The sequence below is a fragment of the Capsicum annuum genome, chromosome 5 (genome assembly GCF_002878395.1).
Source record: "Capsicum annuum cultivar UCD-10X-F1 chromosome 5, UCD10Xv1.1, whole genome shotgun sequence".
Taxonomy (NCBI): Eukaryota; Viridiplantae; Streptophyta; class Magnoliopsida; order Solanales; family Solanaceae; genus Capsicum; species Capsicum annuum.
Window position 1 is genome coordinate 95062199 of NC_061115.1, and position 72089 is coordinate 95134287.

The 72089-nt window shown below is 35.2% G+C and overlaps 1 protein-coding gene across 6 annotated transcripts; it reads left to right on the top strand.

Annotated features, from left to right (window-relative positions):
• The first annotated feature begins 24834 nt into the window (after nt 1-24834).
• LOC107870773 (protein phosphatase 2C and cyclic nucleotide-binding/kinase domain-containing protein) lies at nt 24835-53755 on the top strand. Of its 6 annotated transcripts, XR_007055808.1 has the most exons (18): nt 24841-25158; nt 25654-26853; nt 43860-43991; nt 44089-44319; nt 44456-44581; nt 44822-44884; nt 45064-45146; nt 45607-45838; nt 45963-46276; nt 46439-46526; nt 46613-46679; nt 46912-47189; nt 47273-47338; nt 49095-49225; nt 50804-50957; nt 51175-51640; nt 53240-53324; nt 53397-53755. XR_007055808.1 is itself a non-coding variant. In XM_047413100.1 (16 exons), the coding sequence occupies exons 2-16, from the start codon at nt 25822-25824 to the stop codon at nt 51418-51420; spliced, it is 3186 nt and encodes a 1061-aa protein (XP_047269056.1). In that variant the 5' UTR covers nt 24840-25158; nt 25654-25821; the 3' UTR covers nt 51421-52002. The 6 variants fall into 6 exon arrangements, 5 of the variants coding, with proteins under 5 accessions (XP_047269057.1, XP_047269056.1, XP_016572907.1 ...); XM_047413100.1 differs by lacking the exons at nt 53240-53324; nt 53397-53755 and having other exon boundaries at nt 24840-25158; nt 44146-44319; nt 51175-52002; XM_016717421.2 differs by lacking the exons at nt 53240-53324; nt 53397-53755 and having other exon boundaries at nt 51175-52002.
• Nucleotides 53756-72089: the final 18334 nt, after the last annotated feature.

Below are 72089 nucleotides of genomic sequence, written 5' to 3' on the forward strand. Positions count from 1 at the left end.
ACCACCATGTCGGATGATTCCTAACATATAACAAGATAAAACAATAATAATCTACGACAAAAAAGCAAGTCTATAACCATGACCAACCAATCACAACTAAATATTCAACCAATATCAATCTCAATGCCAATACCACCACCAATGTTATCACTAATACCGATACCTCCTATGCCTATAGTAGTTCAACAAATCCTCTAACCAAAATTAGAGAACATCCGATCAAGACATGCCCCCGACCATAGACAAAACCAAAACTAAAGAAATAACAGTAATGAAAAAAATCTGTAGCATGAAATGGGGTATTCCGGAGTATGTAAGTTCACCATTTCAATCTGACTCAAAGTTGTCCCCGAATCCAAGTAATTGAGCAGGAGGAATGGTAGTATGTCAAGTTCCTGCATCACGTGGGGATACAACTCTCGAAAATGATTAGTGAAGTGAACGCTAGCATGTAACTCAAGGATAAAGGTAAAATAATGTTAGTATTCAAAACCAAATCAAATAACCATATGCAATCACATAGATATGTATATATATCGTGTCGAGATAAGGAACAAGGTTTAGCATGCATTTAAAACCTTAACCTGGGTTGTGTAGCCTTTCTGTCCTAAAACCACCCATGGGCTATATGGGTTCAACTCCCCCTGCTAAAAGGGCCCAGTGCGTATTACCCGCACAACCGAAGAAAGAAACCTAGGATGCACAATCACCAACACCACCTTATATCAACAAACGTGAGTTTTCAGTACCGATCTTTCCAGGACCCCAACCTTCCACGACTTTGCTACTCAACCCACTTTAAGCCCATATTAAATCATTTATGGATTCCCAATAATTTACCAAGGAGTCTTTTAACTAGGCATTAACCATTGGTATCGTCATACCAAAATTATAGCTTGCAAGTCTATTACCTTATGCCATATAAATCACTAAACTGAATTAGACTCCACCATTTTCAATTAAACCAAAACCATTTATAATTGAACCATGGCCACCAAGGCCTTTCCAAACCCACATGAAACCAACCAAAACCAATTCATGTTCCATTCACCATTTATGCAATGCAAGATTTCCAAGAATAGTTAAAGTATGTGACAAATTCATTCTCATTGACAATTTCACAAACAGGTTGAGGGCATGCCATTAGCTTTTCAAAATCATCCAATTTGGGGCTCAACCATGAACCCTCAATTAAATCACCATTCCCATGCATCCACATGTGCAAAACCATGATTTAAACAAAGATTGCCACTATTAAACCAAGACAAAATAATATCCATCCATGAACAACAAAAATCCCCCACCTTTATTTTAAAAATATAACAATACCATGAAAATTATACATTAAAACATATGCGTTTAGTTAAATAACAATGAGGAAAAGTCACATGCCTTAGACACCAAGAAGTACAGAAAGAAGCCACCCTTGAAAGCCTTAATTGATTATCTTGATGGAACCTTTTCTTTTGATTGAAGAGAGAATTTGAGAGTGTTGTATTGGGATAGTGTATTAATGAAGTCCCAAAAGCGGTTTTAAGTCGTGGCCTCAAAAGAAGTTAAAAGGGAAAATGTCTAGAATGCCCCCAACTTAAAAGTGTAAAAATATCGCAGGTGGTTACGAGTCGACACCCTTGACTCATGACCAAAGCATACGACCCGTACCCTTGAGTCATCACCAAGACAGTGAGTTAGACACCCATATACTATCCACAATACGACCCCATGAACCCACTCATTACCAGACCATACGACTCGTATGGTCTAGTCGTATCCCAAATAAAACCCAAAGAAATACAACACAAGACAACTTACGACCCAACCTTACCATCTGTAACCTATCATTACGAATATTAGTGAGCCACTCATAATCAGAGCCAAGTCTAATCACTAAGTTACTGATTTGATTAAGGTTTGACCAAACGACCCATCACCACCCCTTATGACTTATACCACCAAACTGTAGCCATCACAGAACCCCAATTACCATCCACTGGCACCTCACGACTAGGGTCACCTGACTTGTAACCACACCATACGACTCGTATGGTTAAGTCGCTACTAGGAAGTGGGCTCAAAGCTCAGGAAGTTTTCAAAGGCCAAAACCCAGGTATTTCAATTCTCCCCCACTTGGATCATTCGTCCTCGAATGATAGGACAGGTATTGACTAGCACAATTAAACCTCGAAATATTTCTACTCTTAGCTTTAACTAAGTTAGAAAATAAAAATGTTAAGAATAACACATACCTTAAGCACGATTTTCTAGAATAAGGAATAGGAATAGATACTTGGACTTCATGTCCTCTTCAGTTTCCCAAGTAGCTTCTTCGAACTTGTGGCTCCTCCATAGAACATTCACTGAAGCTACATCCTTGGTCCGCAACTAACGAACCTTCTAATCTAAGATCTCAATCGGGACCTCCTGATAAGATAGAGAATCTGAAATACCAATATCCTTGATGGGTATAATCTGCAACGGACACCCCCACATTTTCTCAACATAGAAACACGAAACATCAGGTAAATGGAGCTCAAACTAGAAGGCAACTCCAATTCATATGCAACATTGCCAACCCTTCCCAAAACCAAGTATGGACCAACATACCAGGGACTGAGCTTCCCCTTCTTCCCAAACAACATCACTCTCTTCATGGGAGACACCTTCAAGAATATCATATCCCCAGCCTCAAATTCTAACTTTCTATACCTCACGTCTGCATAGGACTTCTATAGACTTTGGACAGCTTTAAACCTATCCTGAATCACCTTTACCTTTTCCCTGGGTTGATGAAGCAAATTTAGGGCAAACATCTTTGCCTCACAAACCTCGAACCACCCAATAAGATACCTACACCTTCTATCATCCAAAGCCTCAAATCCCAATGCTATAGTGGTAGATATTATTATATGTAAACTCTATAAGAGGCAAATTCTCAACCTAACTACCACCATATTTAATCACGCAAGCTCGAAGCATATCCTCCAATGTCTGAATAGTCCTTTCAGCTTGCCCATCTGATTGCAGGTGGAAAGCAGTACTAAGACACATTGTGGTCCCTAAACCTCTCTGAAATAACAACCAAAAGTGGGAAGAAAATTGCATACCATGATCTGAGATAATAAAAATATATACCCCATGCAACTTCACAATCTCTTAGAGGTAAAAATTAGTCCTTACTGGCAAAAAGTGAGAAAACTTAGTCATCCTATCCACGATGACTCAAATCCAATCGAACTATTTCGGAGATCGAGGAAGATCGATAAATAAATCCATATTGATCACTTCCCACTTCCACATAGATAGCTCAATATCTTGATATAACTCTCCGGTCCTCATGTGCTCAACTTTCACTTGTTCGCATACCATGCACTTAGCTATAAAACTAGCCACATCCCGCTTCATATTGGTCCACAATACATTTCCTTAAGGTCATGTACATTTTCATCGAACCAGGATAAATAGCGTAGCGTGACTCATGCGCCTTAGGCAAGATCCTCTCTCATAATCCATCTATGTTGGGAATATACAATCTTTCTTGGCATCGCAATATACCATCACCTTATGCCCATCTACATCACCCTTGATCCTCAACAAGATAGGATCTAACTCTTGTTTCTCCTTCACCTAGGCACCCAAGGACGACTTTGCCACCTCCTGAACAAACACACTACCATTCTCAGAGTCTAAGAGATGAACTCTAAGGTTAGCTAACCAATAAATATCTTTCACTAATTCTCACTTTCCCTCATCCACATGAACTAGACTCCCCATGGATAACCTGCTAAGAGCATCAGCAACCACGTTAGCTTTACCTGGATGGTAGTAAAGACTCATCGTAATCCTTGAGCAGCTCAGGCCATCTTCTTTGCCTGAGGTTCAGCTCTTTTTGAGTAAACACATACTGTATGCTCTTATGATCAAAAAAAATATCCACATGCACTCCATATAAATAGTAATGCCAGATTTTCAATTCGAATACCACAGCCAATAATTCCAAGTCATGAGTCAGATAATTCTTCTCATGCACCTTCAACTGTCTAGAGGAATAAGCTATCACCTTGCCATGCTGTATCAACACGCAACCAAGCCCCACACAGGATGCATCACAGTAGACCACAAAACCATCAGTACCTTCCGACAAAGTCAGGGTTGGAGCCGAAGTCAGCTTATCCTTTAGCCTCACAAAAACTACCCTCACAAGCATCAGACTACAAGAACTTCACCTTCTTCAAAGTTAACTTCTTTAATGGGGCAGCTATAGATGAGAAACTTTCCACAAACCTCCTATAATAACTGACTAAACACAAAAATCTTTGAATATTAGTTAGAATTGTGGTCTAGGCCACTTCTTAACCACAATAACTTTTTACGGATATATCATGATCTATTCACTAGAAATGACATGACCCAAAAAAGTAATAACGTTCAACCAAAATTCATATTTTGAAAATTTGGCATACAATTGTTGCTCTTTTAGGGTAGCAACATAATATGGAGGTGATCGGCATGATCCACCTCACTTTTTGAATACTCCAGAATATCATCTATGAATACAATGATAAACAAATCTAGAAACTAACGAAAGACTCTATTCATTAAATCTATGAATGTCGTCGGGACATTAGTCAACCCAAAAGACATAACCAAGAACTCAAAATGCCCATACCGGGTATGGAAAGCAATCTTTGGAATATCCACCTCCCTAATATTTAGCTGATGATACCCAGACCGAATATCAATCTTAGAGAAAAACATAGCACCCTAAAGCTGATAAAAAAATCATCTATCCTTGGAAGAGGGTACTTATTCTTTACCAATACCTTATTCAACTGTCAGTAATTAATCCATATCTGAAGGAAACCATCCTTCTTTCGTATGAACAATATTTGTGCACCCCACGAAAACATGCTAGGACAGATAAAACCCTTGTGTAAAAGATCATTTAGTTGCTTCTTAAGCACCTTTAACTCAGACGGAGCCATTCTATATAGGGTAATAAAAATAGAAGGAGTGTTCAGAATAAGATAAATTCCAAAATCAATTTCTTTATTGGGAGAAACACCAGGAATGTCATCAGAGAAAACCCCAGAAACTCATTCACCATAGGGTGGAATGTAAAGAAGAACTCTCCGAGTTAGAATCTTTAACTTGGACCAAATGATAGAGACACCCCTTGGAGATTAATCTTTAAGCTCTAAGAAATGATATAAACCTTCTCTTAGGAGCTAGGGAACCACACTCTGACTTAATAACTGGCTCATTAGGGAATTAAAAATGACCTTACAAGTTCAACAGTCAAGAAAAGAATAGCACAAGTTCAACCAATTCATCCTCAATATGACATTAAAATTAACCACGTCTAATTCAAATAGATCGACCAAAGTCTCCCGACCACCTACAAACACCACATAACCCCTATAGACTCTTCTAGCCACCATAGAGTTATCCACTAAGGTAGAAATAGAAAAAGGGTTCGAAATATACTTAGGACCAAAACCAAAATGCAGATCCACAAAAAGGGTCACATAAGGAAGAATAGACCCTGAATCAACTAAACAGTACACATCACGAGAAAAAAACTTCAACATACCAATAACGACATTAGACGTTGCCTCAAACTCCTGATGAGTAGTGAGAGCATAGAGTTGGTTCCAACCAGCACCGGAGCCAGATGGTGCACCCTTTGGTGCTGGAGCTGATGAAAATACAACAGGAACTTTGTTTGCCCCAGAGGCAACCTTATCAATAAAATATCTTTTAAGCATATACCCTACCTGACCAAAGTAGAAGCATTTTTCTTTTTCTTCATCACAGTAACCCCGATATAATCAACCATAAAATCTGCAGAGAGGAAAGAATGGAGCTGACTGGGCCCCACTAGCCTATTGGGCACTCTGTGCGCTATAAATATTGCCACCATAAAAATGTCTGTCACCCGATGACTTTGGGTAGGGAGCACTAGCCATCGAGTAAGATCTAGAATTTTCCCCACTTTTTTGGACCACTTTTCACCATCTCGGCCACTCTGTTGTTTCCTACCACCCTGATTAAAAAATCTAAAATTCTTGCTCTGCTTTTCTCCTATCTCTGACTGCTTCTTCTTCTCTTCCTCAACCTGCTGCATGTACACAACCAACCTGGAGATGTCCATGTCCTTGTTCAACAAAGCAGCTTTACTCTTCAAAATTAAGTTTTGAGATAAGTCAAAAGTAAACTTTTTCATCCTAGCCCTCATGCTAGAAACCAACTCCGGAGCATACCGAGACAACTGGTGGAACTTCAAGGCATACTCCTTGACTGGCATTGCACGACCTAAAAATGAGGGTCATGATGGCACTTGTCGCGGCATATCTTGAAAAGTAAGCCTATCACTCAAACTGATATGAAAATAGAAAAAAACATAAATATCCCAAGGTAAGGCTTCTAGAACAAAGACGAATCATATAAATAATCATGACAACATATAAAGAACTTATTCAAAATACCAAACATGCCCAAAACCAGGTGTTAATAGTGTAAGAACTACTAATACAATTCAAGAGTCAAATACATCCAAAAATAACTACAAAGGAATAATACCTGTCTCCAAATACTATAAAGACATAACTACTTTAGAAAGATAGAGGTGAACTTTAGACATATGAATGTCCAACTGCTACCTTGGGAACTATAATACCCCGCATATTTCTAATCTTGTGATTCATACTTGAGTACATGACTTACAATAAATATCCTAGTGATAGGATAGCTTATGATCCATTAAACATGTTCATATGAGTCACTTAAGGTAATACAAGCTAAGAGTTTTTGAATCCGTCAAGTTTTAGTGTTTAATTTTGCAAGGGTCATATTTAAACGAGTATAACTCGATGTTAATATGGTATTTTGTCTGATTTAGACCCACCAAATTATAGAGAATCAAATTAGATTTCCAGTGATACCAATTTCACCTTAATCCAATACCCGAGCGAAAAGTTATGCCTATTTTCATGAGAGACAGTAAGCATAGGCGATTGGTTAGGAGCCGCCCAACCCAAGCATAGGCGATTACTTGGGCGCCGCCTAAGACAATTTCAGGTGTTAAAAACACTTGAGTAATTAAGTCTTTAAATACCCCTTACACGTCCCTAAACTTAACCCTACAAAATATGTATCTTCTAAACATACTACAACCCTATTTTCATCTCAAAGCTCATCATCCAAGAGCACTAAAGGAGAAAAACAACTAGGGTTGCATAATTAAGCTTGAAGATCCGATTTTAAGGAAATTCCTCTGTCAATCATCAAGAATCTTCCTTCTAAGGTATGCGTAGTGTTCATCTATGGATTCAATTTGTTCATAGAGTTCAAGAATCAATCTTTAAAATACAAAAGCTTGGTTGATTGTGGTGATATGATCATACCCATATTGATGCTTGTTTGTTTTTCTCTTTTTCATTATAAAGTATGATTTCTATATTATTGGGTGTTGATGATTATGTTGTTGATATTGGGTGATTCCCAAGATGGAATCTTTATATATTTTTGTGAATTCATGATATCATATAAGTTAGAAACATGTAAATTTAGTTGTTTATGATGTATAATTTGATGAATTCACCTATGCTTAATATGTGTATGTAAGGTGTTTGATAAAATGCCTAAGGAACTAGAAATTATGCAATATAGCTAAATTGTGACTAAGGAAAGGATTCATGATATGCCCTTACGTTCCAATGACTTCTATGTTGTTAATGTGCCTTGTAAATATTGTTGGAATACTCATGAACTATTCTTATGAGATTATGCTATGTTTACTTGCAAATCCAACTCATGAACAAGATGCATGATAACCATGCAATCCACATAAACTTCCATGCTATCAGTATGTGTTGCCAATATGATTATGCAACGAACATGATATTAAGATTGTGCAAGTACTTCCATGTGATATGAAATTCTTTCCATGCAATACATTGTTGATAACCATGCTTAGTATGAGATCCCTACTTATGATATTATATATTATGGACTTTACTCTTATGATCAAGTCAGTCATGTGTGTCAGTTTCCTTCCATCGAGTCATGGGGCTACTTGTACCCAAAAACTATAGTTGTGTGCCTAAATCCATGTCATGTTTCACGATATTCAAACTCAAGCTATGATTTCATAGACTTCAGTCAGTCATGTGACTCAGGAAAATCTCATGATCTTAGTCAGTTGTCAGATATCAGTAATGTTCCGTCAGTTATTGGAATCCAGTAAACTTAGTTTAGCTTTGCTAAACAATACCACTAGTGTCAGTCCAGTTACTCAGTATCAGTTCAGTTATTCAGTTTATCTTAGTTATTCAGTTCAGCTTAGTTATTTAGTTCAGTGTCTCTCCAGATGGGAGTAGAGGTTAGCACCGAGTGAACCCAAGGGTGGGAACTCACCCGCCAGTTCAGGGTGTGATTCTTAGTAGCAATCCTTGTGTTCCAGAACTACGTAGCCAGCATAGGTTGAGACATCTTAATTCGTAAGCTTAGGGTTGATAAGGTGGCTTAACCCGTCAGTTTTTGGTTTCTACCATTCTCATTGAGTACCTGCCAGATAAGGGTCACCCACAGCTATCCTTACCAGTGGCGCGGTATTGACACCCCTCCAGTCGGGGCAGAGATTGGACCCCAGCTTAGCCATAATGGAATACATAGGGCATGTCAGTTAAATACTACCTCTCACAGTTTCAGTAATAGTCTCAGTAAAAGAACTCAAAGTGTTCATCAGATTTAAGTATATACATGACTGTCAGATACAGTCATCTATGTTATCAGTTTCAGTATCAATCTCAGTAAAAAAACTCAGATAGTTCTTCAGATTTTAGTATATACAGGACTGTCAGATACAGTCGTCCATGTTATCAGTTTCAGTATCAGTCATGACAGTTATCAGTAAACCATGTATTAGCTTACAGGTCATGCTATCACGTAGTCACGGTCCCAATTTCTATATATGTGTGTTTGCACTCCCACATTCATATTAGCCAGTCAGTGTTGTTCGTGAATGAAACCCTTTATGTTCAGCCTACCTTTTTCGTATACTCAGTACTCCAGTTGTACTGACGCATTTGCAATATGGTGCTTTCTTTTCATGTTACACTATAGGTTCTGAGACACGAGCTCCAGCCCAGCAGTAGCGGTAGCGTTCCAGTCGCAGAGACACAGTGAGTTCTCATTGATTCGATGACAATATATTTTGATTTATTTATTTATTCTTCAGTTTAGTTTTATGGAGTTAGTTGGATACATGTTCCTTCAACTCCTTATTCAGACAGTTTTAGAGGCTTTCGGATTTACTTTCAGATTATGTCCAACTTTAGTTATTTTGGGTATTTTCGCCCACATGATTGTATTCAGTTGAACCTTATGGACTTACAGCTCCATATATTCCACATTATTATATTATGATTTGCAATATACAGGTACAGATTTCAGTCATGGGTTAGCTTGTGGTCCCTCGGGGTCATGAGCACCGTGTAGCATTTTGGTTTAGCAAATCGGGGTGTTACAAACTTGGTATCAGAGCCTAAGGTTCAATAGAGTCCTAGGAAGTCTGAAAGCCGGATCTAGTAAAGTCTTGTACATGGGTGTGTTGCGCGCCACATTTATGTGCGGGAGGCTATAAGATGTTTTAGGAACAGTTCCTTTTCTTCATTATTCGTGTCATGCTAGTAGCATAATCACAAGTTAAACTCTCAGTCTAATCCATTCTTCTTTTATTCCAGACCATGGCCCCAAAAAGAAGAAACCAGCCAACTCCTCAGCCTGAAGATACTTTGGGCGAACATGTTTCCCATGCAGAGTTTAGAGCCGCATTTACCATACTTACTCAGTCCATGGCTGCACAGAACGAACGGCCACCAGTCATTCCGGCCAATCCAGTGGCCATGCCCAAAGAAGCTAGGGTTCGGGATTTTACCCGGATGAACCCTCCATCTTTCCATGGGTCTAAGTCTGATGAGGACCTTCAGGAGTTCATTGACCAAGTCCAGAAGGTCATTGACATCATGGGTGCTACTTCTATTAAGGGTGCTGAGTTAGCCGCCTACCAGTTACAGGATGTTGCTTATGATTGGTACAAACAGTGAAAGTCTGAGAGGTTAGATGATACAGGCCCTATCGAGTGGGAGTAATTTGTCACGGCTTTCTTAAACAGATTCTTTCCCAAAGAGCTGAGGGAAGCCAAAGTTCTTGAGTTTATCAACTTCAGGCAGGGGAATATGATAGTTAGGGAGTATTCTCTCATATTCACTCAGCTAGCCAGGTATGCTCCTCATGTGGTTACAGACAATAGAGCTAAGATGAGCAAGTTCGTGTCAGGGGTTAATGACAGCGTGGTAAATGAGTGTAGGTCTACAATGCTGATCAGTGATATGACCTTAGCAAGACTCATGACCCATGCTCAGCAAGTAGAAGAGCAAAAGTTTAATACTCGGGAGAGGTAGAACAAGAGAGCAAGGTCAGGTAATTTTAAATTTGCTCAACCCAAGTCAAATGGAGGAAATCGTTCACAGCTTTGCTCCAAGTCAGCCGTTCCAGCTCCTTCCTCTACGAGCGCTCTAGTTTGGAAGTTTAGAGACGGCAATAGAAATAAAGCGCCAGGCTCTAAATCTTAGGGAAGTATTAACAGTACCCGAACGAATCCCCTTTGTCAGAATTGTGGTAAGAACCACAAGGGCATTTGCAGAGGCGGTAGTGATGTCTAATTTGGTTGTGGCAAGCCAGGCCACAGGATTAGGGAGTGTCTACAGTCAAGTCTTCAAGGTCAGAAAAATTATTCTACAGCTCAGTCCAGTCGCTCGAACCAGCAGGGTGCCAATTCCAGTGGGCAACGTCCAAACAGACTCTATGCTCTTTAGTCCCGACAGGATCAGGAAAATTCTCTTGATGTCGTTGCTAGTACATTATAGATTTTCCATGTTCATGTTTATGCTTTGCAAGACCCAGGTGCATCTTTGTCTTTTGTTACTCCATACATAGCAAGCGATTTCAGAATCAGTCTCGAATTCCTAGCAGAGCGCTTCTCAGTCTCTACCCCAGTGGGTAAAACTATCATAGCCCGATGGGTATACAGGAACTGCCCAGTTATGATATCTCAAAAATCCAAGTCAATAGATTTAGTGGAGTTAGAGATGATTGATTTTGATGTCATTCTCGGCATAGATTGGCTTCATTCCTGCTATGCCACAGTCAACTGCAGAAACAGGATAGTTCAGTTTCAGTTCCCGAATGAGCCCGTCCTAGAGTGTAAGGGTAGCATTTTAGTGTTTAGGGGTCAACTTGTTTCCTACCTTCAGGCAAGGAAGATGATTTCTAAGGGGTGTGTGTATCATCTCGTGCATGTTAAAGATTCTAGTTCTGAATCTCCCAACCTCAAAACAGTCCCTGTTGTTAATGAATACTGAGATGTCTTTCCCGAAGATCTTCCAGGCATTCCTCCCAAAATGGAAATAGACTTCAGCATAGACCTTCTTCCGGATACTCAACCTATTTCTATTCTGCCATACAGAATAGCACCAGCAGAACTTAAGGAACTGAAAGATCAGTTGAAGGATCTCTTAGATAAGGGATTCATCAGACCCAGCGTTTCCCCATGGGGTGTGCCAGTATTATTCGTGCGTAAGAAAGACGGTTCTCTTAGAATGTGTATTGATTATCGTCAACTCAACAAGGTCATGGTCAAGAATAGATATCCTCTTCCCAGGATTGATGATCTATTCGACCAACTTCAGGGTGCCAATTACTTCTCCAAAATAGACCTCAGATCAGGCTATCATCAGCTCAGAGTTAGAGAATGTGACATTTCAAAGACAGTTTTCCGTACTCGGTATGGTCACTTTGAATTTTTAGTTATGTCATTTGGTCTTACCAATGCCCCTGCAGCTTTTATGGATTTGATGAACCGTGTGTTCAAGCAGTACTTGGACATGTTTGTCATAGTCTTTATAGATGATATTCTGGTCTATTCTCGCACAGAGCGTGATCATGCAGACCATCTCAGGATTGTTCTTCAGACTCTCAGGGATCACCAGTTATTCACTAAGTTCAGCAAGTACAAATTTTGGCTAAGATCAGTAGCATTCCTTGGCCATATTGTTTCCGGCAAAGGCATATATATGTATATACTTTGCGTTTGGACATGATCGATAAAATCTGAAATAGTCATCTTAAAATAGATATTAAAAAATATTAAAAATTTAACGAAAGCTTTAGTGGGGTATTTTTGGTTTGCCAATTTTGAAAATCTATGTTCTTTAGCTTATTCAGAAAATCCTTCCTTTATCAATGATATTTTCTTAAAAAGCATACTAGATAAGAAATAGGAGTAAAAGTAATTAGCACTCTCGTTCTGGGGTGAAGAATAAGCAACTGCACTTTATTTTGACTAGTTCCTAAGCATTATGTACAAGTATTAACACCACACATATCAAAACACAGTTCAAATTAAATGAAACTCAAAAATAATATAATCAGATAATAATGAGAAATAACATGAATGTAAAGAATAGGAAAAGACTCTTGTTCTTTGGACTATCGATACTCGATTTGTTCCTTTAATGTGACGTAGGGGAAGGCATACCAAGATGAGCGACTTGGTCCAATAGGACTATTTATGGAGTCCAACTAGTGGACTCCTGAGGTTCTCCAAAACAACATGGAAAAAGAAAAAATATGAATTATGAATATGCACTTGAAAAAGTTAAGACAATAAAAAGGCAGCCCGATGCACTAAATTTCCTGCTATATAAAGAATCCAGGAAAACCCCCACCACAAGAGTGTATTGAAAAGGTTAAGACAGGAATGAAACACAAGTTGGGCAAATAAGTCATGTACTTTAATTGTTTTTGAAAGATAAATGTAGCATCAATATTATGTTACTCATGATCGGCTCTAAACAAAGCACCTTTAATTTATGTTTAAAAGACAAGGTAGCACAAGTGAGGGAGATGTCAAGCACAAACCAACCTAATTCCAACTTGATGACTAAAATGGCTAGCATCTTAAGAACTCCCTCAACTCCCTCTTGCTAATTTTTAATGTGATGAGAATAATTAGAGTTGGAAAGAAAAACTCTTAGGAGCTCCTACATACTAGACTTGCAGAAATATATTCATGACGTAAACACTTAATTTAGGTAGAGAAGATGAAAGAAAGTGTATTTTAAAATCAATCAAGATTAGTGTGACGCATTAAAATGAAAACTATCCTCTTAAACCCTTACTTATTGTTGGATTCAAAGATGAACATACAACAATCTTTATTGTACATGAAATAAGGCAATATAGAGATTGGGCCATTAAACTTGATTCAACAACAACGTATTCACTATATAATTAAATTGAGGCATTTTTCTTTTATTTATATTAAACAAAATCCATAATCAACAACAAATTTATGAACTACAACAATAAGATAATTCAACCAATAATTTAATATAGAGTCCTGATAATAGAGGTTAATCACAACGAGTCATACACAAAAAAATAGCATGAACCAACCCCAGACTTCAATATGTTGCTTCAAGACTAACCCTCAATTTTTCAAATAACAACATCATCCTAATATCCTCAGTACAATAGGAAGGTAAGTAACAGTAAAATAAATCCTGCCAAATTCAATTTTTGACAATATTCTGAATGTTAATACTTATAGAAATTTTCAAATATGTAACAATAACATAACAAGATTACTCAATACAGACCAAAATTTCACAAAAATGAATAGGATGCGCACGCGCACACACACACACTCAAAAAAACACTTATTGAAACTAAGAAGATGAAGGGAAGACGAAGGCTCAACTTACTTTATACAGCAAACGGGTGTTTGACGTCAAGTTTTTGGATTGAACTCGACTTTAGAACTCAATTCGAAACCAAGAGAAGACAATAAAATAACTTGGAAATTTTTGAATATATGACTGTCCGTTTGCTTCTCTTTTTCTAAATACAAAAACTTGTGATTTTGAATGTCTCCCCCTTTTTTTTAGCTTCGACTTTTTTTACAGTGTTTTTCTCTATTTTTATTTTGAATTTTTTGCTTGCCCTTTTTATCAAATTTTCAACCTCTTTTTTTCTTGTTTTCATATTGTTTTGCTCTATTTTTTTGAGCTTCAAGTTGTATCTTGAGAAGATGAAGAATTAGCTATTTATAGCTAAAATTCGATCTTCAAAATCTGAATTAATTTTTTTTAAGAAAATGTGAAAGAAATGAGGATTTTAATTTCAAATTCAAATCTTTGAAGAGGATTACTTTTTCTCTCATATCTTCAGCTTTTTCAGGCCATAAAGGGCGGATTTGAATTTGTCTTGCTATTGCAACGCTAATTAGGGTCCGATTTATGTTAATTTATTGAAGTCACAGGCTGAGAAGATGCAAAAATAGGAGAATCTCACAGAGATGGCTAGTGGTGGCACGACTAGCAACTTAGGGTTTCTCGACTGGGGGGGATAAGAATAGGGGTAAAGGAGAGAAGGAGAAAGAGTTGACAGTTGGTCTGTTGATTTTGGGAAAATAAAGACAGGAAGATGTTGATGTTGCACTAGAAAAGCTGAAACGTTTTTCGAATTTGGGGAAAAGAGAAAATATATTTTTTACTTGAATTGTTGATTGTGATATGGACCATCCGATTAAACAATCAGATGGTTTAGAATTAATTTAAGAGGAATAAAAGTAAATAATGTATGTATATATATACAAGCTGAAAATTCAAGGCCATTGGATCAAAATAATTTAAATGATTAAGATGAATTTGTGTTTCTTATGGCAAGAATTATGTTTTCTTAGTTTATTGAGGTGACACAATTTAATTTGTGGAGGTAGTGTCACATGGATTGGTGATTTGGGTAAGAGGTTGGTTGAATTGAGATGTTTTGAACTGGGTTTGGGCCGACAATTATGGGCTTCTTGGACTGAAAAAATGATAATTCATTAGGTTGCCAAATGTGAATTAAAAATTAGCCCAAAATAATATATTAAACCCAAAATTCTCATTTTCTTTTTTCGTTAATTAATTTTGAGATGCTTCTTTTGTCGCAATTAATCTCCTATAATACAGGTATAAAATTGTATAAATAATTTAATATACATATTTAAATTTAATGATTTTATAAAAAAATATAATAATAATAATAATAATAATAGAAAAATGTGAATGCGAATATCAAAATATTTTTTGTGATTTTGAAATTAAATAACTAATTATATTTAAAATATGATTAGAAAAAACCTTTTCCCCCCTTTTCCCAAGAATTCATTGAAATTAAAATATGTATTTATTTTTAGAAGATTATTTAGGACTAAGAAGCATAGAAAAATAATTAGAGGGAAAGAAATGAGCTAAAATTGAGTATCAACAGAGTTGTGATGGAGTTCTTTAGGCATGGTAAGATCCTCAAATCCTCAGTAGTACTGCAATCACCTTGATTCCAAAAATACCTAACTCAGCCATTGTGAAAGATTACAAACCCACTGTCTGTTGCACTATTTTTTTTTATAAAATCATCACCAAGGTCCTTACTAATAGAATTAAGAATGTTATTAGGTCTATAGTAAGTCCTTCATAGCCTGCTTATATAGAAGGAAGAAGTATTGTGGATAATGTTGTATTGAGTCATGATGTGTTGAAGCGGTATCCTAAGAAGGGTATGTCCCCAAGGCGCGTTATGAAAGTTCATCTCCGGAAAGCTTATGATTCAATAGAGTGGTTTTTTTTCAGGGATCTACTAGTAGATTTGGGGCTTTCCTTCAAATTCATTAATCGGGTGATGGAGAGTGTATCATCTATGTCATTTTCATTGGTGCTAAATGGTAGTTTTGTTGAACCTTTCCAAGGTAAAAGGGGCATTAGGCAGGGTGTTACCATATTACCTTATCTATTTGTTATTGTCATGGAATTTCGCAAAGAGAATTGGCAATAGGAATAAGAATTTGTAATTTTCACTTTCATCCTAGATGTAAAAAGCTAAACATGTCTCATATTTGCTTTATGGATGACTTGTTAATGTTTTGCAAGACTGAGGTGAGTTCAATACAATTAATTAAGCAAGTTTTTTTACAAGTTCTCAAGTGCTTCAGGCCTACGAGCAAATTAGGTTAAAACTTACACGCACCCGGTGTATACACCAATCCAATATATGCATGACATGTGTTTGAATTTAGAGTTCATGTTATTTAACCATGATTAATTAACAAGCATTTTACTTAATTTAATCACTTAATCATGATAAAGAATATTAATTTAGTGTATGCATCGAGTACGCGTAAGTTTTTACCAGCAAATTGTGACAATAGCTCAGTATACTTTTGAGCTAAAAATTTGCAACTTAAATTTTAGATATTCTCTTATATTATAAGAGACAGTTGAGCAGCTGATTGAGGAGCTTCCCGTCATCCTCCTTGCCGACTAGTTTAGTTGTTTGCTCCGTGATTTTACTATTCATTCCTAATTAATTATTATATGTCATTTATGTATTAAAAAGTTAATAATATTTAATAAAGTAAAGTAGACATTTATGAAATGCCTGCTTCAACTACTTCAACCGTAATTTTACTATATCACTCCAAATTAATTATTATAAGTCATCTAAATATTCAAAATTCTCTTAAATTATAAGAGACAGTTGAGCAGCTGATTGAGGAGCTTCCCATCATCCTCCTTGCCGACCAATTCAGCTACTTTCTCTGTAATTTTGCTATATTATCCATAATTAATTATTATATGTCATTTATGTATTCAAAAATTAATAATATTTAATAACAAAAGTAAAGTAGATATTTATGACATGTCTGCTTCAACTACTTCAACCGTAATTTTATTATATCACTCCTAATTAATTATTATAAGTCATCTAAATATTAAAAAATATTATAAAGTCATCTAAGTATTAAAAACTTAATAATATTTAATGCTAAATTAACTTGACGTCTTATATGAGGTCCACTTAATTTTTTTTCTGCAGTATTTTTTTATGATAATTTTGCCATATCACTTCTAATTAGGTATTATAAGTCATTAAAATATTTCTGTATTACTGCTTCAATCGTGATTTTATTATATTACCGTAGTTAATTATTATGACCATCTAAGCATTGTGCCACTTAAATTGAATAGAAGAAAAAGTATGAAAAATCATAATAATTAAAAAATTAAATTATTTAAAAAGTATAATTGACTATCAATGTCAAAAAAATAGGACAAGGAGAGTAATATATATTATTTAAAAATGACATAAAAAGTATTATAAATTACAATAATTAACAACTAAAAATATCTAAAAAAAAAATTAATATGTTATATGTTTCAAAAAGTATGTATAAAAATATTATAAATCATAATAATTAACAACTTAAAAAATTTAAAGGTCAATCTGTCTGCTTTTCCACAACTTCATTGGTCCTTCCCATTGCCCTCATTTTTTTTATCCATTTTAATTTGTTTGTCTTTTTTTTTTTAGTTTGTTATATATTTTTAAAAAATACAAGAAAAACTGTAAATCACAACAACTAATAACTTAAAAAATTAAAAGATATAAAATATTTGATTGACTCTCAAAACTATATCAGTATCATTTAAATTGAAATAGGAAAATTATATTATAAATCACAATAATTATAAAATTAAATTATTTTTAAAATATAATTGACTATTAATGCCACAAAATTTGGACAAAAAGAGTAACATATACTATTTGAAAATTATATAAAACGTTTTATAAATTACAATATTTAACAACTTAAAATATAAAAAAAATAAATTAATCTATTATACATTCCAAAAAGGTAATAAATACTATAAATCACAATAATTAACAACTAAAAAAAATAAAAGATATAAAATAGTGGTTGGCTCTCGAAATTATATCAGTACAACTTAAATTAGAATAGCTAAAAATATAATTAACTATCAATTTCACAAAAGTTTGGACAAGGAGAGTAACATATATTATTTGAAAATTACATAAAAAAAGTATTATAAATTAAAATAGTTAACAACTTAAAATATTTAATAAAAGATTTATTCTATTATATACTTTTTAAAAATTCATAAAAAAAATTATAAATCACAATAATTAACAACTTCAAAAATTTTAAAAATATAAAATTTTTAATGAACTCTCCAAATTATATTCGTGCCACTTAAATTGGAATAGAAAAAATGTACTCAATAATTTAAAACTTAAATTATTTTAAATATAAGTGACTATCAATGTCACAAAAGTTTGAACAGGGGGGTAACATATTTTATTTAAAAATTACATAAAAAATATTATAAATTACGACAGTGAACAACTTCAAATATCTAAAATATATTTAAAATATAATTATCTAAATTTTGTTTATGTCACATGAATTGAGATTAAAAATGGAAAAACTACAAGAAGTAGCATACTTAAGTTTTAAATTATGAAAAACAGGAACACTTTAATGAAATTATTTTGTGTAGCAAACATAACATTATTTTAAGTGTGGTCCTCTACTTAATGCCTTTGAAAAGTTACCATGTATAAGATTTTCTTTTTCTTGTCACTTCTTTTTTTCTTTCCTTTAACTGATTTTTACTTTACCTTTTATTGTTCGAGATCACTTAGATTCCTCTTTCAATTTTTTTTCTTTTTCATAAATTACTCTTATTTAAATTAGTAGATTCCTTTTCCAAATCAAATTCAATTATGAAGATTATTATCTTCATGATATTCAAAATTTCAAAATATCACTCTCTTATATCTCTAATTTTTTTTCTTGCTAGTTTTTTTTCATTTTTTTATTACTTTATTTTTTAAATTTTAATTTTTTTCTTTTCCATTTTTTTCTTTTCACTTTATTTTCTCTCTTCTATTTCTCTTTTTTTTTTTTCATTTTTTCTTTTTTCATTTTCTTATTTTCCCTTCTCATATTTTTGTTCGTTTTCTTCTTCGTTTTTTATTTTTTTATTTTTTTTCTCTTTTGATTTTACACTTCTATTTCTAGTTTCTATTTCTATTTTTTTTTCCTTTTCACTTCTTTTTTTTCAGATTTTTATTTTTTATTTTTGTATTTTTTTTTTATTTTTTTACTCTTCTATTTTTATTTTTTATTTTTATTTTTAAAATACAAATATCTATATCACATAAACATATTCAAAAAATATACAAAATAAATAGACATACAGATCTGCATATGTATTCACGGTAAAAAAATATACACATATATCTGCATATATATTTATAAAAATACATATCTGACTCACATGTATATGTAAACATATAAGATATGTATCATGTATTTTTTGATTACCTGTATGTATATGTATATAATTGTCCTTTTTGTTATAGAGATTTTGTGTCTTATATGTTTATACATACATATGAGTGAGATATGCATTTTTGTAAATACATATGCAGATATATATGTATGTTTTGTGCTGTAAATACATATCTAGATCTGTATGACTATATATTTTGTATATTTTTTTAGTATGTATATGTGATATATATATATATATATATATATATATATTTGTCTTTTCAAAATAAAAGTTAGAGATAAAAGAGTAAAAAAAAAAATAGAAAAAGAAAAAAAATTGAAAAAGAAAAAAAAAATTGAGTCTGAGCAGCTTGAAAAATTAATTTTGATCACTATATTGTTCGATCAGTTCAATTTACTGTTGCATTACTTTTTTTTGAAATTCTTTACAAAATATTCAAAAACAATTTAACAAAATAAATTATTAAATTATACAATGTAACGGAAAATTAATTTTGATCACTCTAACGATAAATCGTTAATGGCTCAAAATATTCAAAAATAATTTAACAAAAAAACAATTTTGATCACTATATTTGAACGAAAATCAGTAATGGCTCAAAAAAATTGAACGAAATAACAGTAATAGTTAAAAAAAAATTCAGATCGAAATTTTTTTGATCGATTTCAAGCAATTGATGAAATTCATATAAGAAAATAAATATTACAATTAAACACCTTCAATAAAAGTAATAGTTTAATTTGAATTTTTGAAGATATTGAACAGAAGAAGTTTCAGTTGAATTTGATTTTTGGGGGGATAAAAACGATAATGTGAAACTGAAATTTGAATTATGATTTCAGTTGGTAACAAATAACAGAAATCATGTTAATTAAGAGGTTTTAAGGGAAAATGAATCTTCACGTTCAATTCATGACTAATTATACCATATTCAACTCAACTGATTTGAGTTAAATATGGGCAGTAAAACAATTTGTATATGTATTTTTATAGCAACAGTTTGTTCAAATACAAAATACAAGTTGCTAGTTTAAATAATTACGAAAGTGTTGTTATGAATCTCATAAGTATGGTCTTAAGTATGTTATTTATGAATTTACCCAAAAATTAACATATATTGGGCCCATCGACATCTAGTACTTCTCATAGCACTTGATTAAGATAAGCTTGTGCAAGACTTATTAAAATTTTGTTTAGATTTGATATAATTAGCTAATCAAAGTTAATATAATTACTTATTTTTAAAAATTATATTTAAAATTTACAAGCTATAAAATTGAATCTAATCGTCGACAACTCTAATGACACTTCAAATACTCTATATGTGAGACAAAGCTATCAATTAACTTTAATCATGGATATATATATATATATATATGCTTAAGATACTGAAATAGCTCTTTATAAGTATTAAATCAATAATAATTCATACAAATTAAATCTTCTAATCGATAATTAAGTCAAAAAAATGAAATTTAATTTATTCATTTTTCTCTTTATAAAGCGGTTTTCTTTCATTAAAAAACTGACTATAATTTCTTACATAGATTTCATTTTAAAATACTGAACTTCTATCGACGCCATTGCAATACAGATATTATTATCGAACAAACATAACGTTACACTTAGTGAAATTATTTTTTTTTTTAAATTAATATAATTAGTTGATTACAAGCAATTAGATTTAATTGTCCATTTATTTAGATATAAATTATTGTATAGATACACTTTTATAATTATTATGTTTAGTTATTAATCCTTGTTCAACTAACAATAATTACGTTTGCAGTAATTATTAATTAATTCAATTTAATAATAGTCCATAAAAGTATTATTTCAATAAATAAAGTTCGAGAGTCATAACAATTAACAAAATATCTGATCAAGATAAAACTTAAGTTTAAAAACAGTAAAATTTGATTTAAATCGGCTATAATTAGTTAATTAAAAATAATTATAATCTATTTAAATTATATTTCAAATTTATTTGTAACACTCGGTAAGATTGTATCAAATCAAATCAAGTGATTAAAAATCTAATTTAATTAGATCGATAAATATATTATTGTGATGAAACTTAGTTTTTGATTTATATATATATATATATATATATATATATATATATATATATAACTTTTAAATATTTCAATAGCAACACTCAAAATTCAAAGTACGTTAGTTATGATAGACATTGACATATTATATAAATCACGAAAATTATACAATTCATAAGTGTCGACCCTAATTATGAAAATCGAGCATACTATGCTATATTATGAAAATTTTACACTTATACTTTCCGTAATATTATACCTATTTTTTAAATATTTTAAAAAATTATGTATAAAACAATTTTAAAGTGAAAGAATAAAATAAAATATTACATTTAAATAAAATTACAAATAACTTAAGTATTTAAAGTGAAAATAAATTATTACTAATAGTTGGTTTGTCCTATTAAACAATTTGTATCATTTCATATCACACTCATTAGACACAAAAAAATATTTTATAAAATAAATAAATTATCCATTTGCTAACTTTTATTTTAAATTACTCCCAAATTAAAAATAAAAGAAAAAATAACAATTTAGCCTCTTTCATCAATTTCTCTCTGAATTAAAAGGTGTCGCATGGATATTTAGCCTCTTTCATCATTTGATTTTTTTATTACTATTTTAGTTTTTTATTTTTAATCTTAATTTTTCATTTTACATTATTTATGTTCCATTACCTTTATTTTTATTTGTCAATCATTACTTCTTGTAATTTTATATTATGTCACGTATTTTTATTATTTATTATTTATTTATTTCTTCATCTAGCATAACTGATTAACTACACTACTATTTTAATTATTGAATTAAAATAAAATTTTATTGTTGAACAAGATTATAGATTCATATTTTCTTTTCTTTTGAATTAAATTATGTGGGTCATACAAAATTATCGAAAAATATGAATCAATTATTTTTATAATATTAGTTTTAAATATATATATATATATATTAATATATTTTTAATAAATAATATATGTATCTTGAATATAGTTGCTATCAAATACGAGTCTTACTTTAGGCATGGTGGACATCAACACATTATAAAAATCATAAAACTCATATAGTTCATGTGTGTCAATCTAGTTAACAACAATCCTAAAAAGTCTTCGACTAATGTTGTGGGGGCTTATGCTCTCGTGTTATGCCGATTTGATAACTTGTGAATTATCATTTATATATGTTATCAATACGACCTCTACTTATTAATTATATTTAAATTATCTTTTATAGTCGCGGTGTCCGAGCCAATTTACAATAAATTTAAACTATATGTTTAAATAATTTGAATAATAACAACAGTCAAAATTTCAAACACACTTTAGACATAATAGACGTCGACACATTATAGAATCCTAAAAATTATACAGTTCACATGTGTTGACCCTAGTTAACGACAACTTGAGATATTAAGACGCATTAATGTTGTAGCCTTAGACCCTTAGGTTATGCTGATTTGATAATTTGTGAATCATTACTGATAATTTTTATGAATATATCCTTTAATAAGCAATTTTATTAAATATTTTATTTAAATAAATTTAAATTTTATTTCAATAATTTTTAAATATAATTTCAAAATATTTCAATATCGACAATCAAAATTCAAAACACTTTAAACATGGTAGACATCGACATATTATAAAAATCGTATAGTTCATATATTTTGATCCTAGATAACTGCAACTCATGAGAGTCATGCATTGATGTTGTCGTCTTACGTCCTTATGTTACGTCGATTTTATAATTTATAAATTATAATTTATATTTGTTATTAATATGATCTCTAATTAAGTAATATTATATTTAACTAAAATTTAAACTATATATTTAGATAAATTTTAAATATAATTTAATATATTTCATTAACGACAGTCAAAATTCAAATCATTATACACATAATAGATATTGGCACATTATATAAATTGTGAAAATCACAAAGTTCACATTTGTGGACCCTAGTTAACGACAACTAAAGATATCAAGACGCATTATTGTTGTAATTTTGTACCTCTGTATTACGGTAATTTGATAACTTGTGAATATTACTTATATTCACTATTAATATATCCTCTAATTAAATAATTTTAATTAATTATTATATTTTAATAAATTTAAACTATATTTAAATAATTTATAAGTCTAATTTGAAAATATTTCAATAATGATAATCAAAATTTAAAATATTTTAGACATGATGAACATTGACACATTATAAAAATCATATTTTTCAAATTTGTTGAACCTAGTTAATGTTTTAAGAATTTTTTTTTTGTGATAAACTTTAGAATGAAATGACTTTTACATAACAAATAAATAAATAAATAAATTTCTGTGATAAATTTAAAATTTAGTTAACCACTGATGACCTTTATCCAAAAATATTTTAAAGAATTATGATCAATATATAATAAAATTAGTTTTAAATTTTGATTAAAAAAAAGACTAAAGACAAATTGAATGAGAAGGATGAAAAGGGAGGGTGCTATTGGATAGAAGGTGAAATTAAGGTGGGTCTCCCATTTTAAAGTTAAATAAATATTCCTCTTTCATATTTAATGATAGTCATAATTTATTCAACATAAATTTTAGCTACATTTAACTTCTTGAATTTAGAAGATAGTAAAGATTTATTTTTTTTAAAGGAAAAGGTTAGTATAGTCTTTATACATTCTCTTAATTATTATATTTAAATAATTTTTTAATTTTGTAAGTCTAATTTGAAAATATTTCAACATTTGCAATCAAAATTCAAAATACTTTAAATATACTAAACACCGACACATTATAAAAAATATATTGCTCATATTTATCAACCCTAGCTAATGTTTTTACAAAAATGTGATAAACTTTAGAATTGAATGACTTTTATATAATAATAAATTTATTATTGTGATAAGTTCAAAATTAGTTAATCATAGATGAACTTTTTCTAATAATATTTTAAAGGAAGATCAATATATTAATAATCGTTGATGACCTTTTTTAAAAAATATTTTAAATAATTATGATCAATGTTGTAATAAAACTAGTTTTAAATTTTGATTTAAAAAAAAAAGACTAAATTGAAGATTGAGGGAGATGGATGAAAATGGTGAAGTTAGGTGGGTCTCGCATACTAAAATTAATTTAATAATTTTTCTTCACATTTAATGATAGTAATAACTGATAACTTATTCCATATAAATCTTAGATGCATTTAATATTAAAATTTTATTTTTTTTATTTAAAGAAAAGGTTAGTATGATTTTGTATATTTATGACTATTTTATGGCAAAAAAATTATGGCCATCAGCTCCCGGGAAAAAAATCCTTTTCGCCGTAAAATTTGAAAATTATCCCATAAAAAAGAAGACCATTTGGAGCTAGTTAGTTGTCCTTTTTGAAAATTATCCCATAAAAAAGAAGACCATTTGGTGAAAAACGAAACATTTGTTTCATCATTTTTTTCCCACTTAGATAATTAGGGAGTAGTAGTATTTTTGGGTAAAGTAATAAATGGTGATTGGTTTCCGAAAAACATGAACCAAACTCAAAACAATAATTTGGGGCACGCTTGGGAAACAACCACAGAAAGAGGCGTGTGTAAAAGGAAACGCGTGGGTTGTGTGAGAGTAATTCCACCGAGAAGAGAAAAAGAGATACCGGTCAATCTCTTCCACACATGCACTGTTTACGTCTCTACCATGAACGCACGCGCGCGCGCACTCTCTCTCTCTCTCCCTCAGCTGAAATACTACTGTCCATCTATCTATTTGAGAAGTACGAAGAACCCATTTTGTTGGATTGCATTTACAATACAGTCTGAATTATTGCTCTACTATCTATCAACTCATGTATGTTTTTTCCTCTTTCCTTCTATTCACTCTTGTCTCTCTCATAATATTTTACATCCTTTTCTTCTCCACATAAAACAAAAATAAACTTTGATGAATAGCGAGAATTGCAGCTTGTACTAGTAATAATATTCATGTAATTTTGTAGTATTAAACGCTTTCATCTTTTTTTTTTTTAAATAAACTACTCCATTGTGATTCTTACTCCCAATAACCAAGGGTACCAACAAATTGGATTGGAGGTAACAGTAGAAAAATTGAGACAGAAAAGACTTCTTTCTTTGTTTTTTCAATTATGCTTATCTGTAATCTCGATCGATAACTTCATACCAGTGTTGATTGGGCTTTCATTTTATCTCTTCGAGATTTTTTATGTTTTTTATCAATTGTAATTCTGGGCTTCTTTTCTTTCAGAATCCTTTTGGGGAGGTTGAATTTTGGTATATTTGAATGGACAACACCTAAGTTTGACAGTGTTTTTCTCTATTTTTTCAGATTCAACTTTACTAATCTCAAGGGGCTGTCAGATACTGCATTGACAAGGTGCTGCTAATTTTGGCGGAAGTTAGGAGAAGGGGCTTCTAAATTTTTATTTTTTGGGTTATTTGAAGGTAAAGAGTTGCTGATGAGTCATTTTGGGTGTGGGTTTGTCTCATAGCAGTTATGGGTTGTGTTTATTCAAGAGCTTGCATTGGGGAGATTTGTGCACCAAGGAATGTGGATGTTAAAGAACCTGAAAATGTGAAAGCTGCTGAAATTGCTGTATTTTCACCTGCTTCATCAGATGGGGAAGATGGAGAAATTAGAGATCAACTTAATCAATTAAGCCTATCTAGGGACAATGATATTGGTATAACCAGACTCTCAAGAGTCTCTGCACAATTTTTACCACCTGATGGTTCGCGGGTTGTAAAAGTTCCGTCAGGGAATTATGAACTACGATGTTCCTTTCTATCTCAAAGGGGGTACTATCCCGATGCCCTTGATAAAGCTAATCAAGATAGTTTTTGCATTCATACTCCATTTGGAACAAGTCCAGATGATCATTTCTTTGGTGTTTTTGATGGCCACGGAGAGTATGGAGCTCAATGCTCTCAGTTCACGAAAAAGAAACTTTGTGAAAATTTGCTTAGGAACAGTAAATTTCATTTAGATGCTGTGGAGGCATGTCATGCAGCATTCTTGATGACCAATTCGCAGTTGCACGCTGATGATATAGATGATAGCATGAGCGGAACAACTGCAATAACTATACTCATACGAGGTAGGACACTTTATGTTGCTAATACCGGTGATTCAAGAGCTGTTATAGCCGAGAGACGGGGTAACGAAGTCGTGGCTGTTGACCTTTCAACCGACCAAACTCCATTTCGGCCTGATGAGTTTGAGCGGGTTAAGCTCTGTGGAGCAAGAGTTCTTACATTGGATCAGATTGAAGGATTGAAGAATCCAGACGTGCAATGTTGGGACACTGAAGAATGCGATGATGGTGATCCTCCTAGGTTGTGGGTGCCAAATGGGATGTATCCTGGTACGGCTTTTACAAGAAGTATAGGTGATTCTGTCGCTGAGACAATTGGTGTTGTTGCAAATCCTGAAATTGTTGTTTTGGAGCTCACCTCAGATCATCCTTTCTTTGTGATTGCCAGTGATGGGGTATTTGAGTTTCTTTCTAGCCAAACTGTGGTGGACATGGTAATAAATTCTTCTTGCTTTTTCTACTTCCTATATCTGTAGGTTCTATTTATTCAACAAGTAGATTTAAAATCATTCTGTTTTTTAGTACTAATAAATGAAGTGCTTTGGAATTTTGAGGACTTTGTCTGTTCGTTTGACATATGTGATTATCTGGTTATATTCTGAATTACTGTTAAGGAAACGTGCAGACTGTTGGAAATTAGTTAGAGGCTGCCATAGGACCATTGACCAGTTTTTACACCCATAATATGGAAAGAAATAACTCCATGTTTTTTGCTTTGCGAAACTACATTTTATCGACTAAACACAGAAGGCTAGCTCATATAAACCTTCAGTACACATCAATTCCCCAACCTATTTTGGAAATATACAGGGGAAGACTATCTTCTCACTAAAGGAAATATCTGACGAAAGCAAATAGTTTACCATAACGTACTCTATATTTTCCTTATAATGGTGGACCATTATTTCTTTTTGGGGCATTTGAAGTTTGATGTAATGTATACATTATTCAAAAATACACTCTGTGCACCTGACTCTACAATTACTGCAATGATGTCTTTTACATCCAATACTATCATGTTAAAGTTAAACTAATCTCTTAGTTGTGTGTGTATTTCAACTATACATAAGATCAGTGTTGGGAAGAGTTAATCAAGTACTGTTGATTAGTTTAGGATGCTAGTGGGAAGCAAAATTATAGAGCAATTTTGAGACTATGCTTATCTTGAGCCGGGGGTCTTTCTACTTCTCCGGAGGTAGTGGTATGGACTGTGTATATCTTACCCTCCCCAGACCCCACTATGTGGGAATACACTGGGTTTGTTGTTGTTGTTGTTTGAGACTATGCTTCTTCTAAGCCACAATATCTAACCATCTTCCATCCATTCATGCTTGCCTCGTCCTGCCCAAAGATGCCACATAATGGTTGATAAAGAAACGGACCTTGACCTTAACTCAACCTCAAAAACTAGCTCATGAGGGGAGAATTGCCCAAGGCCATATAAGGAGACCAAGGACCCTTTAACCCACCGATGTGGGACTCCAACCCCACCCCCCCTCCCCCCGCACACCCAGGGCTGGACATCTGGAGCGTGGACAATATAAGACGGGGGGGCCCAACATCGGAAACAATGAACTGGGTGGGCCTGACTTTGATACCATGATAAAGAAATGGACCTTAGGCCTGACTCAACCTCAAAAGCTAGCTCATGAGGGGAGGATTGCCCAAGGCCATATAAGGAGACCAAGGACCCTTTAACCCACCGATGTGGGACTCCAACAATGGTCTTTACTCCATCACTATCGCAACAAAATTCCTCCACTATCAATCCCAAATTGTCCCCGTTTCCTCACCTATTTCCTCTTCCCGTTAAAGGATTAGTCTTAAAACGTTGGGTCCACTTTTAAACAAAATTGTGAGTGGATCAGATAATTCTATGTACAACTTTTTTGTCTTGTAATCCCACAATAGGTGTCAGTCCAACTTATCACATTCGGCATACTTAACAACCATCAGATCTATTGCTGTATTAGCAATGAAATATATGTTGAATATGAGAAACTAGGTTTGAGCTTTGCCATTTAATCCTGTTCTCTAGTTAAAATAAAGAATGTTAAGAGAATTTTTGTGAAATCTTACTTACCTCTTCAAAAAGATGATTTTTGTGAAGACCCCTGCAGAGGCACATAGGGAATTTTATTTTGCTACACATGTTTGTGTGTCGGAGAGCATGAGAAACCGTACCTGGACTATAATTTTCTTCTTAGTTGCGTTACCATCTAATCTCTTTGTTCTAATATATTTCAGTATTTGACTAGATATAGAGTCTATGATCATGTTTTGATCTAATACATTTTTTTTTGTGATAGTTGAATAATTTTGAAGAAATAAATTTGAAGAACTAGTTTTATAGATGAGACACTTCACATTAGAATTTAAAAGTTGAATAATTGTATAAAAATAGAGTACTTTCAAACTTTTTCGGGTGGGTCAATATTTTGAATATATTGGATACAATATGATTTGGTGTTGCTACTTTTCTTTTCTCAACTATTATCTACTTGGCTTCTCTACTACTGTATTTCCTTTTCATATTGTTTTTGATATGCTTTACTCGTGCCGAGGGTCTATTGAAAACAACATCTCTACCTTCACAAGGTAGGGGTAAGTTTGCGTACACACCACCCTTCCCAAACCACACTTATGGAATTACACTAATTATGTTGTAATATTGAGACTATGCTGTGCACAGTTTTTAATAGATTTGCAATCCAGAAGAGTAGAAGTGTCACTCATTTTCACGTTTGAGTAACATCTCTTGAATTGCTTTCTCAAGGATAGAGAAAAGAAAGTGTAGCTCTGGAATTTCACTGCTTCCTGATCATTTCATGCCTTATATTGAAATTTCTTGATCCAATTGAGACGTAATTGATTCATTGGGTGCTATTGTAATTTCTTGTTTGTACAAATAAATTATACATGTCAAACCGATGCGATTTTTTGAGTTGAGAAGAACCAATCGACCAAAGTTAAGTTCTGTTAGAATATGAGTAGGAATAGGAATAGTATATAAAATCAACAACAACAAACCCAGTGTATTCCCACAAAGTGAGGTCTGGGGAGGGTAAAATGTAAGCAGTCCACACCGCTACCTCCGAAGAAGTAGAGAGGCTGTTTCCGATAGACCCCCGACTCAGAATAGAGAATATTACACAAGGTTGTAGTGAAACATAAAGCAGGATGGATGACATAACAGTAATAAGGAATAAGAAATAATAAAATAGATATCAGAGAAATACGAAATGATAGAAATACGAGCAATTCGAAATAAGAAATAAAAGATAGGACACCCACCTTGTAGTAACATACATTCACAGACCAAAGACACCCACCACACCCAAACTCTCCTGACTAGAGGCTCCTACTAATGGACACAGTCCTAGGATTACTAACCCGGCTACACAAGAGCTCTCCTAACACCTTGCTACAATCCACACACTCACACTAGCCTTCTATCCTTATCCGTGACCTCCACACCTTTCTATCTAGGGTCATTTCCTCAGTAAGCTGTAGTTACTCCATGTCATGTCTAATCACCTCCCTCTAGTATTTCTTCGGCCTACCTCTATTCCTCTTAAAGCCATCCAAAGCTAGCCTCTCACACCTACGAACTGGGGTATCCGTGCCCCTCCTTATCACATGCCCAAACCATCTCAGGCTTCCTTCTCGCATCTTGTCCTCCACCGAAGCCACTCCCATCTTCCCTGATAGTCTTATTCCTAACTCTATCCCCTCCAGTAAGTCCACACATCCAACGCAACATTCTCATTTCTGCCACCTTCAATCGTTGAATGTGGGAGTTCTTGACTGGTCAACACTCTGCTCCACACCGCATGACCAGACGGACTGCCACTCTGTAGAATTTGCCTTTAAGCTTAAGGGGCACCTTCTTTATCATACAACACCCCCTAGGCGAGCCTCCACTTCATCCAACCTGCTCCAATACGTTTACAGACATCCTCATCAATCTCGTCATTCCCCTGAATCATAGACCCAAGATACTTAAAACTATCCCTCTTACAAACATCCTGGGAATCCAATCTCACCACCACATCGTCGTCCTGACTCGAGTAGTATATAAAATCCTACTTGGAAAATGATTATAATGTAATGTCTATAAATATGGTTCGGATGTAATTATGTAAACGCACAATTTTCAATAATATTTTTTTCTCCACGAATTCTTACATGGTATTAGATACTTGGGGAGAAACTTCAGAAAAGAAAACTCCGTCACCGTGCGCCAATTCCGATGACTGATTTGTGTCTTTTTTTATTTTATGAGTTGTGTGAAAAATACACCACCACCAAGAGGATCGGGAAGCTTAAGCGAAAAAAAATCGACCAAAACTGCCGGAAAACACCATTCATACACCTACATGCGCCTGCCAGAATTCTGAAATTCCAAGGGTCACGCACCGACGCATGAGCCCATTTCTGGTCAAATTTTTGAGCTGTTCTTTTTTCGCTGGGGTCGCCGATCCATTCCAACTTCGACCAGTTACTCTTTTCCATATTCCGACAAGTCTTTTAAGATTTCGATTGCCAGAACCTAAATTCCGGCGACCTCATATTTTTTTTCCGGGGAATTTTCAGACATTTAGATTCTGTTTCTTGGGATTTTCAAGTCAAATTCCCAAGATGTCTTTTGCGCATGATATTTTTGGCTCCAAAAATATTGGAATTGGAAGTTCAAGTTCTATGATCACTTTCGAACCTTTAACGGGAAGTTTAAATTATTTAGCCTGGGCTTTCTCGGTTGAGTTGTGGTGCTAAGGTCAAGGCGTCCTAGGTCACTTAACGAGCAAGGTTAGTGTGGTAGATGAAAAGACAAAATCTAGCGCGGAAGATGGGAAAGCTAAAGAATAATGGGAGAAAGTTGACGCCCAATTATGTAGTTTCTTAAGACGATCTATTGATTCCAAGTTGATGCCCTTGTTTCGTCCATTCTAGACATGTTATTTAGTTTGGGAAAAGGCTTGTGCTTTATACACTAATAACATCTCGTTTTTATGATGTGATATCTTGAATGACCAACTTGAAGAAACAAGAATTCGATATGTCTACTTACTTGGGACAAATACAAGCAATCATGGAAGAATTTGATACATTGATGCCCGTCACCGCAGATGTTGAAAAACAACAAGAGCACAAACAAATGTTGTTTTTAGTCCTTACACTTGCTGGACTTTCTACTGTCCATGATGCTGTACATGATCAGATTTTAGCTAGTCCTATGGTTCCTATAGTTGATGAGTTATTCTCTTGTCTTCTTTGTCTTGCCGCGCCTCTCAGTCACAAAGTAATTTCATCACCCACTGTTGACTCCTCTATTCTTTCATCTCAAATCATAGAAAAACGACCATATCAGCCTATGGAAAATTGGCGAGGAGGAGGTCGTTTTGGAAAATCTCGATCGAAGTGTAGTTATTGTTAGAAAGTTGGACACACTCAGGACGTATGTCATAGTTTGCATAGTCCACCATCCAGTTATGATCCTATTGCTGTAAAGGAATATAATGAATTCCTTCGGAATCGAGCAAGTAAGCAGATATCTCCACAGTCTAATCGACCATCCAATACTGCTCTTATTGCCGAAACAGAATATGATGAGTTCCTTCAGTATTAAGTAAGTAAACAGATATCTCCACAAGTAGCCTCGGTTGCCCAGTCTGATGCTTCTGTTACTAGTAATCCTTTTGCTTGTGTTTCACAATCTAGTACTCTTGGATCATGGGTTGTGGACTCGGGTGCTTCTGATCATATTTCTGGTAACAAATCACTTTTGTCTGATATTGTTTATTCACAATCTCTTCCTGCTATTACTTTAGCCAATGGGATTCGAACAAAATAAAAAAGAGTTGGACAAGCCAAACCCCTATCTTCTGTCACTCTAGGCTCTGTTCTTTATGTCTCTGGTTGTTCTTTTAATCTTGCATCTGTTAGTCGTTTGACACATGCTCTTTATTGTAGCATAACTTTTTTTGATGATTCTTTTCTAATGCAAGACCGCAGTACGGGACATACGATTGGCACAGTACATGAATCGCAAGGCCTTTACCATCTCACCTCTTCAAATTCCTTCACAACATGTTTCATTAGAGACCCTCTAGACCTGATTCTTTTCTAAAGCATTTGTAACCTTTTTGTACACGAGAATACTCGAGAAAGATACATTTAAAAGCCTTGTGCTAAGTTTGTCGTTTCTATGGTTAAGGTTATGAACAAAACAGGTGCAATCAAACACATATGGAGTAAGGGGAACAAAGTTTGGTTTGGATAGAAGACTGAGTGTGGACTCTTATACTGCAAAACAGATGAAGGCATACGATTTATTAAATAACAAACAGTAATAACGGCATCACCCCAAAAATGTAAAGGGACGTTATTATGAATGAGAAATGTCCGAGTTGTTTCTATTAGATGTCTGTTCTTTCACTCAGCAACTCCATTTTGTTGAGGAGTATGTACACAAGAAGACAAGTGCAATATGCCTTGGGATGACATAAAAGAAGAGAGAAGTTGAGAAATATTCTCGGGCATTATCACTGCTTAACTTCTTAATGAAAATATCAAATTGATTATGAATTTCAACACAAGATTTTTGAAAGATAGAGAATAACTCAGATCTATTTTTCGTTAAAAATAACCACGTGCACCGAGAATAGTCATCAATAAAAGTCACAAAATAATGAAAGCCTAAGGAAGAACGGACACGACTTGGACCCCATATATCCGAATGAACAATTTCAAACACTGAGGTGGTCCTGTTATTGACACGCTTTGGGAAAGAGGTAGGAGTATGCTTCCCAAGCTGACACGACTCACATTCTAACAAGGATAAACTAGGCAAACAAGGAACCATCTTCTGTAATTTCAAATTTCAAAAGACTCGGATGACCTGATTGACTATGGAGCAATTCAGAGGAAACAACAGAAGTGAAAGCAACATGTGGTGTTGGGATGGATAGCAGGTACAATCCTTGGGACTCATATCCTTTTCTAATCACCTGTCCCGTACTCCGGTTCTGCAGAAGAACAGAATCATCAAGAAAGGTTACAATACATTTTAGGTTTTTTGTTAATTTGCTAATGGATTAAGATTATATGGACATTCAATTGCCAAAAGGATCGATTTTAAAGGTATGGAAGGCAGAGAGTAAGCTATACCTATCCCTTTTACAATAATAGTCTTTGATCCATTAGCCAAAGTAATAGTAGAGAGGGAAGAAGTAGTAAGAGTAGAAAAAGTATTTTTGTTACCAGAAATATGTTCAGAAGCATCGGAATCAAGAATTCATTGTTCCTGAGATGAAGACTGTGCGATATAAGCAAAGGAGCTACGGGTTGTACTATGCAAGCAGCTGATGAAGTTGATGATTGTTGCCTTGACTACTGGTACTGAAGTTAGTCATTATAGTCTGCTCCAGTTAAAGTGATAGATTGAGTTGATCCATCCCTAACATCAGGTGTACGCAGAATATCATCTCCGTTATGAGCAACATTTGCTGTGTGTCGAGGACGACCATTATTGCTTGAAAGCTTACCATGAAGAAGTCGATATTCCTCGCTTGCATGCCCTCCCTTGTTACAATGAGTTCAATGTAAGAGAAGAAGCCGACATTTCTCTCTTACATGTCCTCCCTTATAACAATGAGTCCACTGCTTATTGTTCCTCCATTTTCCGCTTCTGGTATCCACCTTGAAAATTGTTAGTTTGGACAGCCGTGATAGATGCATCATAGGAATTTACCTCAGGTGGTGCAGATGTGATGTGTAGTAATGTTGCAAATATTTCTTCCAAGGTAAGAGCAGATGGGCTAGAAAGAATTTGGTCACAACATGAGGTTAGGTCTGCTCGCAACCCAGCCAAAACCAAGACCATAAAGAATCTGTCTCTTTGTATCTCCGGATCATCCAATTTGTATTATAAGTCATAAGCGAATCAAATTTATCCTTTTAAGGATTCTACCCTACCCGAATAACTCGCCTTGTCCTATTGATTCTGTTGTAGATGAACAATATCAGTCACAACTTTGTCGATGAGTTGTATGTCATTTGTATACAAAGTTTTGGCGTTGTTCCACATGTTGCAACAAGTCTTACAAGACTGAAACAAATTCAACTACTTAGGATCAAGTGAATTCCACAGAAGACTACACAATTGGGCATCTATTTTAACCTAAGCAGGTCTATTAGCTGCCCCACTACTACTACTGTTTTTGAGCAAGTAAACTTCAAATCCTTGACCTGTAAACCACAATTCTACAGAGGCTTCCCAAGAGGTGTAATTACTGCTACCATCTAACTTTACTGCAGTTATTGCAAGTGATGGTGTAGAGGAAACGATTGACTTATCAATCTGATATCAGTAGTCTGATTATCAGTTTGGTTATCACCCATTTTGTTTTAGTTTTTTCTGGACGAATAAGAAAGAAGTACAAAGATTCAAAGAAAGAGATAGAAAAGGAATTTATACAGAAAAAAAATAACATGGAGAAAGAGAGGTGAGACTCGACAATGTATATGGTTGATTTAGCAACCAGTTGATCGACCCCTCCTTTTTTTTTTTTTTTTTTTTTTTTTTTTTTTCTAGTTTTCAGTTTTTGTTACTGAAAACTGAACATGTAGAGGGAGCTAGAACCCCAGGCTTTGATACCATATGAAATTGAAAAAGAAGAAGCGATATTAGGAATTGTATTGATTGATTATTCCCTCAAGTTCATTGGATTAAATACTGTTACAGATGATGTGAATAAGGAAAGAAGATAAGAAAATATTACACAATCTCCTAATTGCCTGATTCTAGGATTAGAGAATATTCTCATATCTATACTAATTATACAAAATATTCTCATATCTATACTAATTATACCATATCTAACATGTCGAAAGGTGGAAAAGAGGTGCTCATTAAGAGTACTCTTTCGAGCATTCCTACTTATTACATGTCTTTATTTCATGCTCCAACTTCGATCTTAGGAAAGTTGGAAAAAATCAAAAGAGATTTTCTTTGGGACGAGATTGGATGGGACAAAGAAGTTTCATTTGGTGAATTGGGAGACATCACTTCTCCCAAATTATAGGGAGGGTTGAGCATTTTAAGATTTAAAGGTGTTTAGCAAAGCTTTGTTGGGTAAATGGCTTTAGAGGTTTGGGGTGGAGGTGAATGCTTTCTGGAGAGAGGTGATAGTTGATAAATATGGGGCTATGGAAGGGGAATGGAGAACTAGAGACGTGACTATGCCTTTTGGGTGTGGTTTGTGGAGGGATATCTTGAAGGGATGGGATGATTTCAAAGTAAACATCTCATTCAAGGTGGGAGATGGGAGGAAAGTAAAATTTTGGGGACATAGGTGGTGTGGAAACAATTTATTGGAAGATGACTTTGCGAGCCATCAAAGAACTTTTTGTCAAAGAGGCTTGACAATACAACAAATTAGGGGGACACAAGGTGGAGAGACCTTTGGGACTTGAGATTTAGGAGGGATTTCCACGACCGGAAGCTGAACGAGTTCCAAAGATTGTTGAACTTACTCGATAAACAAGTCATGACAATAGATAATTCTGATGCTTTATGGTGGGAGGTGGGGAATAATGGTATGTTCTCAGTCAAGTCTTATTATGGGAAACTTCTGGTTAGAAAGGTGGATGTTTTTCCTTGTAACACTGTTTGGATTCCTAAGGCACTGAGGAAGGTGTGTTTCTTCGTTTGGCTAGCCACTCATTGGGTGATCTTGAAGGCAGAAAATCTTAGAAAGCGAAAGGTTGGTCGCATTAGTTGGTGTTATATGTGCAAGAAAACGGGTGAGGACGTGGATCATCATTTTCTTCATTGTGATTTTACCACGAGGTTCTAGTGGGATATGTTTAGATAGTTTGATACTTCATGGGCAATGCCAAGAACTGTGAAAGAATTGATGATTAGTTGGAAGAGCGGGAGAAGGAGTAGAAGACGCAAGGTTTGGTACGTGGTTCCACTCGCGTTGATGTGGGTGGTGTGAGGAGAAAGAAAGTGGAGAGTTTTTGAGGGGATTGAATCGAGCGTTTCTCATTTGAGTAGTAGCCTCCGGTCCCTTATTTTCTGTTAGAATATGAGTAGAATTAGGAATAGTATATAAAAATCCTACATGGAAAAGGATTGTACTATAGTGTCTATAAATGGGGTCTCAATGTAATTATGCAAACACACAATTCAATAATATTTTTTCTCCATTATTTCTCACATGGTATCGGAGCATTGGTGAGAAACATAAAAAAAAACCTCAATCACCGTGTGTCAATATCCGGTGACTAATTTGTGTCATTATCTGTTTTGTGGGTTGTATGCAAAATACAACACCACTAAGGATCGGAAAGGCCAGGCGGAAAAAACCCGACCAAAACCACCGGAAAAATTATACCACGCGCATGCCGGAATTTCGTAATTCTGGCAAGATCTGTGTCACACGCCGGCGCGTGAGATTTTCTCTGGTTGAATTTTTGAGTTGTTCCTTTTCTGTTGGAGTCACCCAGTTATTTCGATCCGTCCAGTTCCACTTTTGTCCCAATTCCAATCGCCGGAACCCTAATTCCGGCAACTTTATTTTTTTTCGGCTAGTTTTTGGCAAGATTTGTCTTTTCCAGTGAGGTCGCCCTTTCATTCCAAGGCTGTACCGATAGCTATTTCTTGATTTCGACAATCAAATTCAATTTTTTTCGGTGACTAACTAATTTTTTAGTGACTGAATATTTTGCTCAATTTAATCCTATGATTAAATTTGAATCCTTAACGAGGAGACCAGAAAATCAAATATCATAGTCCATGAAGAATCGTCGAGGGGGAGGTCGATTTGGAAGATCTCGACTTAAGTGTAGTTATTGTAAAAGGCTTGGACATACTCGTGATGTATGCTATTCTCGACCCAAGTGTAGTTATTGTAATAAGCTTGGACATACTCGTGGAATATGCTATTCTTTGCATGGTCTACCACCATGTAAATATTGCTCAGTCTAACACCACAGGTGGTCAACAAGTGTATTTATCTGGCAAAAAATATCACGAGTATCTTCAGTATCGAGCAAGTAAGCATATATCTCTATCAATAGTCTCAACTGCACAATCTCCTACCTTTGGATTATTGGATCATGGGTTGTGGACTTAGGTGCTTCTGATCATATTTCTGGCAACAAGTCAATACTGTCTGATATTGTTTATTCACAGTCTCTTCCAGCTATTACTTTAGCCAATGGGATCCGAGCAAAACCAGAAGGAGTTGGACAAGCCAAACTCCTATCTTCTGTCACTTTAAACTCTGTTTTTTATGTCCCTGGTTGTCCTTTTAATCTTGCATCCGGTAGTCATTTGACACATGCCCTTAATTGTAGTATAGCTTTTTTTGATGATTCTTTTCTAATGCAAGACCGCAGTACGGGATAAACGATCGGCAAGACCTGAATCACAAGGCCTTTACCATCTTACCTCTTCAAATTCCTTCACATCATGCTCCGTTACAGACCCTCCAGACCTTATTCACAAACGTTTAGGACATCCGAGTCTATTCAAGTTACAGAAGATGGTGCCTAGTTTGTCTAGTTTATCCACATTAGATTGTGAGTTGTGTTAACTTGGGAAACACACCCGTGCTACATTTTCACGTAGTATTTAGAGTCGTTCAGAGTCTAGTTTCTCATTAGTTCATTCTGATATTTGGGGTCCTAGTAGAGTCAGTTCACCCTTAGGATTTCGTTAGTTTTATTGATGATTTTTCACGATGCACTTGAGTTTTCCTAATGAAAGATCGTTCTAAGTTATTTTCTATATTCAAAAGTTTTTGTGCTGAAATACAAAATTAATTTAGCGTCTCTATTCATACTTTTCATAGTGATAATGCCTTAGAATACGTATCCTCCCATTTAGGAGTTTATGACTCACCAAGGAATTATTCACCAGACATCATGTCTATACACCCCTCAGCAGAACGATATAGTAGAAAGGAAAAATAGGCATCTTATTGAGATTGCTCCCACTCTTCTCATTGAATCCCGTGTTTCACTGCATTTTTGGGGCGATGCAATCCTCACATCTTGCTATCTCATTAATAGAATGCCATCATCTTCGATTCAAAATCAGGTTCCCCATTCCATATTATTTCATCAGTAACATCTCTACTCTATCCCCTCTAATATTTTTGGGAGCACGTGTTTTGTTCATAATTTAGCGTCAAGAAAAGATAAATTAGCCTCTTGTGCTCTCAAATGTGCCTTCCTTGGTTACTCTCGAGTTCAATAAGGGTATTGTTGTTATTCACCGGCTCTTCGTTGCTACTTTATGTCCGCCGATGTCACCTTTTTCGAATCTAAACCTTACTATACATCTTCTGATCATCCTGATATCTCTGAGGTCTTACCCGTATCTTTAGTCTTACCCGCACCTCCTTGGTCTTACCCGTATTTCCAGACTTACCCAAACCAACCTTTGAGAAATCAACGATTACTTCTACGTCTCCAGTTGTGGTGCCACCACTTCTGATTTATCATCGTCGTCTGCGTCCACTATTAGTCCTAGATGATTCATGTCATGCGTCGGACGCTGCGCCTACTGCGGACTTGCCTTCTCTTAGCCAATCAGTTGCACTTCAAAATGGTATACATTCCACTCGTAATGCTAACCCACATTATACTTTCTTAAGTTATCATCGTTTTTCATCACCCCATTATGCTTTTGTATCATCTTTGTCCTCTATTTCCATCCCTAAGACTATAGGTGAAGCACTTTCTCATTCAGGATGGATGCAGGCTATGATAAATGAAATGTCTACTTTACATGCGAGTTGTACTTGGAGTTTGTTTCCCTTCCCGCAGAATCTACAGGGTTTATGCAGTCAGTTGTTCCAGACGGTTAGGTTGATCAGCTTAAGGCTCACCTTGTTGCGAAAGGATACACAAATATTTGGGCTTGATTATAGTACACTTTCTCTCAAGTGGCTAAAATAACATCTGTCTGTCTTTTCCTATCCATTGCTGCCATTGGTCATTGGCCTCTTTATCAGTTGGATATTAAGAATGCTTTTCTGCATGGTGATCTTGAGGAAGAAGTCTATATTGAGAAACCACCTGGTTTTGTTGCTAAGGGGGAGTCTAGTAGCCTTATATTTGCGCAGGTCACTTTATGGTTTGAAACTGTCCCCTCGAGCTTGGTTTGGAAAGTTTAGCACAGTAATTCAGCAGTTTGGCATGATTCGTAGTGGAGCTGATCACTCAGTATTTTATTGACATTCTCAACCAAATCTGTGTATTTATTTGGTGGTTTATGTTGATGATATTATCACCGGCAATAATGAAGATGGTATTACTAAATTGAAGCAACATCTCTTTCAGCATTTTTAGACTAAAGACCTTGGCAGACTGAAATATTTTCTGGGTATTGAGGTTGCTCAATCCAAATCAAGTATTGTTATTTCTCAATGCAAGTATGCCTTAGACATTCTTGAGGAGACAGAAATGATAGGATGTAGACCCATTGACACTCCTATGGATCCAAATGCTAAACTTCTGCCAGGACAGGGGAGCCACTCAGTGATCCTGAAAGGTATAGACGGTTGGTTGGAAAGTTGAATTATCTCATTGTGACTAGACCTGACATATCCTTTCCTGTGAGTGTTGTAAGTCAGTTTATGACTTCCCCCTGTGATAGTCATTGGGATGCAGTTCGTATTCTGGGATATATAAAGTCAGCTTCAGGTAAAGGACTACTCTTTAAAGATCAAGGTCATGAGCATATCATTCGATACATAGATGCTGATTGGGCAGGAGATAATTTGGTGTCTTGGAAGAATAAGAAACAGAGTGTGGTTGCTCGAGCTAGTGCAGAAGCAGAATTATGAGCAATGGCTGTAGCAACTTGTGAGCTAGTTTGGATTAAACACTTGCCGAGAGAACTAAAATTTGAAGAAACCGATAAGATGGAACTTGTGTGTGATAATCAAGCAGCCTTTCATATCGCATCAAATCCAGTGTTTCGTGAGAGGACTAAACATATGGAGATTGATTGTCACTTTGTGAGAGAAAAGATACTCTCAGGAGATATTGTTACAAAATTTGTGAAGTCAAGTGATCTACTTGCAGATATTTTTACCAAGTCCGTCACTGGTCCTCGTATTAATTACATTTGTAACAAGCTAGGTACATATGATTTGTATGCACCAGCTTGAGGGGGAATGTTAGAATACGAGTAGAAATAGGAATAGTATATAAAAATCCTAATTGGAAAAGGATTGTACTATAGTGTGTATAAATAGGGTCTCGATGTAATTATTCAAACACACAATTCAATATTATTTTTTCTCCATATTTCTCACATTTTCATTTGGTGCACCCATAGAATTCCAATTTGTATAGCAAATTGGGTGGAGTTTGTCGAGAATCATTTATTGTTAGAGATTCTTTATTTTTGTGTATACCCCTTGTATACGGCCAATGGTGTGGCCATGTTTATGAATAAAAATATGTTTACCTGATCAAAAAAACATATAAGTGTAGAAGAGTAGAGGAGGCCCTGCTATCCGTAGAATTTTGAAGCTGTAAATAATGAATTTCTTGATTATTAAAAAGAATCGAATTACAAGCTGAATCTTTTCATCTGAATCAATCCTTAGAAGATATTTAAACTTACTGACAGAATTTTAATGTAAATTGTAGTTTTACAATTCCTTTGTTCCTATAATTGCTGTTTGTTTATACTTATTTTCTCACGCATTACTTTATATTTCTTCACCAAAGCTCGCGTTTTAGTTTTGCACTTAACTTAAAACGGTAGCAAAGCTGCTACTTTCATAGAGATTTCTCCTTTGACAACGCTAGATGTAGCGTAATCATAAGCCATGAGGTCATTTTTGGTAGGAGCAACATTTATTAGAAGAAAATTTCTGGTAAAGTAGCAGAAGCGAGAAATTACCCTATCCTATGCAAAAGTCTGCAGAATGGGATTGGTATTTAATTATGTAGATTCAGGTATATATTTCTTTACTTTCTTTTTGGAGTAACATGGAAAACATTGTGATGAACTAGAACGCACAATTGATTTTGTTAGCTCTCTAAACAATCCGTGAGAGCTACTTTTTGTGCACTTAGTGGTCTATATCGGCATACTCTTATTGCATGTGTGTGTATAAACTGTTAGAATTGAAGTAGGAATAGGAATAGTATATATAAGCCTAGTTTGAAAAGGATTTTAATGTAGTGTCCTACTTGGAAAAGGATAGGAATACAGTGTCTATAAATAGAGGCTCATTATAATAATGTAGTTATAACAATTCAATGATATTTTTCTTCAATATTTCTCTCATGGTACCAGAGCAGGACGCATCTCACCCAATATTGGGCCCTCAAATTAAAAATTAACCATGCACTAGGTATCCAGTCCTGGGTGTGAGGTGGGTGTTGAAGAATGAAAAAAAGTCCCACATTGATGGTTAATGGGATGAGTGGTCTCTTTATAAGACTTGGGCAATCCTCTTCTGTTTGAGCTAGCTTTGGGGTGTGAAGCCTCTACGATATTGGTAGAGAATCAAAGAGCTTTTGCTGTTGGCGAGCGGCTATTACCCATATATGTCGCCTGTCTGGCCAATGATTATGTTAGTAAAAGTTGGGCCACAGTGCTTCTTTCCGGTGGCTTCTCATGTCTAATTTGTGTAGCACCGTGCATTTCTCTGGTGACTACTTTCTCATATCTAATTTGCGTAGCACCATGCATTTTTTCAGTGACTACTTTCTCATATTTAATTTGCGTAGTACCACACATGTTTTCAGATTACTTTCTCATATCTGAGTTGCATAGCATCATGCGACTTTTCAGTGATTTCTTAGATTTGATATTTGTAGTTTCGTGCTTCTTTCCAATGACTCCTCAGATTTGATTTCTGTAGGGCTGTGTCATCATTCTAACCCTACCCATATATTTTTCTCTTTTCCAGTAGGATCGTGCCATCATTCTGATGTTGCCCATATAATGTCTCTTTTTCATTAGGGTCGTGCCATCATTCTAAACCTTACTCATATAATTTTATGGTCTAAAACAATCTCCTTAAGCCTGGTTTGGAAAGTTCAACAATTTCTCTTTTCTAGTAGGGTTGTGCCATCATTTTGACCCTACCCGTATAATTTTTCTCAGATTGTGACCACCAATCTAATAATCCGGCACATAATCATGTTTTGCCCAGTTTTTCGGTGGCTTTCTTGTTCAAGATCTACTCATCTCTTAATTTCGAGATGGCGCATCTTTTATACCAGTTTTCTGCAATTTAAAAGTGACAAATCAACTTTCCGGCAATGTTTACTACTTTTCCGACCGCTTTTTCTGTTTGTTCCTTCTCAATGATCGCCCAGACGTCCCGCGCAGTTTTTACCATTTTTCTTGCAGAAATCTTAACCCAGTCCCTCATTGGTCCTCATATTAATTACATCTATAACAAGCTCGGTTCACATTGACCTGTATGCATCAGCTTGAGGGGGAGTGTTAGAATGAGATTAAGAATAGGAATAATATATAGAATCCTAGTTGGAAAAGGATTTTAATGTAGTGTCTTACTTGGAAAAGGATTGGAATATAGTGTATAATTAGGGTCTCATTGTAATAATTTAGTTACAACAATTCAATAATGTTGTGTCTTAACAAAAAGGAATGCTATAGATATTGGTATAATACATAGCTGGGGATTAAACAGCTGCGCTGTTGCCAAAGGAATGAAATAGATTAACTTGAAAGAGGTCCAGAAGCACTTGCTTGTGCCACTCAAGATTATCAAACTAACACAGTTTGGATAACAATTTATTGATGTTCAAACCAAAAAACTGCCAAGGTAGTTTTCCAAAGAGATACAGATCTTTTGGATCCCAGAGGCTTTTTCTAGCCATTGAGGCATCCTGTGTCTTTTTGTTTTCATCAACGTGGTGTGTGGGCCAACTTGCACGCACCTCGACTATACTTGGTAACTCTATCCATCAAGGCTTGGGCAGATAGGAAGAAATGACCTAGAGATTTTGACTTTGTGGGGGTTTGAACTTAAGACCTCATGGTTCCATACCCACTTCATTGACCACTAAGCCTTACTGTGGGTTCACATGGTTTTTAAATGACAATTTTAGTTTAACACTTGTAGGCTTATTAATCATCATTGTTTTTAGATTGTTCTTTCTGTTGAAGTTTCTGGGCAGACTAGTGTTCTTGCTGTTCTCTTTTTAGTGTTGTAACATAAATTCTTTAATGTCATTGAATTTTTGTGGGAGTATAACACCAGTTTGCTCTCATGTATGTTTTCTCTGTCTGTAATATGTGTGCGTGTTCCACCTCAACAAGTCTCCTAAGATTCAGCTGAGAATGCCGACAGGATGCAAGCACGGTTTTTACTTTGTTTTTGCGTTTTGCCTGTTAATAATCCAAATTCACTCAATGATCTTGTAGGTTGCAAAGTATAAGGATCCGCGTGATGCTTGTGCTGCAATTGTTGCTGAGTCATACCGTCTTTGGCTACAGTATGAAACTCGCACAGATGATATTACCGTGATAGTTGTACAAGTAAATGGATTGACTAATGTATGATGTTTTCTTGGCTTTGTTATTCTCTGTTCCGGAATTATTTTATTCTTTCTGTAATTTAAGTGTTCACTTATTACATTTAATTTGTTATCAGGTTGCGGTTGGTCAATCAACAAGTTCTGATGTAGTTTTACGACCACCATTGCCTCAGGTTGTAGAATTATGTGGATCAGAATCTCCATCAGTTATGAACTGGAATTCTAGGATTCAACGTGCCAGACAAGATATATCACGGGCACGACTGCGTGCTATTGAAAGTTCCTTAGAGAATGGGCAGACATGGGTTGCCTCATCTCCAGCCCATAGGAAGACATGGGAAGAAGAAGTAACCCTTCTATCTTATCTATTTGGTTTGATATTCTGTTCTGGAAAAGAAAGAATCTTATATTCCACTTCCTCAATTGTTATCAGTTTAATTGATCTCATGGTTGAAAAGAAAATTTATTATCTCTGTTTCACAGGCACAGATTGAGCGGGTTTTGCATGATCATTTTCTTTTTAGAAAGCTTACAGATTCTCAATGCCAAGTTTTGTTGGATTGTATGCAAAGAGTTGAGGTTCAAGATGGAGACATTGTAGTCAAACAGGTAAATCTTTGTAACGGAGTTTTGATCCAGCAATATAAAATTGTTAAAGAAGCTCCAAAATCAAGTGCACAGTTTTCTTATACTTTGTCCTGTATTATTGTTTTTAGAGGATCTCAATTTTTTGTACTTATGTTTGAGGAAGAAATATATTAAATGTTATCTTAGACTTACAATTTCTTGTGCACTAAATTCTGACATTCTGAGAACTCTAATTAGTACCAAACGATCAATGTTTTGCAGGGTGGAGAATGTGACTCTTTCTATGTCGTTGGAAGTGGGGAATTTGAGGTCTTAGCAACGCAGGTGGGAGTTGGTTTTTTGCTTATTTTGTTTAAATGTCATCAAATTGACTGTGCATGGTCCACCATAGTCTGGTCAAATCTTAAAATTATCAGATTCATTATTATCATGGAAAGAAACTTGTTGCAATTTATATCCGTCAAATCTAACCTGAATCTTCAACTTTAAATTACAAATGCCAGTATGAGAAAGATGGAGAAGTTCCTAGGGTTCTTCAGCACTACACGGCTGATAAGCTGTCATCCTTTGGGGAGCTGGCTCTGATGTAAGATATCTGTTCTTTCCATTGGAATTCATTAAAACTCAACTCTGGAATCTTTATTCGAGGGGTACGTGAAATACCAAGCTAGAGCTTCTATTTGCAGAACTGTTATCTATTTCCCTCTAGTTTTCACTCCCAGATAAAGTCAGTACTGAAAAAATAATGTGGAGTTTATGCTATGCTGGAGCTTTGCACCGATATACTAGTTTCGTAGTTCTTTCTGTATCCTCTGTCACAATCTGAAGCAGCAATGGTAATTTCCCTTCTCTTCTTCAAATTAAGGGCTGTTTCTTATCGCCTGACTTATCTGTTTGGCGGTTATATCTTTCTCGTGTGGATCGAAAATATTGCAACGCCATAGTACTGGTTTATTAGTTTCAGTTGATTAATCTCTCACCCTTTGAATCATCCGTAGAATTACTTTTGCTATCTCTGTTTTGCTCTGAATTCAGTTTCACTACAGGTATAACAAACCACTCCAAGCTTCTGTTCGTGCTGTCACCAATGGAATTTTGTGGGAACTTAAACGAGAAGATTTTAGAGGAATTCTTATGTCAGAGTTTTCTAATTTGTCTTCATTGAAGCTTCTGCGTTCTGTAGATCTTCTATCAAGATTGACAATTTTACAACTAAGTCATATTGCAGATATGGTTTCAGAAGTTCCCTTTTCTGATGGACAGACAATAGCAAATGAGGTGCCTATTTCAAGCTTCTTCCCTTGCCTGCTCACACTTACCTCCATTTAAAATGATAATTATTCTTTATGATAAATGCCTTCTGCTTATAACTTTCTCTTACACATGCTTTGGATGTTTGCAGAAACAGGAACCTTTGGGCCTATACATTATCCAGAAAGGGGTTGTAAAAATTACGTTTGACATGGATCTAGTAAAATTTGAAAATGCATCAAGTCTCATTTGTGAAAACCAAAAGCTGGATGATATACAGAACAAAAAATGCGCAACAGTTGAAAAGAGTGAAGGGAGCTACTTTGGGGAATGGACCCTTCTTGGGGAACACATTGCCTCTTTGAGTGTTACTGCTGTGGGTGATGTGGTATGCGCTGTCTTAACCAAGAAGAAGTTTGATTCAGTTGTGGGTCCTTGGTCAAAGCTCTCACAGGATGACCTTAGGTATATCAAAAATCTAGCAAAACAGAAGTTACCAAAGCAAAAGAAGAAAGGCCACCTTTGTTTTACATTTGTTTGGGGCCTGATAGATGTATGACTTAAAGTTTCAGTCTTTACTTTTTCTTCGTATCTATGACTAAAATATTTTTTCTAACATTTATATAGGGCAAAGGGTGATCAAACAATTCTCTCTTCAGAATCTGTCCAAAGCCTTGACCCTTTGATGCTTGCAAGTTTGCAGCTTGCTGATTTGGTGAGGGATTCATTGTACTTCTTTGTAATGTATATCTGAAAACTTGTTATCAGACAGATGTTTGAATTTATTAACTACTTGTCCAGGAGTGGCAGACTTGCTTATACTCAACGGACTGCAGTGAGATCGGCCTAGTGCGTCTGAGAGACTCAGGTTGTTTTTCTGCACTTCATCTTTTCTTCTGTTATGACCTCATTAGTACACTTTGTTTGTAATGCTGATATATGCATAAAGAATTCCTTTTTTTTTTTGGGGGGGGGGGTTCTCTCTTGGTTTCGTTTTCTGTCTGACCGGTATTATGTGTTAGAAACAGTTCGTGGACGTACTAGAATTCTTGATGGTTGTATTCAGTGAAGGAATGAATAATATTCTTGTCTTTCTGCAGATAAACTGCTTAGCTTGAAGAGGTTTTCGAAGCAGAAAATTAAAATGCTTGGGAAAGAAGCACAAGTATTAAAAGAGAAGAATCTATTGAAGCAAATGAATACAGTAGCTTCAGTACCTCAAGTTTTATGTACTTGTGCTGATGAAACGCATGCTGGCATAGTTCTGGACACATGCTTGGCTTGCTCTGTTGTAGCAATACTTCACAGCCCCCTTGATGAGGAGTCGGCACGTTTCTGTGTTGCATCTGTTGTCATTGCTCTGGATGACTTGCACAAAGTTAGTTTACTCCTGGTCCTAGTTATTTTCAGCTCATTGTAATTTCAAAGTTTAACTCTTTTCCTTTTTCCTTCCGTTATCAGAATGGCATACTTTACAGAGGTGTTTCACCTGACGTACTAATGTTAGACCAAACTGGCCATATTCAGGTAAATATTGCTCTTGTAGCGTATTGCCTTTAGAATTCTCATGTGGACCACTATAAATGACAAGGTTATTGTTAAGTATCCCACATCGGAAAAGGGATAGGTAATTAGTCTCCTTATATGGACTTGGGCAATCCTCCCCTCATGAGTTAGTTTTTGAGGTTGAGTTAGGCCCAAGTTCCATTCTTTACATGGTATCAGAGCCAGACCCATCCCAAATCTTTGTTCACCTATGTTGGGCCCCAATATTATATTGTCCATGCTCCAGTTAACGAGGCTTGGGCGTGTGGGGGAGTGTTAAATATCTCACATCGCAAAAGGGATGGGTAATTAGTCTTCTCCTTATATGGACTTGGGCAATCCTCCCCTCATGAGCTAGCTTTTGAGGTTGAGTTAGGCCCATGATCCATTCTTTACAGTTATATTACAATCAAGGTTTGCATGGTTTGCTGTATAAGAAAAACTGATACCAATCTAGATCGCTGCATTACTGAAGAGGAGCCTTTCTGTGTACCTATAGGTCCACGGGTTTGAGACGTGATCTTTCTCAATTTCTTTGTTCATATATTTTTCATTCATGCGTATAGTTATTAGTCGGAGACTAAACATATATATTTGTATTTTTCTTCTTTTGTCCCTTTTTTTATTAAAGCCCACATTTTATTCGCGTTTTGCGCTTAAAGTCCCAATGGACCTTAGAGATTTTTTGTGCTTTTTAGCTTTTGATAACACTGGGTCCAATTCCACTTTCTACGTTGACCCCTTACCCTCCTGTCAAAGAGAGACCGGGATAGCCGGGCTTAGTTGACACCCTTACTGCAGAGTAGCCCTTTTGATGAATAACAAAAATAACTTGAACTTATTACGTTGCCAATCAACAAACAATTTCACCAAACAGTTTGCCCTCAAGAATAGTTTACAGGCTCGTTCTATATACAGGGAAAAGAAGCACTTATACCACTGATAATTCTATGTTTAGTTTAGTTTAGTTTTATGATCTACTAAAGAAATTTGTATTTAGTGGGAGACTAAACATATATTTTTGTATTTTTCTTCTTCCTGTCAAAGTGAGACCGGGATAGCCGGGCTTAGTTGACACCCTTACTGCAGAGTAGCCCTTTTGATGAATAACAAAAATAACTTGAACTTATTACGTTGCCAATCAACAAACAATTTCACCAAACAGTTTGCCCTCAAGAATAGTTTACAGGCTCGTTCTATATACAGGGAAAGGAAGCACTTATACCACTGATAATTCTATGTTTAATTTAGTTTAGTTTTATGATCTACTAAAGAAATTTACTATGTTTAGTTTAGTTTTATCATCTACTAAAGAAATTTACAATGTTTAGTTTAGTTTTATGACCTACTAAAGAAATTTACTTTAGTGATAAGCCAGAGAAACTTCACTTCAGGTTCTAAGAAATTAAGGTCCTATTGCTTGTCCCACTTTTTGGTTGAGCCGGGTCAATTGGAGAAGAAGACTGGTAGTGGTTTTTTTTTTTCCTTAAAAAGAAAAAAACTGTTGGTAGTTAAATGTTTGCAATTCTCCATTAGTTGTGGAGGTTTTCCGTCAGTTTTATGTACTTGGCCACTTGGGGACGATTTGTATTCAGTGATATGTATTAAGGACCAAGATAAATCTACCACTGTACATTGGGGACCATTTGGATTTTCTTTTTTCCAAATGACCCTGGAGAGTATCTTGCTGGATAATTACGTTTTTCACTAATGATATTCCTCTATTGATTTTCTGTAGCTTGTGGAATTCAGATTTGCTAAGAAGATTTCTTCTGAGTTGGATGAGAGGACATTTACCATATGCGGAATGGCAGATTCTCTAGCTCCAGAAATAGTCCAAGGGAAAGGCCATGGCTTTGCGGCTGACTGGTAAAATGCTACTCTCATATCGGCCGAAATATGTTCTAGTACTACATATGACTATGAAAAAAGTTAATCAAGTATTTAAAGGATCACAACTATGGAGATGAAGAATTGGTTATTTTGGACCTATTCTGAGAAACCTAGTTAAGCAGAGAAGTGCAATCAACAAGAGAGGGTTGCACAGGTGGTAAGCACCCTCCACTACCAACCCTAAAGTTGTGGGTTTGAATTACCAAGGGAGCAAAAAGGTGAAGCTCCTAGGGAGGGGTAAAAAAGGAGAACTGCGATAGAGAGTAATTAGTGCAATGTTTTGAAATTGCCTTAATTATTGAAATGCTTAAGAGAAGTTTTACAAAAATGCATGGGATGTTCTGCCACTGTGATGTCGACGAATCAGTTGGTTATCCAAGTGATTCACTGACTATAATAATGTGATGCAAGCATCACTAACGAGCATCACCAGAATGAGCATCACCAGTCATTTATCCCTCTTACCCTTGGAATATCTTGAAGTTTGAAATAATTACAATGGATTAATGATGCATAAATTACTACAGCATCAGATACTTAGTCTGATCAACTTTAAAGACGTGTATGGTTATCATGTTTTGGTAATTATTTTAAGAGGATTGCAGTTTTCTGGAAGTTAATCTTGAAATGAATAAGTGTCCCGTCTCTTCGGACTGTAAGATTACAAATTTGAATCTATGTTTATCTCCTATGTAGTGAGTGGTTCTGTCTGCATGCCTATATATTTTGTCCAATTCATCAAAGGGGAAAAGAATATTTTACCCATGACCTCATGGTCATGAAGTATGAGTTTAGCTTTACAGACTGCAGTTACCGAGCCGTAACCTGAAAACATGCACAATAGGATCTTTGCTGCCTCTAGAATTGCTCTTAATCTAATGATTATTACTAACTCACGACTCACAAGCGAGATTATTCACTCAAGTTAGAGCAGTGTTTGGAAAGCAAACTTGCATCCAGCTGTCTGGTATTCTTTTGTTTCTTTTTTGGGATTTGGAATGAGGAGATAATGAAGTTAGGTAGGTTGCTCTTCATGGTGAATCATATACAAACAAATCTAAAAGCTTCAAAATAATGAAGGTGTATAATGAAAACATATAGAAGTAGTGTTAACTTAATTCTTAAAAGCATTGAAGGAATAATTGTCTCTGGTTGGTTAGTTGGTGAAGGGAGAAGCTGCTGCTAATTGAGTAAACTGGCAAACAATGAGGAGTGATGTAAGGTCACCTACTCGAGCATTTTCCGCTTTTCCTGTCTTTCTTCTTGTAGAAAAAAAAACAAATTTCCTAGTGTTCTCCCCCCTCCCCGGGGGAAATGAGAACAGAGAAGTCTTCTTACACTTGCATTGACCATCATTCTTTGGAAGCATCTTTTAGTGTTTCACTGGACATGCTTTTTTTCTCAGCAAGCAACTTTGTAGAGATATCATGCTTCTTTGATTCTTCAGCTACATGTAGTTTCTGAGAATATCGTGAGTACTGCTTTTGTGGCAAAAGCTATTTCTCCAAATTGTGGTCTTGCTCTTGACTGATATTTGCTGGTTGAAATCGGCAGGTGGGCATTGGGAACATTGATCTACTTTATGCTACAAGGTGAAATGCCATTTGGATCATGGAGAGAGAGTGAGCTTACATTTCCAAGGATTGCTAAAGGACAGTTGACACTTCCACATGCATTCAGCCAAGAAGCTGTTGATCTCGTTACCAAGGTATCACTAGGTCTAAAGGAGTTGATTGATTAATACATAGAGGATTAGAATTGGAAAAATGACAAACTATATTATGACTTAGAAATTCATTACTTTGTTATCCATTGTTTTTGTCCTTCAAACCAACAGTCGGCTATTAGTTCTTTATCTTTTTATTGTACAAATTCTCCAATTTCTTGCTATCTTTCGTAGTATCTTGACATAAATTTTCTGCCAGTTACTTCAAGTTGATGAAAAGCTGAGACTCGGTAGCCAAGGTGTTGACTCTCTCAAAAGTCATCCCTGGTTTCTTGGTGTTGATTGGAAAGCAGTAGCAGATCATCGAAGTCCTGTTCCTGCAGAGATTCTCTCCCGTATAAGTCAACGCTTGGAAAATCATGGTGATGAGAACATAGTTTCCTTACATTCCCCTATTCATGACTTGGAGGAGCTTAATACTCCAGAGTGGCTTCAAAACTGGTAGCGTGTTTTTATTGGAGTTCGGCCCATCACATTCCAGGATGCTGCTACCAGCAAAATTGCCCAGCTTATTATTTCATGACTCTCCCTATTGGAGACTCAATTCAAATGAACTGAGTGAGGTGGTGCATCTAGATCATGTTCTCCTGTTCATCAACCATGTGACCCTCCTAGAGGGAAAATGTCGTGCTGCTTTCCTGGACATTCATTTTCTTGTGCTAGAGGTATTATAAAGTTCATACTTGTGTTCTTTTTGAAAATTTACCATGCCTGTGTAAATACGTAACATGTAAATCGAACAGAGCCCTTTCTTTTATCTCATCCTAACCAGTCTTCCCATCCCACCCCATCAAAAAAGAAAAGGAAAGAGAAAACAGCTGCATCTCTTAAGAGCGCTCATGGCTGAGAGAAGCTATGTTGCACCAGTTTACCAGATATTAGGTCTTATATTTGGCCTAGCTGGGTAAAGCCCTTGCTAGGCACGGTCCCAATATTTATTCATAAATTTATTTATTTTAAGTGGTGTTGGTTAAACATTTTGAATTCTTTTTCATTTAAAGTAAGTTATATATATTTTTGTAGTTAAGTCATCTCATTAAGTGTAAAATAAGTGGTTGATATTAATATTGTTTAATGGTGTTGGTTAAATAATTTTTAAATTTTTAATTTAAAATAACTTATTTATGCGGTAGTAAATCGTCTCATTTTTTTTCTTGAAAACTTGAATTGAGGGGGCCATGAGGATAGCTGGTTAGAGTTAAAGTACTTGTTTATATGAATGTATGTTGCACGTAGATGTTCAGATGATCAACATTTTTTGTTGATATTGTGCTTTATTGGTCTAAGTCGGTGTAAATGAATGGCGATGACAACTAAAAATACTAATTAGTTATAGACAAATTTCATAGAAAAATAACAAATTTTCTTTTGCTGCTTCCTTGAACTTGGAGACTTTCATCTATTCGTAGCAATGTTGCTCGAATTCTTCAAAAATGTCAGTAGGTGAATGTCGAATTCTCTAAAAATTGTCAGTAGATGCGTGTCGGATTCTCCATAAATAGTGTAATTTTGGACAATCCGACATGGATGCGACATTTAAAAGTGAAGAATTTGTGCAACTTAGATTAGTAGTTCAGTCTTCGAACAAAGTCATTTGAAAGTTTAAGTTTTTACCTTTTTTTGAAAAATAATTATTCTACTTGTATTATCAAAAATGTATTAATTCATTATCAATAATGTATTCGATGCTTGAACTCATAAATGTTACTTGAAAATTATAATGTTTTGTAGAATTTAAAAGTTATGGTGCGATCAAACCAATAAAACGTAAATATAATTATAATCATATTTGATTTTACTTATCTATTCGAAGGAATATGTAACTTTCAAAGGGCGCTTACTGCAATATAAGCCTTAGTGCTTGAATCTTTTCTTTTTTGTAAAATTAATAGGGATTTTATTAATAAGAAATCTAATTATTACAAGATGGACCAACCCACCAAAATTCAGTCAATACATTGGGCCTAATACTATCAGACTAAAATAAAACCCGACCCAATCCTTCAATATGCAGACATTTCCAAAATGCATTTGTTGTCTTCTCTACCATTTGAGCTTCCTTCCAGGTGACTATCCATAGTGTCAGCGACCTTTAATCCTCAATTCATGGTGCTGGTCCTCTGGATCATTAACTCCTTGCCTAAGATATGGAAGATTCCTGCTATAAACAGCTCCCTTAATTAAGTATTTACTTGCCTCCATTTATTTAGCTTTTTTTTTTTTAACTCTTTAACCTTCCTTCGTATGTTTATGCTCCTTCTCAGCTGCGTTCTCCTGCAAATGGAATGGGTCCTTCTTTTTGGTGCTGAAATGAGGGTTTTAGGTCCCTGAGTCAGATTGCTTATCTAAGTAAATCCTAGCTCCTTCTTTCTTTTGATTGTTGTTTGTTGTAAAATTCCCTTATTACAAACTTATTGACAGATGTGGAAGGTAGTGAGATAAAGGCTGCTCGGACCCACCATTTTTGGAGATATAGTTTGCTTCTCAGGTGTATTGGTTAGGTCAAACTCACTCAACCCTTCCACATTACATGAAGTACACTTTTGATGGCCGAATCTGTATAGGCTAGGTAGCTCTTGACCATAGATTGTACATAGGTACTTGTAAGCTAATTTAACTCTGTTAACTATAACTGTAGCCTTCAGACTCTTCATCTTTTTTTTCAGTGTCAATCTCGTATGCATGGACACTGTAACTTATCATTGTTAAGGATTTTCTTACCTTTGACATGTAATTGCTGAAATATTGTTATACTAAATCCACCATTATCAATTGCTATGTTTGCTAAATGATCAGCCAACTGATTCCCCTCCCTAAAAATGTGCTGAAACTTTACTTGCTTATCATGTAGTAGTTGTGTGATTTGTTCAACATAATCTACCACATTCCATGGACACTCCCACTTTTTAGTTAAAATTTTCAGCATAATAAGAGAATCTGTTTGAAAGTTAGCTCATCCAGATTGGACAGATTACAATGGATTGCTGCTTGGCATAGAATATGTTTCAGCCTCTATGTTAGTAGTATCTGCAATCTGAGCTCCCTATGCATACCTTAGATCTCCCTTTTCATCTCTCAGACAGAAAGCATAAGAACTGACCCCTGGATTATCCCTAGAAGCTCCATCTATATTGTACTTCAACCAGCCCTCTTCTGGAAATTGCCATTCAACCTTTGTCATCTTGAATATAGGTCTCGTTTGCTGTAATTTTTGATAAATCTCTGGCCACAAAAAAGGGAAAACTTATCTAGGATTCCTCACTTTAAGTAACAGACCCATATTTCTATTGATATTGTATATTACTTTATGAGTTGACAAAGATTTCCCTTCATGTTTTGCATTGTTTCTTCTTCTACACAGCTCTCATAAGATCATGCTATAAATTGACTGATAGTAAGCCTTAGTTGCACCCTATTTCCTATCATTCCACAAGTAATTAATGAGTTCTCTTAGACTGTCTCCTTGCATATTTATACCTGCACAAGTAGAAAAATAGGACCATGTCCTGTTAGCAGTGCCTGATTTCAGAAACACATGTGAAATGGTTTCTTGATCAGGTTGAGAACAACACCAATATCTAGTAGGTCCTTCTACTCCCCATCTTATCAAGTTACATCAACAGGCACTTTCCCTCTCCAATACCTCCACATTAAGAATGCCATCTTAAAAGGTCAACCTTTCACCCAAATGTTTTTATAAATAATATTCTTTTCCTCCCTTTGTCTGATATAATTCCAGGCTGACCTGACAGTGAATCTACTATCTAACTCCAACATCCATATTGGATTGTCTCTTCCTTGCCTATCAGCTGGGATTCTGATGGATTCCAGGATATATTCTACAATTTCTTGTGGAAATAGCTGATACACCAGCTGTGAATTCCATACTTCATTATGAATCAAATCCTTTACCTGTTGATATTGATTGTCCCATTCCCTTGAATTTTACAACAGAGTGTAAAAATCTCCCTCTTTTGTCCAATTATCAAACCACATATTTGAATTTTCTGTCCTTATTTTCCAATAAATTTGATGCTCCACCAAGTCCCTTGCCTGTAGCATCTTTTTCCACACCTAAGAACCAACACTAGTTTTCCACTCTATCCCATTTGGGTGTTTATTTCTACAATACTTATTCTGCATGTATCTGCTCCAAATAGATTCCTTAGTTCTAAAGTTCCACCATAACTTGCAGAATAAGGCCATTGACACATCTTTGATGCTCCTGAATCCTAATCCTCCTTCTTCCTCAGGCAGACACAACTTACTCCATTTCCCAATGCCCACTCTTACCCCCTATATGTGTACTCTAAAAAAAGTGAGCAAACATTCTTTGAATTGTATTGAGTACATTTAAAGGAGGGTTCATGACAGATAAACAATGAATTGGTATACTTTGTAGGATATGTTTTATCAGTATAGATCTTAGATAAAAGCTTTTCTTTCCAACCTTGCAATTTTTCACTAATTCTGCTCATCAGTGATTGATAGTAATCCTTTTTCTTTCTCATATGAAAAATAGGGCAACCTAAATACGTAAAAGGGAATTCCTTTCTCATAATTCCAGTAACCACTTCAGCCAATACCACCACTCCTTGTGACACCCCTCTAAGTAAATACAGAGAGCTTTTCTCCTTATTGACTTTCTGACCTGAAGTGTATTGGTCACTTGTTGCATTGTTTGTAAATCAACTATGCATAAAATTATCATGACATCAACAAAAGCAAAGTGATTTACTTTAGGGCTTCCTCTAGGCATTCCAAAGAGTTTAAACTCTTTAGTAGCCATCGAAGACTTTAAAGCTCTTGACATCACTTCTACTGCAAGAATAAACAGTGTAGGAGATAAAGGATCTCCTTGTTTCAAACCTCCTGAGGATTTGAAGAACCCCTTGGCCTGTCCATTTATCAGTACAGAATAACAGTTGTTTCCAACTAGTCTGAACACCATATCAATCATAAATTCCCCAAATCCTATCTTCTTCATTACTTTAGTAAGGAAAAACCAGTCAACTCTATCATATGCTTTCATCATATCTAACTTCATTACCAGATTAGGACTCTTACTCCTTTTCCTAATATCTGTGATTATTTCCTAAACCATCAAAATGTTCTTAGCAATGCTTTTTCCCTGAACAAAACCTGCCTGCTCATCTGAGATAATAGAAGGTAAAACCTTCTTAATTCTCTCATGAACAATTCTGAAAAAGATTTTGTTTAGAAAGTTACTCAAGGAAATAGGTTTCATATCAGAAAAAGTGTTCACAACTAGCTTCTTGGGTAACAATACCAAGTTTGTATGTGTCACAAACTTTAGTAATTCAAACCCATAAAAGAAAGATATGATCATTTTATGAATATCTTGACGTATAATCTCCCAAGAATCCTGAAAAAATGCTCCTATCATACCATCAGCTCCTCCTGCACTGTTTCTGTTTAATCTCATGACAGCCTCCTTAACTTTTTGTATCTCTGGTACCCTATTCATATCTTCATTCTGTTCAACAGTCACTACCCTTGATAATTCATTTAGCATTTCAAAGTTCTCTATCTCTTCCTCTTTAGTAAACTGTCTCTGGAAAAAACTAACTGCTTCCTCTGCTATGTCTATCTGATTTTCTATCCATTCCCCATCATCATTCTGAATTCTTGAAATTTTCAATCTACTTATTCTTTCTTTCACTACAGCATGGAAAAATTTAGTATTTCTTTCCCTATTTTTAAATTATTCCAGACCTGCCTTTTGCCTTCAAAAATCTTCTTCTCTCTTCAATTGCAAGTTTAATTCAGCTTGTGCTTTAAACAATATCTGTTTATTATTAGCTGATGGATTTTCATCAAACTGTTTTTCTCTGACTCTGATGATCTCTTCCATTGTTGCTATTTCCTGGAAGATATTACCAAAGTGTTACTCAATTTAGTCAGTGCACTTTTAACCCTTTTCAATTTATGATGAAACACAAAAAAAGGATTACCCATTACTTCAGTTACCTAGTTTTCCTTAATTACATCACACCAAGCTTGTTCTTTCAGCCACATATTCAAAAACCTGAATGGTTTTTGAATATTTTCCATCTCTGTACTGAAGTGAATCTTCAGAGGATTGTGATTTGATCTACTTCTAAACAGATGTTCCACTTCAAGAATTGGAAAGAGGTCCTGTAATTTGTCATTACAAAGCACTCTATCCAGTCTTTTAAAAATACATTCTTCATCTGTCCTTTCATTCCACCAGGTATACTTACTGCCTTTGAAACCTGGATCTTCCATTCCATATAAATTAATACAATGCTTGAAATCCTTAGTCTCAGCCATTGTGACTGGTATACCCCCTAATTTCTCTTCTTCACTAACAATTACATTAAAATCTCCCCCTATCATCCGTAGGTGTTGCATTGTCTGAGACATATCTACAAGTAACTCCCATAAACACATCTTCTCCTGTTGAGTACATTTAGCATACACCAAAGTAACAACAACTGTAATTTCTGTCTCTTGATTGGTCAATTGAATGGTAAGTTGTTGGTCTTCATCCTTTATTAAATCAATGTCAATAAAGTCTTCAGTGAACATCCATATTTTGCCAGAACAATTTGTAGCTACATTCTTCATGTTCAACCTTCTTCTGTATTCATTAATTGAACTTGTTTTCTGGGAAGGTTCCATTAAACCTGTGAATGTGAAAATGGTATCTTTTTTGTAAAGTGGTAAGTCTATTGAATGTTTTCTGTGTGTTCACTGATATGATATTCCAGATTAGAGCATTCATTTTGACTTATTTTTGATTGAATTCCTTGTCTGCATTGAGGAAGTTTTAACTCCCTTATCTTTCTTCTTCTGCATACCCTGATTTGATTTCATCTTCTCCATGTTCCTTGGAGACAAATTACCCTTCACTCCTATCTGCTCCATGGATTTAGACGAATCTCCCCCATCTAAGTCTACATTATTCACATTACTGACTTCTTTCTGATTTTTCACCTGAATTGCTAAAGGTAATATATTTTCAAGTACCTTTTCTGCTTCTTCTGTATGTTGATGCTGTACTATTGCCAACTGTTTGCTTTCATCTTATTCCCCCATAACTGTTGCTTCATTTAATTGCTCCACATCTACTAATTCTACACTCTGCTATTGCTCTATTGAGAGTAAAGTATTTGTTTGTTGACACTCTTTTATTTCTTCCTTCTTCTCTGATAACTGATTGTAATTTTTCTTTTTGTTTACTTGTTCCCCCTATCTCCTTGTTAGGATTAGTTGTCCCAAAAGTATTATTAACCCAATCTTTTGTACTTTCTTTGGGAACCTGTTGCTGCCCTGCACTTTTCTATGTATTTTTTTTTTTTTTTGTCATGATTCTCCTTGCTTGTTAAAGCTTCAAAAGTATTAGACACAGGGACTTCTTTCTGCACACTTCTGATTCCATTTCCCCAATTATATAGCCATATTTATCTTTCTTATATCTACTCCTCCTTGTATGCCATTGTTGATTGTAATTAATTCCCCCTTATTGCATATTATCTCCTCCTTAATGGTCCTTCTCTCCTTCTAAATGTTGCTTCAGTTGTCTCCCATGTTCCTCTCTTTTCTCTTCATGCATCTCTGAATATTTCTTCCAACATTGATTATCATCATGTCCCTGTAATCTACATTCTTTACAATACTTTGGCATGTAGTCATACTGGATTTGAATCCATTTTGACTTTATAACCCCTGTGTCATCATCTTCCTCATTAATCCTTACTTTTTGAGGCAGTTCAGCTATCATATCTACTTCCACCTTCACACGAGCACAACTTGGCCTTGTTTGATTTATTGTTGCTAAATCAACTGTTAATGGTTTGCCTATTGCTGAGGCTATTGAGAAAATTGCTTCCTTTGTAAAGAAATTAGATGGCAAATCAGGGAATGAAATTCATGCAATACCAATTGTTGTCTCCATCTCCGGTTCAAACCAAGGATCCTACTTAAGGGTACGCATTTGCCAGAATCGATCCTTAGCTTTTATGTAATATGCAGTTGTAGATAATAACTTTACATAATCCTCCAATATTTCCAGCCTAATAAGAATATGTCAAGAATCCAATACTCCAATATTGCAATCTCCTTTCATACGACATTGATTCGGTATAGCTTTTCTCAACTCAGTAACATCAGGTTTTCATTGGAAAATTTACCAATAATTGCAAATTGTAAATTCTTATATATTATCAAACTCCTTATTTCTGAAGCTTTCCATGTTATACTCAGCTTTCCTTCTACTAAAATAACTGGTTTTGATGGGATCAGGATCTCTTTTTCACGATTAGTCTTAGGTTTCAGAACGTTTGCATATGATTGTTTGTCTCCTAAATCTGCATTCGATCTACCTCCCTTGTCAACAACAGTCAATCCCACGGGAAATGGTGGCCATGGCTATCAGCTAGAGAGAAAATTTTAGTTTTTTTTTGCATCCTAGGGAAAGAAAAGGCAAGCTTCCAACTAGTGCTTGAATCATTTACCTAAAAAAGTAAACTATTGATTCTACTTACCTTTATGTTATGAGGCTACAAAATAAAACAAACAAAATTAATTTAACATAAAATAAATATCAAATAAAATCAAATTGTAGTAGAAGAAGTCAAGTAAGTGAATATTTTTAGTACGACAAAAGAAGCAAACAAAAAGATTGAGGTATTACTTGAGAGAAAAAGAAGAAAGAACGTCAGAAAATACTTAATATGAAGAGTGTTAGACTTCATAGAAACATAAAGATATGACCTACAAGATCATTGATATCAAATTAATGACAATATTATTTACATCTATATCCAATAGAAATTTGTAGAGTAAAATCTAACTTGTTTAAAAAGATGAAGAATACACAAGTGTTGGAACATTAAAAGTTTCGTACTAACTTGTTTGTAGCTTCAGTGCTGACACATATGTATTCAAATTGATGTTACTGAATGCTTTACACTTGTAATGGATTGTACGTCATTTAATAGTACAAAAATTAAAGGTAAAAAATTATATAAAAATTAAACTTAACCCCCACCCCTGCCCCCGCCCCAAAAAAGGGAAGAAATGTAAAAACAAGTTGTTAGGGGACAGGAGGAACTTATTGAAATTGTTAGCTGAAGTGGCAGTTCGGCGAAGTGGAGGCACGAGGGTAGTTGTGTATTTGTATAATTTTTAGTTATTTATTTTTTCGATCACATGAAGATAATGAATGCAAAAGATGATTTGAATCAGAACAAAAATAAGGAAATCTAAAATCAGAAGAAGTGTTTATACGTAGAAAAAGATGTACAATTAAATAGAATGTGGACTTCTTTTTTATGTGTAAGGTAAAATTTTAATTAATTTAAAAGTATTAAATATTGTGATTTTTTATTTAGATCAAATAAGTTCTTTAATTACTTTCAAAGTCTCTTTAAGTAATATTTCTTTTTTAAAAAAAGATTCAAACAGTTCTTTTATTTAAAATAATAGTAAATAAAAAATATCAAGAGTATAATTATATATACCGAACCAAAAAAACAATGTCACGTAAAATATTTTTTTTCCTAATATTTTAAATAACAGACTAAAATAAGTTTTTAAAATAATTAGAAGTATCAAGAAATTGTTAAAAGTTTGAAAGGTTTGATCCATTCAAGGAATTTTCCAAGTTACGGGAAGACAAAAGTTCTTCAAAATTAAAATAATAATAAAAATAGGACTTCTAACTAGTTCAAATAAGGAAGGGTGTAAATAATAAAATTTTAATTAATTTTAAAATTTTAAAAATATAATTTTTTTTATAAAAAGACAATTTTGTCTGTTGCAGAGTCTTTGAATGAAGGGTAAAAAGTTCAAACAATATTTTTAAGGCTTTTCACATTTTAAATATAGTACTAGTTTTACCGAACGTGCGTTGCACGTTTATTCCAAATATTCAATGTACATAATAAACGATATATATGCTATATTATTGGACATTTTTTGTGCCTTAAAATAAAAGTTAATAATTCCTGGCGAGTAGTCGAACAAATGAGAGTTTGTCGACAAAGGGGTCAAAGATATACAAATTAAGAAGTTGTCATCAATTGAACGTGAAAATTTTATAAGTAACGTCCCTTTTATAACCTCATACATAAAAATTTTCATATACAAATATTCTCATATATTTATATAGTCAATATTTAATATTATTAAATAAGTAGAAAAGGTGAAAAGACGATTTTGTCTATTGCAGGTCTTTTAATGAAGGGCAAAAGGTTCAAACAACATTTCTAAGATGCTTCACACTTTTAATATATAAAAGATAAAAGATAGAGATAAAAATAAATATAGATATAGATATAGATAAGTAAATACATGAATTAGTTATTAGCAAATCTATGTATTATTTTATTCATGCATTACTTATTGGGAAAAAGGTGCGAAAAATATCTATACTTTGGCGAAATTTGCTATAACACACCTGAACTTTGCAAGAATCCTATGACCCCCTAGACTATTTTTTACCTTATTTAACTGGAATATATTTGTCCATTTGTACCACTGCGTATATTCACGCACATTGAGCGCGAAAGGGTCTTAAAATTATTATAAACCTATCTTTTTTGTCACATAGCCCCTCAGTTTCTTTTATTTTATATATTTTTTATTAAATTCCTTTAATATATTATCTTCAGTAGAATTTATTGTTACACCTTTGGTACTTGAACTCTAGGCCCTCCAGGTGATAAGCTCTTGAATTGGCAAATTTCTGTAGTGGAGTCAAAACTGCAATGACCACAACTCAGGTGACGAGTCGTCACCTCACATAACAAGTCGTGAGGTGGAACTCATTGTCCGAGCAGTGGGGTTTGCCAGGAGTTCTTCCTTGATCAAGAGTCTTCATCATGACTTGTGAAGATTGATAACGAGTCGTGATGAGCGACTCGTGGTCATAAAAATAAGGTGCCAAATTTTTTATCCTCAGGTAACGAGTCCAGGTAACGACCTGTTGTCAGTTGTCACGAGTTGTTGCTTGAGTCATGATGGCTGGGCCTAAATTTTCCTGTATGTTTTAATTAAGGTTATTTGGTCTTTTCCTCCGTCCATACTATTCTCACTACTTAAAAACACATAAGAGACCTCATTATCTTTAGTTAATCAAATCAAAACATTATTTTCTCCTCTTCAATTCCCAAGGCAAGAACATTAGGGTTTTATAAGGTAAATAGTCATCCAAGCTCTAGACCTCAGATTTTCTTCCATTTTCCTTGGTATTTCAGGCATGTTTCTCATCCCTAACTTGAATTTTATATTATGACATATGTTTTAATTATTGTTTATGTTATTTAATTATTGGGTTTGAGATTGGGTTGAGGGCTTTCGATGATTATCACTTGAGTTATATTTTCCATGGTTTAGATGTCTTGTGTATATTTGAATTGATAATTTTTGGGACTAAATGTGTGCATTATTGTGGAATTTGGAATAGGGAATATAGGTTTCTCCAAGTTGATGGAGTTTCGCCTGGTAATGGCATTAACCTCAACCCACCTGCATGATTTTGATTTTAAATGTGGAATTTGCATGATTTAACTCACTTTTAACACTATTGCATTACATTAATGGACAAATGAATAAAAACGAATTTGAAAGGCCTTGGTAGCCATGGTTTTGAATTTTTAAAGGAACGTGGGAGTCAATTGATTAAATAGAATAGATTGGCATGGTTATATAAGCTTGCAAGCATAATTGGTATCATTGTAACAAGTGGTAACCGCCTTAAAATAAAACTACTTGGTTTATGGTTGGAAATATGTGCAAAATGATTTTAATTTGGGCTTAAAGAGGTTGTGTAGCTCATCGTGAAGGTGGAGGTCTCGAGGGGATCAATACTGAAAACCATGTTTGACGACATAAGGGTATATATGACCATGTGCTTGGGTCATACCTTATATTTCTGGGATGGCTGGAGCCTTGGTGTCTTTGGCTCTCCTTCGGATTTCCTCAGTTTGTGCGGCTAACACACGTTGGGGAGATGAACTCATATAGTCCATGGGTGCCCTTAGGACGGATATATCTACACAATCCAGGTTAATATTTTATAATCTTATGTTCATGACCCTTGCCCCTATCCTGACATTCTATATATGTATATATGAGCACGCGTGTATGTGGTTTTGATTGGTTTTGGAAATGACATTACTTTATCACAATTCCCGAGTTACATGCCGGTGCTTATCCCACTGATCGTCCCTAGATAATACACCATTTCATGATGTAAGGTCCTAGGGTCTTTCTATTACTCCTGTACAACGTTAGGTGGTGTGGTGCATTGGTGTGAACTCTCTTTTATCATGGTCAGGGACATGTCCCGAACTAGTTTGGTATTCTGGTTTAGAGGCTTTTGTGGACAAGTGTGGGTTGGATGTTTGTTTGATTCTTAGAGTTTACATTTGATTATCTATCTTTCTTATTACTATTTTGGATTATCTTCTGTTGTTTATATTTATTACACTCTAAAGGACAGGCTAAGGGGGTGGTCTCTGGCCCACAGTGGGCTTGAGACACCCGTCACAACTAAGTCCTAGTTTGGGTCATGACATTTATTAAAAAGAAGAGGTATAAACCTCATTTATTCTAATTTTCTCCCGATTTCATTGCCATTGTCGAAGGAAAGATTTTTTCGTCCTCTGAAATTCTAATATCTTCTTTGGTTCTCTTTGTTTGTATAAAACTTCTCACTATTTTCTAATTTCTTCTTACTAATTTCTAATTTTTGATTTTTGAAATTAGGGTTAGGCATAGAATATGTAAAATCGGATTTGAATAACATTTGTTTAGACAAGAAAGATCGAATGTTGATTGCGTAGGTGCGATGGAATTATGATCTCTTACTCCATTTGAAAACTTCTTGGTCTGATAATAATTCGAGAAGAAGATTTTGGTCTTGTCCATACTATGGATCAAACAAGTGTAACTTTTTTCTTTGGAGGGATGGGGTGTGATGTCGCCCAAAACAAACTCCAATAGAAGTATGCTGCGGTCAATTGCAAATATAATATTCCAACTAGGTTGGGGTTGAACCCATAGGGAAGATGATAAATACTTTCTTGACTTGATGTAATCCACGAGCAGTGCAAGAAAGTAAATGGTAGAATTTTGTATCAATCGCAAGTAGTAACCAACACTTAAGTTTTTTTGAGTTGTAAACAATAGAAGACGAACACTAGGCTTGCGTTCCCCCTGGATTCTTAACTCCTTAAATTTCTCATGTTCAACCCACCTATTCTGTTGTTCTGAATGTAAAGTCTATAATATATGTATTATCAGCCATCTTGTGAACGTGAAGATAGATCTCACCATTTACCGGTTTAGTGTTAGGGCATCGCCTTGTTGCTCCTTGCTACGACTTTAGTTCACTATCACCTTATAGGTTCAAGTGATTATATGAGATAGCGGGGACTATAAGATGGATGTGGATCCTAAATCACTGTCTTAATCTTTTTTTCCCAATCACAAGCTCCCTTGCAAGGATACATGCAACTACAAGCTATCAAGCTTTTGTAGCAGCCCAAAGATTAATTACTGCGAAAAAGATTAAGATACATGCATCAACCCTAGAATAGATGAATATCACACTTCCTCTACGTAGATAATACACTAGGGTTATCACAACCTTAGTCAAGGAGATTAGCTACTTATGTTCATGCAATATTCCATGATTATCAATGAAGAAGACATGTAATCAATTACACAAATTATGATGAATAAACTCCAAAGTCTTGAACTGAATAAAAACCCAATATCTCAAGAATAATTATAAAAGTACATAAACTATGGTAAGAATGTGTAACCTAATAAAATGTAAACCCTAGGGTATTTATAGTATCTCAAAATAACATAGAATCCTAATAAAAAATAGAAAGGTAAACTTATATCGGCAGTCGGTATGACTCGGTGTTCAACACGTACCGACATCATATGAGTCATACCATGCCTTCTCTTATCCATTCCAGTGTATGATGTCCTAAGGCTTTAACTTTCTGTTCTTCATACGACTTCCACTTACTAGTCATATCTTGACAATACGACTCCTGTTCTTCACTCGTATCCACTTGAGACTTCTGTCTTTCCAAGCTTTGGACATTGGTCTATGTACGACTTCCCTATACGAGTCGTACTGACTTTCGACTAGTATACTTCTAAGACTTCAAATTTTAATGGTAGCTTTAGACTCTATTATGCTTACTACTTCTTCATACGATTCATATCCTTGCTTACGGCTTGGATGCTTGAGTTGTATCTTCTCCAAACTTAGATTCTTAGTTTTGCTTTAGGTTTTGTTGTGCTTACGAGCCAACCTACAAGTCGTGTAGTGTGTTAAAGCCTCGTGAGGAGACTCGTACCTTGATCAGTCTTGCTTTTTTTTAGGACTTTTTATTCCAAGTTCAGTCCAACACTCTTGTAGACCTATTTGACCTGCAACAAACACAAACATGCATCATATCTACTAAAACAACCTAAGTACACACCTAAATTCTTGGTTTTAAGCATTGAAAGTGCCATGTTTCCACGACACATCAACGCCCTCAACTTAGACTTTTGTATGTCCTCAGGCAAATAAAACCAAAAACTATTTCCGAATATAGAACCAATGCTCAAACAAGAAGATCTTAAGCTACCCATGGCAGTAATTTTTGAACTCAAATTTCAATCATGTTATTCCCTTCCTAGTTTTAACTTTTCAAGACTCAAACTGTAAATATCGATTTAGGACACAGATAAACACTAGAGAATTCGATGATGGCATTACATTAGCAATAGACAACTGGGCATAGATGCAAACTACATTCACCAAATAATCTAGCAACTTAGCAACATACCCCATGTGCGCTCACCGTTAAAGAAAATCCCATTCACTCTCATTATGGATCAACCAATCTATTTAGGGATTTAACAAACACTCTCTAGCTCACAAAGCAGTATTGCCAGTGTATACAGAATACCATAGGCTTGTCCTTATGCTCTCTTCCTAGGTTTTCATACAGTCGTCGTAGGATCATTCTAGGGATTTATTTGGCTATTAGCGTAGGCTTGGGGCTGGTCTGTATCTTTTGGGATTCATTTAGTGACTATGCCTCCTTGACACTACGCTTTTTTTTTTAGGTCCACTAATTTCAACAATTTTTTTCATTTATTTCTACCCCTATGTCTCCCTTTTTTATTTTAAGCACTTTCAGCTCAGACTAGGATGGTTTTCTCACTTTATTTTGTTTTCTTTTTCTTTTCATTGCATTTCTCTTTTTTCTTTATTTTTACTACACCTGTCCAAGTTTCAACTATTTTTCTTTTACACAACTTTCTTCATACTCATTTTCTTCTATGCACCCTTATCATAACCACTTTCAACTTAGGCAATTTGTCTGAGTTGAGGTACACAGTATCCAAGGTGGACCAGGACCAAACAGGTTCATTATAAGGGAACCGGGAAGGTGAAATTGGTGTAATCAACAAAATTGGTCTATTCGGCCTCAAATATTTAGATCAAAGGGATTCATACTTTTTGGTTAGGGTATTTTAGGTTCAGGTGGACTCATAAAAAAAAGGCCTATGATCACTTCCTACTCGACTATCTTAGACCTAGGTAAAAAAAACTGGACATCTTCTAGATTTTGACACACCGGGAACTCAGTAATTCCTCATGCGTACTTGGACAGGGTCACATTGCTAAGTACCATTAATTTGGTTCTGCAAAATATTTGCCCCTAGTTGTTCTTTCCTTAATCCTAATTCCATTGTTAGATTCCCAATAGTCTCAGACATCCACATATATTACACAGTCACAAAATGCAAGAATTTTGGAGGGATCTTAATTTATTCAAAAAACTTCAATTAAACGTACTAATGCTTTCAGAATAACCATTTCAAATCCACAATTTACACTTCCAGAATCACAAATTTTCAAAATCACAAATCATAATTTATTACAAATCAATTTCAAAATTCATCAAAAATCAATAAAATCCTCTGCCATAGGTGCAGATTTTCTCCCTATCTCAGTTGTCAACACCATAACCTGCAAGTCATAACATATTTTTAGCTATATATACTTTTCAGCTACTCCTAAAATTTTGAAATTAGATATATCCCCACCCCCCACTAAAAATCTTGGCACTGTCCCCAGTGCTAATAAAATGTAAAGTAAGGATGAAAGGTCATACCTGGGCGCTCAATGCACTGACTCAACAACATCAGCACATGGGCCCTCATCTAGGGTCCTACTCTACTCATATCTCATATATCCATTAGGACTGAATCAACAACAATAGTCAGTGGCACTACAACGTCCCTCTCAGCATCAATAACAGGTGGTCTCAAACCACCAGCTCCAATGGCCATCTCACAGACTCTCGTCTGTCGGTCCAGCTCATCCTGTATGCTCTCTACCCTGGCCTTCTTCTTAGACTCTTTATCTTCATGCTTTTTTTTCTCTCTCATTTTTCTTCTCGGATCTCCTAAACTCTCAACTCTGAAATAGACCAAATATTAGGAACTTGGACATTGGGCACCACTATATTAATCACGGGCTCTAAAATCTTTGGTCTATCATATAGCTCATGCACCATCCTCTTGATTTTGGCCATTTCAATCTTTATATCTATAACATCGAGTGTCTGCCCACCACTCAACTATCGAGTAATTCTTGACTCAAACATATTAAGTCTACTCTGAACCCTTTTATCCTGGTTTGCAAACTGTGTATCAAGCCAAGACTTTATACCCCTCCATATAACCCGTTTTCTCCTCCAGTGTGGCTATCCTGGTCATAACCTCCATCCATATTGCCTGTGAAATCATAACAAGTCTAGAAGGCAGACATCGTAGCCTAGGTGGCACAGCCTGGATTGGAGGTGGGGCACTATAAGTATCTACTATATCTATCTATGAAGACTCCATCTGTACCCCTATCTCAGCTGCCTCGGTAGTCTCAGCCTTACCACTCTATCGAAATATATCCGCCATCAAATCAACTGCTTATCGTGCCTACCGGGCTAAAGGGTTCGCTGTATCTCATATCATGCCTAAGTTTGTGACATTCATAGCCTCTAATATCTCGTCGATCCCTAGGAGTTCTTATACTCCCACAGCCAAACAAATTTATGTGATCATAAAAGGGTATGCCAGCAATGATTTTCACCCCCAACCGTATAATCTATTATTTCCCAAGAGATAAACTCTGCTACGTTAAACTCATAACCAGCTAAGAAACCGACTATCATGGCTGTCCAAACTGGGCTCAGAATATTATCTCCAGTAGTTGGACATAGCCAGTGTTGGGCCAACGTCCACCAAGCTTTACCCTCAAAGTTGAGGGTATTCTTCTTAATCTTCTGTGAGACCACCCCTTGGTCTCCTACAACCCAGACCATAATTTGGCCGTTCGAAGCTCTCCACTCCGCAATCCATTTAAAGAAATCTATATTTTTCTCCAAACCTAATGTTCTCCGAATTATTTTTCTTATTTTTTCCATCCAATAGCCCATCTCTTCAGTGTTAATCGGGGGCTGGTACTCTAGTCCATATAAGAACCGACCAATGGTACACGGTGAAATATCCATCCGTGCTCTCTAAATAGTAAGGGAAGTAATCGGCTCACCTCCTTTCACAACTGACCTTGTGGATAGTCTTTGAAGTTCACCCTCGTGCGCCCCATAAAATTCTTGTACTAGCACCTCACTATACTTTCTGGGTTCCCTCGTAATTCATTCAAGGCTATATTTCCTAAAGCGTTCCTCGAATCCGAGCAACTCTTCCATCTCAGCAGTCGTCAACCTCCGCTCAAGATTTAACACTAGTATAATCTTTCCAACCCAAAGTATGCTCAACCTACTGTTAAAGGTCTCCTGCATACCAGGGTAACCCCATCATTCAATGATGGGCATCGAGGCATTGGTAAGTGTAAGTGGGGGATCCTATCGATCGATTGTGGTGGCATCAACTTCTTCTGTTCTGTGGATATTCTCAAAACTAGTTTCTTATGAACTTGATTCAACGTCCTCATCAGTGTCAGAAGGCTGTGGTGTGTGAGGAGTCAAGACAGTTGGATTTCTTTTCCTTGGGCCCTGTAGAGGTGTTTTCTCTGGGGGTACAACTTTCTTCCCTTTTTCTTTGTCAGCTTTTTGTCGTTTTGGGGTGACCTTTCCCTTTGTTGGGTCTTTATAGAGCTCACCACTATTGTCGATTAGCACATTGAATTTAGAACTAGTGGACTCCAAGCTAGTAGCCGGTACCTGCTTGTTTCCATTTTTATCTTGTTTGGACGATGATGCGTTCTTAAAAGACATTATACCTGAAAGTACACTATTATTAGTAAGGGAGTAAATAGAGGAAAACAAAAATTTGAAACTAAAGTTTAGTATGTATGTTCAGTTAAGGGTTTGAGTAGAAGTACTGGTCGTATCGCCTAGGTATGACTCAAAAGAATGATTCGTATGTTACACAGTGTAGGAATAGTTATTGACTGGTTAGCTTATGACTCCTCTTAACAAGTCGTACTGATAAGGTACAACTCGTTACCAATAGTGGTAAGCTACTCAGAAATATTTAATAAAATTATATAACTCCCAGGTGGGTACGACTTTAAAAGTATGAGTCGTATGGTCTGGATATGACTCATGTTGGAAAGTCGTATCCATTCTAGAACTTTAAATTTGTTAGACCTCCATATTTCAGTGGGTAAGAGTCTCGTTATGATCCCGTAACCAGTGGGTATGAGTCGTAAGGAGTCTTATATCCACTGTAACATAGAATTCCAACTTTAAAGTTTAACTCTAAATCAAATCCCCAAAATACCCATGACAATTTACAGCAATATCAATCAATTTTTGACAAAATAATACACAAAATCACTACCCAAAACCTAATTCACCCTTAACTAGCATTTTCAACCTAATACCCAAGAACTAGGGTTCCACAATTCAATAATTAAGCATTAGTAACTCAAAGCAAGTTAGAAACCACTCCTATTTACAAGTTCAACTTGAATTAACAAGGATTTAGGTTCAAAACTTACTTGAATAAATGAGAGAGTATTTTTCTCAAGTTTTCACTTGTTATTCTCCAAATTCTTGGTTAAATTAGTGCAAAATGGAGAATCTGAGCAAAGTGGTAGTTGATTTTAGTTGTATTCAAGTGATATCTTGCTTTTGGAAGCTTAAAATTAGGGTAAAAATAGAGGTGGGAATGATTTTTATTTATCGGGTGCCCGATGGGGACCCTTCTTGTTATTTAGCTTCAATTTTTAGGCCGGGTTTACCCACGATCCTGACTTGGTAAGCTTGGGTACGAGTCCTGTGTATGACTCGTACCAAGCTTATGGATCATTTCTTTGCCTCGTATAGACTTGGAACCTTACCTGGGTTCTGAGTCGCTATGATTCAGTGTGATGAGTCATACCTAGAGGGTATAACTCTTTTTGAGAGTTGTATCCTCTCCAAAAACTTTTACCTGATTCTTCTTAGTTTCCTAGGTCCATACAACTCCTACTCATGAGTCGTACCGTATAGATACAACTCTTAAAAAGTCCATATGACCAAAATTTTCAAACTTTTCTGGGTATCTTTTGCACTCTTTTAGCCCTGCACACTGAACAAACGTATAACCCTATAAATAAATAAGTACCAAAATAGTGGTTGCCTCCCATGCAACACGTGATTTAACATTGCGACACGACGTGGCTAAGTTGGAATTCAGATTTCCCCAATGAGCCTCATGGGTTGTCTTTCATGCAACACTTGATTTAATGTCATGACACGACATACTTGCCTTGGTTACTTAGGATTCACCAAGGTCATTTTAAAAATTACATCAATTTCCTTAGTGTTACCCATGTAGTACTTTACTCTTTTCCCATTCACCTTGAATGGGTCTTCGCCATACATCTTTAATTCTAAAGCACCATATGGAAACACTCTAAGCACTATAAAGGGACCATACCATCCATACTTCAACTTACCTGGAAACAAGTGAAGCCTTGAGTTGTAAAGCAATACCTAGTCACCTTTCTCAAAGATTCTTTCCTCAATTTTGCGATCATGATGAAGATTCTTCTTTTCCTTGTAAAGTGCAAAACTTTCATATGCCCGAAGTCAAAATTCATCCAACTCATTCATCTAGTTCAATGTTGACTTGGCTGCATCTTGCCACTCAAAATTTAGATTTTTAAAGGTCTATAGTTCTTTATGTTCGAGCTCAATAGGCAAGTGACAAACCTTTCCATATACTAGCTGATATGGTGAAACACTAATTGAAGTCTTGAATGTTATTCGGTAAGCCCATAATGCATCATCTAACTTTTGTGACCAATCAGTACTATTGGAATTCACTACCTTTGCTAAGATGGACTTAATTTCTCTATTGGACACCTCAACCTATCCTCTAGTTTGGGGATGATAAGGTGTTGCCACCTTGTGTTTCAGGATGAGGGGTGATTTTACCACTTATTTGCACCAAACATTTATGCACACTACTATGTTCGGTATTAGAAAATGAGACATAAACATAATTTAAATGAACTAATATCCACATTATACAGGTATCTAGTGGAGAAGGAAAATGATGTGGATTGAAGCTCAAAAATAAATAAAATAAAAGGAAACAGAGTGCACCTGGAGACCTGAAGCAGTTTAGCCTCAGTTACTGTGACCGTAATTCTCAAGCTGCAGTCTCGGTTGGTCAAGATGTTCAACATAATGTGATCGCAGAGCACAACTGCGGTCACGTTCAAACCTGTATGATTGCAGTTCAGCAGGAATATGACCTAGGGTAGTTTTGTAAAATTTCATAGATGAATCCCAAACCATATATAGGCAAAAACCCTTTCTTCTTTGGGTATTGCTTACCTCATAGATATTTTTGAATTGAGAGCAAGAAACCCTAATTGAGCAAGTGTGTAACTAATTGTGGAGGCTTAACTTCTTAGTATTTTGTGAAGAATAAATCCTTTGGGTAATCCTTATGGTATATGTTTCTTTTCCCTTTTTATGAGTAGCTAAGTAAATTAGTCTTGGGATTATGTTGAACTAAAGTGTAATTGTGTGTGGGTGTTGTTGTGTTTGCATGATTGCTAGTTATTGAGTTTGGATTCCA

Excerpts from the sequence above, each read along its gene's own strand:
- LOC107870773 (XM_016717421.2), top strand. The coding sequence starts at position 25,822 with ATGGGTTGTGTTTATTCAAGAGCTTGCATTGGGGAGATTTGTGCACCA. Across the intron at positions 26,854-43,859 it reads GCCAAACTGTGGTGGACATG|GTTGCAAAGTATAAGGATCC; the intron begins GTAATAAATTCT and ends ATGATCTTGTAG. Across the intron at positions 47,339-49,094 it reads ACCAAACTGGCCATATTCAG|CTTGTGGAATTCAGATTTGC; the intron begins GTAAATATTGCT and ends GATTTTCTGTAG.